General features: G+C 45.9%; 1 protein-coding gene across 7 annotated transcripts; it reads right to left on the reverse strand.

The window, feature by feature from the left end:
- Positions 1-16,071: 16,071 nt before the first annotated feature.
- GATA2 (GATA binding protein 2) lies at positions 16,072-51,062 on the reverse strand. Of its 7 annotated transcripts, none has more exons than XM_060271412.1 (6): positions 51,043-51,062; positions 32,410-32,847; positions 30,566-31,183; positions 27,116-27,294; positions 20,834-20,959; positions 16,072-19,969 (listed from the first exon to the last, which is right to left on the reverse strand). In XM_060271412.1, the coding sequence occupies exons 2-6, from the start codon at positions 32,636-32,638 to the stop codon at positions 19,670-19,672; spliced, it is 1,452 nt and encodes a 483-aa protein (XP_060127395.1). In that variant the 5' UTR covers positions 32,639-32,847; positions 51,043-51,062; the 3' UTR covers positions 16,072-19,669. The 7 variants fall into 7 exon arrangements, with proteins under 7 accessions (XP_060127395.1, XP_034962336.1, XP_034962334.1 ...); XM_035106445.2 differs by lacking the exon at positions 51,043-51,062 and adding an exon at positions 50,528-50,999; XM_035106443.2 differs by lacking the exon at positions 51,043-51,062 and adding an exon at positions 45,134-50,490.
- Positions 51,063-71,810: the final 20,748 nt, after the last annotated feature.

Below are 71,810 nucleotides of genomic sequence, written 5' to 3' on the forward strand. Positions count from 1 at the left end.
ATAGTATGCACAGGAGTGATGATTGTCATATCCCTGTGTGCCAATTTATTGTCGTATAGGGTAGGGTTAAATCACACAGGAAAACCATGCATCAAAGTCGTGAAGAGCCTACAAAGGCAGTGAAAACAGGTATGCAAAACTTGAACAAATGGAGGGGTGGCACCAAAGAAGCTCCTTGTCTCTGGTGCCATTTGTTCTAGGTCTGGCTCGGCATAATATATTACTGTATCAGTATGATGGCCTGAGTGCTCACTGGAAGGACAGATCCTAAAGCTGAGGCTCCAATACTTTGGCCACCTCATGAGAAGAGAAGACTCCCTGGAAAAGACCCTGATGTTGGGAAAGATGGAGGGCACTAGGAGAAGGGGACGACAGAGGATGAGATGGTTGGACAGTGTTCTCGAAGCTACGAACATGAGTTTGACCAAACTGCGGGAGGCAGTGGAAGACAGGAGTGCCTGGCGTGCTCTGGTCCATGGGGTCACGAAGAGTCGGACACGACTAAACGACTAAACAACAACAACATGATGGCTTAGTATCAGAGAGCTCCTTAGCTGGCTGATATGCAAGACCCGGTGCGCTGAACTGGAGCGTAGGAAGGAAAATATGGTGTCAAAACAGTCATATACTCTTGAACTAGGCCTACAAAACCTGTGGCCCACAAAGCCATGTAAAGAGGCCCCCACAACCCTGCAGGTACTCTGTTAAACTCCTATTTTTGCCTGACCAAATTCTGCACCCCTTCATGTTAGTTTATTTATTTAATTATTTGCAAAAGTTCTGGATGAAAGATGCGTCCAGGTCTCCCTTGTGTCCACCCACCCCCCCGCCGCCCCCCATTTCCAGAAAGGTTAGACTGAGGTGGCCGGAGGAAAACAGACGTTTCCATAGGGTGGGTAGGGTGGTTGTAAATAACCATTAATGAATACCCTACGGTCCTTATTCCATGGTGGTACAGGCACTGGTGCTGGTCTGAATTCTGCTGTCCACATAAAGGGGCCCCTCCAGATGGTGTTTTCTTGCAGGTCTATTCTGCAGCACTTTTTTCCTCTTTTTCTGCATTCGTGGTGGATTTTTTTTCTACTTTAATTTGTTCTGTGATGCTTCCCCCATGCTACCACATTATCACTGTCTTTTTTAAAAAAATTTTTTTAATTTTAACCCAGATGGCCTCCGGGCATGCGTAGAAGCGACTTCCGGTGCCACTCTGCCCGATCTCCGGTGCCCACACATGGGAAGAGCGGCACCCAAAATGGAGGCTCCCTGGCAGGTAGGAAATCCGGGGGATTTCCAGGATTTTTCTCCATTCGGGAGAACAGCAGGAAACGGATTAAAATCTGGGGGTTTCCCGTGAAAAACAGGATACTTAGCAGCTAAGAACAAAAGTTGTTTTAAACAGTTTTTTTTAATTCATTGTAAATCATTTCCCAGTATACCTTAACTCTTTTACAGTACCACCACATATGATAAAAAGTCCCTTCAACCTCTTTACACCTCCAACATTCCTTCTGTTCATTTTTATATATTTTGGCTAATTTCACCGGTAAGATATACCATCTATACATCATTTTCATGTAATTTTCCCTTAGCAATATACAATCTGTAAATTTTCAATTTACTTTCCAAAATTTTGTCCAATCTTCAAATTGTATGTTGTGGCCTATATCTTGTGCCCATTTAATCATTACTGATATCACTTAATCTTTCCCATTCCAAAAGGATATTGTACATTTTCTTTAATAATTTTGATTTCTCTTCTATTACAGTGTACCCCGCAAGACGAACGCCTCACGCAACGGAAAAATCACAAAATGAAAGCGTTTTGTGATTTTTTTGAAGACTTGCAAAACGAAGTCATCTATGGCCATGCTTCGCAAGACGAAGCAGTCTCGCGACGGGAAGGGAAGCCGCCGCCGCTTACCTTTAGGACTCTGCTGTCATGGCTGGGGGTAACATCCACGGCCACTGCTTCTGCCTCCTGCGGCAGCGCAGCACTCATGGTGGCCTCCTCTGCGGCTCCGGCCTTGCCCTCCTCCACAGCCTCCGCGGCTCCTCTGCGACGGGCTGGCGGGATCCGGCAGGAGCAGCAGTGGGGCTCGCCAGGCGGCCCTTGGCGAGAACAGCGGCAGCGCCTGAAGGAGCGGAGGCTGCAGCAGGAGGAGACCCCTGGCCCTCCTGCTTCCCCCTCCCCAGAGCCTTAAAGACTTCTGGTGGCGGGTGAGTTGACACCTGTTCCCCCCCCCGCTTCTTTTTTGCCCATAGGAACACATTAATTAAATTTCAATGTATTCCTATGGGAAACTGCGCTTCACAAGACAAAATTATTGCAACACGAAATGACTCGTGGAACGAATTAATTTCGTCTTGCGAGGTACCACTGTACGTCCTTTTGGAATTTAGAAATCGTGTATGAAAACCCTTTTTTATTGTCCTCTTTAAAAATATCTTTTAGCTGCCTATGGTGTAACCAGCTTTGAAGATGTTCTTTTATTTCCTCATATTCTTTAATTCTAGTTCCCTTCCTGTTCTACTAACAATTCTCTATATGTCGGCCAGTCTCCCCACATTATCACTGTCTGAAGGGGCTATAGTACAATAAATGCAGGAGAAAAATAAACCAGGACATTTGTGCTGGATAGAACATTTGTGGGATGAAGTGGGAGATTACTGGTTTGTTTCTGTTCTTGTTTTTATTATGTACAGTATTTTGTGTTGTTTAACTTGTATTTTTATCTTGTGAACTGCCTTGAGATCTACACATGAAGGGCAGTATACAAATATAATAAATAATAAAATAATAATGTTTTTTTAAAAAATTACAGGATTTCAGCAGGATGTTATGCAATATGAAGGACCCCAACATTTTTGAAGGTGCAAAAAGTACAGACAGCAGGATCACACATGACCACCATATAATAATAATATGCATATTAATTGAATTTATATCCCGCCCTATACCTGGAGGTCTTAAGGCAGTTCACAGAATAAAATCAAAATATAAAACCACAAAATACATAATCGAAATAAAAACAACAACCCAATACCCCCCCCAAAAAAATGCCACATTTTAAAAGGGCAGAGGATGTCAATCAAATCAAACAAAGGCCCTATATCACCGCAAGCACAAATCCTCAGGGATGCACAATAGAAATGATGTCTGGAGGGGCCTCTTGAAAACAAAACTTGTAACTGGTCATGGCCTGGGAACAAAGCCCAGATCAGGTCCAGAGGTGAAGGGAGGGAGGGAGAGAGCCCATCATTATTATTATTTGGGGGGGGCAGATTCAGGGAAGAGTTAGACAGGGCAAAGACTATTTGCATAAGGTTTACATACAGCGACAGAAGGAAACGGAAAGACTGAAGGGCAAGAGCGAAAGAAAACCAACCTCAGCCTTGCCCCCTTGCCTTTCTGGCAACTGGCCTGAAAGCAAAATAAAAGGGGAAGGGGGGATCCAGTCTAGCCACGCTTTGTTGTCAGTTTGTTTCTGTACAAAATGCAGGTGGAAATAACATCTCCAACGACAACGGAGAATGAAAGGGGGGTCACGGAGAAAAGCTGCAGATAGGTACTGACTACAGACTGAGAAGGGCATCTGAGCCATACATCAAGCATCACTCGGAGGTAGGCCTTGCCGTCTTGGCAGTCATATTGTTGCAAGGCCAGCTGCAGCTCCTGGCAGTTGCATCTTCCTTGTTTGAAATCCTGGATCTGCTGGTGATAACCAGTTCTATTATTCACTCGCCAGTGAATCAAGACAAACATACTATCCCAGAGTGCAAGGAAGCTTGTCCGTGTGTGAGTTTTCAGTGATCAGACAGCCTCAATGAGATCAGGGCCCGTCCTCCGGTGCAATGATGGGACTAGCCCTGCCTACTTAAAAACAAAGGGGGAAGTTACAAGGATAGGGATGGGTAGATTCATCCCCCCCCACCTCCGCCCCCCAGAAAAGGTTTCTGATGAGATAATCCCTCCTTTCTCACACACTAGAATCTGCAGTGCTTTAAAAAAAAGTGTAAGCAGCAGTTTATTATTTTTTTTAAAAAAAGCAAGCTATTGAACAACAACTAAAAAGAACAAAGACCAGTTTTTATTCTCTAATTCCAGTCACATAAGCCAAAATGATTTGTGCTGAAATGACTAAAGATGCAAGTGATGATAACCCAATGATGTTGATTATACCTGCTTAATTTGAGCCAGGTGCTCAGCCCTGGAACAACTTAGTTCCAGTGCCAGGGCTAAATTCTGGAACAGATCCATACCTAGGAAAAGTCACACTTGTTGCTTTTTCGCCTGTCATATAGCTGTTGAAGGCACAGGAACCTACGGTAGCTATGGGGAGGAGGAACACAACGTACATGCAGCAGATTGAAAGCCTTCCGATTCAGCTTTTCCCAGGGGTTCAGGGTCTTTCTTAGTGGGGAACCTGTAGCTCTCCTGATGTTGCACTGCAATTCCCATCTGCCGGCACCAGCATGGTCAATGGTCTGGGTTGAGAGTTGTAGTCCAACAACATCTGAAGGTCGCCACACCCATCACCAGCATTAAAACACATAGATCCAATGGGGCAGGCATGCAATATCTCCACCAACAGGTTAACAGGCACTGGAAGATCACCAGATGCAATGCCGGATATGGGCACAGCCAGGATTTATTTTAGGGGGGGCAGGCTTTATGTTGGGGGGGTAGAACCAAGTTAAGGTGGGACACGGGTGGCGCTGTGGGTTAAATCACAGAGCCTAGGGCTTGCTGATCAGAAGGTTGGCGGTTTGAATCCCTGTGACGGGGTGAGCTCCCATTGCTCGGCCCCAGCTCCTGCCAACCTAGCAGTTTGAAAGCATGTCAAAGTGCAAGTAGATAAATAGGTACCGCTCCGGCGGGAAGGTAAACGGCATTTCGGTGTGCTGCTCTGGTTCGCCAGAAGGCTTTGTCATGCTGGCCACATGACCTGGAAGCTGTACGCCGGCTCCCTCAGCCAGTAAAGCAAGATGAGCGACGCAACCCCAGAGTCGGTCATGACTGGACCTAATGGTCAGGGGTCCCTTTACCTTTAGAACCAATCTGTGATGCAATTGGTCAGTTAGTTAAGTATTTTTTATTTATTTTCTTGATTTGGGGGTGGGGAGCTGCACCCATGGTGCCTGAGGAACCTGAGAGGGGGGATGTTTCACATTCAGGGGTGCCATTACTGAGTAATGTCACAGTATGGTTTTATAATATATTTCAAAGCATGTTCAGGTATCTTCAGGGGCAGGGATAGGAGAGAAGAACTTGACCATTATGAATGTTTCTCTTAGTCACTTTCTAGAGCTGAAGAAGGACAGAATATTGATGTAAACCCAACTTCTGCTCAAATAATTCTGGTCCAAGCCAAGGGAAGCATCATGGGAGTTTTATTAGCGTGGTGCTTCCTGTTGCTCTGGAGGTGCTGTTCCATTCCAGTGGCCTGCATTTTCAGGGTGTAGCTTTTGTCTGTGTAGGTCCTAACAAAAGGGATGGGGGGGGAGCTGTTATATATCTGCCTTAGAATTAGATGTTCAGTCTTGAGTTTTTGTTTTTTTTAAAAAAAATAATAATCCAGACTTACCACCATTGCATCCTGGAAACATCCTACCAAAGCTGTCCCTATTGTCTTGGCTTTTATTACCTCTATAGGAAGCAATAACCTCTTAGTCCTATCAAAGCTATCTTTCTCTCTCTCTTTTCTCACCTCCTTGGTTAATAAGAGACACCTTTCGTCATTTTTGAAATGAATCTCAATATTAATACAATCCATTACCCCTTTAATGCACCCCGACAGAGAAAAGCAACATTTCCACAAACAATGGCTTCTTGTGAAATCTGATCTATCCATTCTACTAGGATTTCTCTCATTGCCTGGATTTGTTCCAAGTAGTTCTCAAAGGCACTGGACCTTGGGTCTTTGCTTCCATTAGGCAAACTATTTCCGTCAGAAGTTACTCACTTCCTGTTTTCTGTATTTAGACAACCCATGTACTGGAGAGGCTTTGATTTGATTTGCTGTACAGTTCAGCTAATCTAAGTGTTTACAAAAGGGGGCCAGGAGGAGAAATTTGAGGCATATTAAAGGTGCTTCTAGAAAGGGGTTTATTCTGGATCTGTGCTGCTCATAAATGCAAAGTTTTCACAGCACCCACGCATTGTCATCAAAATGCCAAGGTCTATTTTTAATCCCATTAAATCCAGATTTCCATGTACCTAGCGTTTTTCTTCTAGAAAAAATGGTACTAGTACTCACCATGAAATTGTAAGTGCCACACTTTTAACCAGTGCTTTTCTTCTTCTAAAAAAAGAGAGGTGCCGATATTCCATACCCTTGAGCACCCTTGAGCTTTACCAAGGATTATTACCAAATAATCCAATAGGTAAAAATGGGCTGTGATACATTTGCAGTCACTGTTCCTGTCGAGGTGCAACAGAATCATAAAATTGTATGGTTGGAAAAGACCATGAGGGTCATTTGGTCCAACCCCCTGCAGTATCACATTGTTTGAATGGTTTGTCACATGTGTGGTGGCATTTTGGTGGGTGTTCCCTATTGCTACAAGCCCTATTTCTGTTTGCTCTTCAACCGAGCACAGTTTTGTTTCTATTTTGTTTCTGCCAGCTCAAACAATGTGACAATGCCTATTTCCACCAATTGCTGTATGCTGCTTGCATGTCGGAACTGTAGTATATACAGTGGAACCTCGGTTTACGAACGCAATCCGTTCCACGGAGGCATTCGCTCCCCGAAGGCATGCTTCTGTGCGTGCGCGAAGCGCCGATAGAACACTTCTGCACACGCACGCGCTGCGCAGAAGCAATCTGCGCATCCGACGCCGCAGAACCCGGATGTAAACACTTCCGGGTCCACGGTGTTCGTAAACGGAGGCGTTCATAAACAGAGGTAGTTGTAAACCGAGGTTCCACTGTATCAGCTTAAAATAAAATAAAATAAAATACTGAGGTCTTGGGCAATAGCACTCTTGTGCTCTTACACAAGAAAACTTTTGTGCAAGACCTCTGTATTAAATATAATAAATATTCCCCTAACAGGAGTCGCAGCAAGCAAGTCCCTCAGCTAGCTGTTTGCTGTGTGAGGAAGGAGCTGGAGCAGGACAGCTGCAGTGCCTGCAGTCACTATTGGGGTCTGTGGCTGTCATGGAGACCCAATTGGCTAGCCAAAAACAACAACCACCCAGCATAAGGAAGCAGCGATTCTGCATCAGTTGAATTTCCGGGTGCTGTGCAAATGTTAAAGGCCCTAGAGCCTTATTGGGGGAAATACGGCAACCTTAAAAGCATTTTGTGAACTGGTGAGTCATTTTGTCCCACAAGACTTACAACATTTCAGAAGCATGGGAGTTTGGTCACATCTTGTAGAAAAGGTTCCTTGTTTCCATATTGTTAATGTGTCTATTGTTACATTATAGATATCTTGTGTGTTTCAATTCACAGCACCTCCCAGTAGAATTGGGAATGTCCCTTTGTCTCAGTAGCCCTGGAGAATTTCTGCCAGTCATTGTAGACAATGCAGACAATATAGATGGGCCAGGCTTAATCTGCCTCCTGTGTTCCAGAGTGCTTCAGTTTTGAATGGCTGGCCAGAACTGCTTGCACAAAGGCACAAAGGTTGCGTTTGCCTTTTGGCAAGGCTTAAACAGCTCAGGAATGCAATGCCTCAAGGACCATCACTTTCCATATGAACCTACCTGGACGCTGAGATCATCTTCTGGGGCCCTTCTTCATGTGCCTCCTCCACAAGAGGTCCAGAGGGTAGCAACACAAGAATGGGCCTTTTCTGTGGTGGGTCCCTGCTTGTAGAATGCTCTCCCCAGGGAGGCTCGGCTGGCGTCTTTAGGTGCAAGGTGAACATGTTCCACTTCAACTAGGCCTTTGGCTGTTTAACATCCTATACCCTTTTGTTTGGGGGAGGGGAGGGAAGTTATTGGTTTGTCGTGCTCTTGTTTTTATTTTTATTATGTATTTTGTATTTTTATCTTGTATTTTTATGCTGTGAATGGCCCTGAGATCTATGGATTAAAGACAATGTACAAAATTAATTAAAATAATTAATTTAATAATAATAATAATAATGTGTGTGTGTGTGTGTGTGTGTGTGTGTGTGTGTGTGTGTGTGTGTGTAAAGGGGGCATGTTGGTTGGTCTCCACCTCTCACCAACACCAAAATAGCTTGACCAATGCCAATGAAATTTGGCACAACGTCACATGCGAATAACCGATATTGGTTATAGCAACCAATATGCTATAACTGCCAGAATGGCCATTCCTCTACAAAGGGCCATGCCGGGATCCTGCCCCTAGCCACCCACGTCCCAAAACACATCAGCTCAGGTTTGCAGGGAATGGAGTTGGGGACTCGCCTGCGTTGTGGCTGGGGGCAGGATGGGGACGGGATAGCTCAGGTTTGCATGGAACGGAACTGGGGACCCACAGCAACGCGTGGCAGGGCCAGCTAGTAATAACAATAATAGTCCTGAGTGTGGCCTCTGAATGTTGCTTTTTGTCAAGCACAGTGCATTGTGAGCTGAAATCAACATGGTTGAAATAGAAAACATAAGCTTAACCAGCTAACTGAATTCTATTGCTGACTCTATATGGTCAAATATAAAACCAATTCATTACCACAGCTATGCTGCAGTTAAAACGCTGCCAAGAATCATACAACGATGCAAACGGCAGGGTTTATTAAACCATCAGAAGAACATTTCTGATGACAAGCTGCTCCTCTTTATAAAAGAGCTTATTTTGGTAAAGAAGAACGGTGCAGTAGCTGCTTCCTCTTAATGACTACTCTGGGACTGTTGCTAAGTCTGTATCTGTGTTAGATGCCACAGTGTAGTAGGCTAAAATAAGGCAAGGGTAGCCAATGTGGTGCCCATCTAGATTTATTACAACTTCCACCATTAAATCTTATTAGCCTGAAAATTGTTTCCCAGCATAATACACTTATGGGATCTGGACTAGTAGGGACTGGCTGGGAGCAGGACCTTGTGGTTGTGGATAGCTCAATGAAGAGGCAGCAATGCTTCCGAAGACCAGTTGCTGGAAGCCACAGGAGGGGAGAGTGCCCTTGTGCTCACTTTCCGCTCCCTGGTTTCTCACACGCATCTGGTTGACCACAGTGAGAACAGGGATGCTGGACTAGATGGGCCATTGACCTGATCCAGCAGGCTCTTATGTTTTTACATTAAGATGTCACCCCAGTGTATGTGGAAAAAGTGAGTGCTGTGCTAGGGATCATTAGGAAAAGGGGTTGAAAATATAACTGCCAATAGCTTAATGCCATTATACCCATCAATGGTGCAACCACACTGGGAATACTGTGTACAGCTCTGGTTGCCTCACCTCAAAAAGGATAGGAAAATAAGAACATAGGAAGCTGCAGCAGTGGAGTTTCATTCTCTGGCACTGGGGGTGGAGAGCAGGCAGGGGCGGGGCTGGTGCGTGGTTCTGGGGGCATGAAGCGCCGCACGTAGGGCGTGACGCATGTTCTGGGGGAGTGTCGTGCCGCACGTAGGGGTGTGGCGCACGTTCTGGGGCGTGACGCGCCACATGTAGGGGCGGGGACCGCGTTCTGGGGGCAGGGACTGCCGCCTGCAGGGGGAAGCGCCCAGTGTGTGTGGGGGCAGCTGTGATGGCGCCCTCGGGATCGCGCTGCCTGGGGCGGAGCACCCCTATCGCCCCTCCCTTCCTACGCCCCTGGGAAGCTGCCTTATACCAAGTCAGACCAAGTGTCCATCTATCTCGGTACTGTCTTGACTGACAGGCAGTGACCCTCCAGGGTTTCAGACAAGGAGCCTCTCACAGCCTTACCTGGATATGCCAGCATCGAACCTGGATCCTTCTATTTGCAAAGAAGATGGTCCACTATTGAGCTTGCCCTCAGTTATAATGGCAATTATAATATTAAAGAACCTTTGGATATGTTCTTTATTTGAGGCTGCCAGGGTGGGTTGGAGTTGTTAAGATGAAGGAGGAAAGAAAAGGTGCCTTGTTCTCAAGTACTTTGGGTAGGAGGTATTTTTGTTACTTTTAAGCTGAAGTAAGATAGTGGACAAGAATTATGAGGCAGGAAGTGTCCAGATAAGATCTAACCTCAGCCATCAACTCACTAGGGGTCCTGAAGTGTTTATTTCTGACCCTCACCACCCCCATTTGTAACATGGGGGCCAAAATAGGTTCCTACCTCGAAAGATTGTCACCTGGGTTACTGAGGTAATGTACAGAACTTTGAGCATTCAAAAAGTATAAGGATTGGGTCCATTTTTATTGATGATCCTTCATTCTTTTGAGCAATTCTGGACTGGAAAAGCACATAATACATAAATACATAATGCATAAATACTGTACTCATCCTGAACCCAAAATAAATGGAATAAACTTGTGGTTCCGACATTTGATTTCTTCCCCGCCCCCCAACCAATTACAGACCCAGTAGCACATCATTTTAATAGCTGTGTGTCCGGCATTAGAATCCAACACAAGGAAACATAATGTGTATCAAGTTTATAAAGGTAAAGGTAAAGGGACCCCTGACCATTAGGTCCAGTCGTGACCGACTCTGGGGTTGCGTGCTCATCTCGCATTATTGGCCGAGGGAGCCGGCGTATAGCTTCCAGGTCATGTGGCCAGCATGACAAAGCCGCTTCTGGCAAACCAGAGCAGCACATGGAAATGCCGTTTACCTTCCCGCTGTAGCGGTTCCTATTTATCTACTTGCATTTTGACGTGCTTTCGAACTGCTAGGTTGGCAGGAGCTGGGACCAAGCAACGGGAGCTCACCCCGTCACAGGGATTCGAACCGCCGACCTTCTGATCAGCAAGCCCTAGGCTCAGTGGTTTAACCACAGCGCCACCTGGGTCAAGTTTATAAGTTTATAAATCAAGTTTATAAATGGATTAAAAACAGCAGAACTGTTGTTGAGCTAAGATCCTACCTTGTTTCTATTTAATGATGATAATTTAATACCACTTAAGAAATCACTGCTGCATACAGGTTCTGGATGCCTTGGACATTTGGGATAATGAAGCATTTCACTTTAAGATCCCTCACCCTTATCCAGCCTAGGTTGAAGATCAAGGCATGCTGTCACTTGATGACTCACTCTTCTTGATTCTTAGCCCTGTTCACATGGCACACTTACTGCTTATCCTATCTATTATCAAGGAATTACACAACAGCCCTGCTATTTACTCACTGCTGGAGGGGTTATTTGCAAGGTAAAGGTATTTACCACATAGCAATGCACTGTCCTTGAATTTAGAAGCCATCCCTTCCTCCATTCTGTAAATTTTATGCTTTCATTTCCTTGCGTGTTCAATAGTATATTTAAAGAAATCTGGCAATTCAGGACCTACTTATTAGGATTTCTGGAGTGCTTGATTACCAAGTATAGAATCCTGCAATGATGTGAATTCAGCATGCATTATATATATATATATATATATATATATATATATATATATATATATATATATAGTCCAATGCACAGACCCCTTGCACAGAACATGTGAGATTGAGAATGCACCCTGCAGGCAGCCATGATTTGTGTGATGGTGGCACCCTTTTTAAATCACTGCCATTGTGCACATTTCGGCAAACCCAAAGAAATAGGGGGGGTGAGTGGGGAAGGCACCGGACTTGGGGAAAATCCAGAGAGAACAGGCTCTCAAAGTGCCAAAATGTTTTATTGTGCCCAACACATTTCGGAATTCTGAAGTACCTTTTTTTCTGCGCGTAGCATTCCTACTGGAAAGATTAACTTTTGTTTATCGTTTTTTTCCTTTGCTAAATATACTCACATGCATAAATTGCACTTCACCATTTTAGCTGTTTGTCTGAATGCATCAACAGAACAGAGGCGCTAATTTTCTTTTTTCATCTCCCCAAAGCTACTCCATAAGGTCAGCTCTAATGGGCCCCCTTCTTAATACTTTGAGACTGAGGAAAAGCCAGGAACTGAGTGTCTACATTCCTTTCCAACACTCCGGGTCAGGGTCACTGTTCACAGGAAGTTGGTCTGACTATTGGCCATCCCACAATGACCCATATATATATATATATGTATATATCATGTATATATATGTATATATATCATTTAAGAAACAAGAGGGAAGGAGAAGCAGAACCATGTATTTCCCCATCCTTGATTTGTATATTCTGTAACAGTGTTACAGAGCTATTTTTGTTGTTGTGGCTTGCGTCTTTTGTCGACTTTTCAAGCTGTAAGTGGTACATATTTGGCAAGGGAGTAAATGACAAAATTCTCAAGGGCCATCTGCAGGTCACCCAGATAGCTTAAGAAGTTTGCATTAATTATGCTGTGTTTACTACCCAAGAGGGAGTACATTAACTCTTTCAAGCCACAATAGGTAAAAAACCATGGCATTTGGCGGTGGGGGATGAAAGAGATTTGGGGTTTTTTTGGGGGGGGGAACTACCCTTTTAAAAAGCATTCTTTTTATGTGCCAGTCGAAAACCTCGGCAAAAAAATAAATAAATCTAAAAGGTAGACTATTTTCTTTTGCTCTTAATCTATTTTTCCCCTGTATTTTGACATCAAACGCTGCCTGTAACCTAATCTTCTAGGTGTTTGATGTGGCCTTAGAGACATGACAATTAAGCATGGCTTAAAACATTAATCCTAACAACAGAATCCAAAGACAAGTAATGTCAGGACTCTTCACCAGCGAGAAACTATCAGCGTTTGTGGAGAAAATGAGTTGCAAATGAATTTAGGCACCTAGAGCATCCTAAGTGGCCTGGGTTCAGAATCCCTTGGGGATCATCTTCCCGTATATGGGTCAGTCCCCTTCCTTTGGATTAGGGTGATGTGGAGTCACTACTGTATTTCAAGACTCACCACTGCTGGCAGTGAAGTTGTCCCCTACTAAGAGGAGAGCATGTCCAGTGGTGGATGTGTGTTGTGGAATGCCCTCTCTAAAGAAATCCACCAGGGACGCGCTACTGCAATCTTGAGATGCTTGATTGAAATCTGTATCACCTCTTCCTCCAGACTTTTTATTACTTCTTGTCTGATCGTCCATATTTCTGCATTGTTACTATTAATTTTGTCAGTTGCGTCAAGCGCATGATGTTTTATTAGTTTTTGTGTTGTCTTTGGTGGAGGGTGGTGGTGGTGCTCGCCTGACTTCTGGTCGTCCACAACACTGCTGCATACCAGGGCACAGAGACAGGGAAGAGTGAGGTGGCAATAAGGTTGGCATGGTGCAAACACACTGGCAGGAGAGTCCGTTTGGTTCTGCTGCTGCATTTGCATCATACTGTCCTCTCCACTGGCTCAGCCCTCTGTGTCCCAGGATGCAGCAGCAAGGGGGAACAGGGGGCAGATGAGTACCACTGCCCCACCCCACCATCCACTGCTGCTTATGTTACCAATAAAAGAAAAGGCAGCTGTTCTTCTTTGTACTGAGAAAAGCAGCATGTTCGTTTAAAAAAAGAGGCATGCAGGCTTTAAATCAGGAATGGGGAACCTTAGGCCCAGCGCCCAAATGTGATCTTCTAGGCCTGCTTGGCTGGCTTTTAGGAATCTTCCCTGGCCTCCATTTCTCCAGAGCCTTAGCAGCCCTGATTTGCACCCTCCTCAACTGCTTTTGCCTTCCTAGAATGTGTATGTGAACTCTGATAATGCTTCTTGCTTGCCTGGATAAAGAATAGAAAGCGTGAGTGTGAAGAAACAAACCTACTATACCCAAAATAAAATTCACTTTTGTTACTTTGCCCACTTTTGGCCCAGCTCTGCCCACCAATGGCATGTGGCCCATGGAAGGTCACCCAGAAGGGAATGTGGCCCTCAGGCTTAAGAAGGTCCCCCGTACCTGCTTTAAATAAATAATACTGTTTGAGATATCCTCTGTGCTTTATCATTGCAATTAAGGACAGACATTGCCCCAAGTGTTATTCTAGTTGATTTTTCAGATGCTGTACAGCAGTATCTGCAGACACACATAACATTCAGCTTGATTTTAAATTTTTTTTTTTACAGATAATAAAACTATGAAAACTATCATTTTATGTATTAGTTGTAACAATCAAATGCCTCTAGTGGAGCTGTGGGACATTTTGTGTCTCATGGCTGATTTCAGGATGTTACCAGGACTCAAGCTGGACCAGAAGAGATTCCCTCCAAGATGGGGATCTGCCTTATTCCTATTTCTAGATGTGGTAACTACTTGCGGTTATTCAGTGGTGAGGAAAAGATATTCTGCAGAGGCACCCAGCTATTACTTAACATGTTCCAGAGCGTTAGGACTACGCTGTGGGCAACAGTCTGAAGTAAGCCGAAGGCTGGGGAGACATGCCACAGGTAAGAACCACTGGGTATGGCAAGGCTGAAGGACAAACCAGGCAACAGGCTCAAGGAGCATGGCAGGACTAGAGGACAAAGCAGGAGCATAAACCAAAGAAGAAGACAGAATAAAAGCACCCATGAGTGCCCAGAGACCCTTGTTGCTCAAGTATGGCTTATCTGGAAAAGGAAGCCCTTTTTACTCCTTCCTGCCCAGAAAGGTCTAATGGTCACAGTCTGGGTGGGTGACCCAGTCAGTTCTGACATCCTGTTGCACAAGCAGAAGCACAAGGGGAAGTATGTTATGCTAACACAACAGCAGTAACAGATGGTGGTGTTGTGGGTCCTAACCTGAACTCCGCTCAACTGCATCACTGCTGCATTCTGGAATGGAGATGGAGAGGGGAAGGGCAGCACAGTGCAAATGCAATAGTGGGAATGCTGAATTGGCTTTGACCTCATCATCCCAGTACGCAACAATGATGTGGGCAACTGGAGGTTAGGGGAGAATTGATGCTCCATCCTATAACCAAACTATACATGTGCATTCTAAGCCCCAGGCTCACTTCCATTTCATTGCGTATCACCCTATAGAGACAATCCAGATGAAGTTAAGCATGCTTTTAAGTGCTACTGAAAACAATGTAATGAAACCCACCGAATCAGGTCTAGGTATCGCAGACACTGTGCCAGATGAATGTTACTGCAATGGGGATTTATTTCTGCCCTCTTTTAATAGTTGCTAAAACTTATTAACAGTGAAAAGATCTGTATTAAAATGTGTTACAATATAAAATCGGGCATTGTTGGCAGAGCTACAGACATTGCATGTTGAATTCTGACTCAGGTTATTGCTCAGTGCCCAACAACTGGAGCGTGTGTGACGTGCGTGTAAACAAAGTGAGTTTTCACGCAGGAAGCTGAAACTGTTAGGTCTGTATTGTGAATGCAAATCTGCATCGGGCGGAATGTTATCAAATTTAAAACTGACTGCCCTTCATCTTCTGTCTTGCATTTCCATCCTTCACATCTGACAAAAATAGAGAAGAAGCTCAAGGGCACTTTTTGACATTGCAAATGAAAATAGCCTTAAATCTAAATTCTCAAGTTGACTGCTATGGCAATTCTTTCTACCACCTCTCTCTTCCAAATCAAGCTGCACTGTCTTCATACCTGTGAATTCCATCAGAAAAAGCACTGATAACATTGAATGGGAAGTGGATCTTCTGACCCACCTGGTCCAAATTGCAGCAGCAGCCTGTGCATTCAAAACGCTACTCCCCAAACTCGAAGATTATTTGGAACATCTGCTTATAGCATAAGGAATTCATGTCTATGTGGGGAAATTCCAGGGCAGCTTGTGTGCTCAGGAGATATGCTTTTGTCCCCGATGCTTGCTGCAGGAGTAAAATTCCCATGGCTTCTCTTCCAATACTGTCACCAACTCCCAAGCCCCATCATGACGACTCCAGAAACTCATAGCTTAGGTATCATCCTTTCACCACACTGCCCTATGAAGCAACATCATCCAGAGACCAGTGCTCTTCAACTGGTGTGTGTCAGGACCCCCTGGCGTCACAACCTGATCCAAAGTGGATCCCAACAATGGCACTACCACCATGCAAATATACGGTTAAAGATTAAGAAGGGGTCCCCAAATGCACATTTAGATTCAAAGTGGGTCCCGGATCTGAAAGAGTCAAAGAGACCTAAAGTAGAGAGAGAGCAAAATCTTGCTTTCACAAAAAAGGGGGTATTTTTTATTATTATTCTTAGCAGTATTCACCTTGAAGGAATATGAGGGAAGCATACACTTTTTTTTACAGACAATATATAAACATGTTGTACATAATTAACAATAACTTAGTTCACTAAACCAAAAATTAAGCCAAAATTAAAAAAACAAAACAGAAAATACTGCCAAATCTTTATGCTGATACAAGTACAAAATAATTTAAATCCTGACTGCGGTTCTTATACGCTGCAGTGACTGACAATATATTGCACTTTGTCGACTGTGTGGACCCTGCCCAGCAAGCACTCCTGCTGCACAATCTCCATTCACCAAAGTGGGGCTTGTCGAGGGCTCACCCCACAGAGACAAAAGAAGACTGTGGAGCAGCAGCGGCAGCACTGGGTGGCTATTCTCCCCCAATGTCATGAAGCCTCTCATGCTCTCACCCAGCCACTCCCACCCCTAAAGAATTTGAATTGAGTTACAAATCATGTATAACTGTACCATTTTTTAAAAAAGTCCCCCCTGCCTCCCTTAAATATAAAAGAAAACGTAGTTTAATTTCCCAGTTTGTCAATTGAAGATGCCATTTCTCCCAGACAGAATTTCTCTTCCCTTTGTTTTGGCGATTATTTCTATTTCTTCACAAAGTGCAGCTATATATGCCCACACCGACCAGAAAAGGGAGGAAAGCAACTTTTCACTTTGGATGCTTGGTCCTTTGTTCTTTATAAAACAGCTGAATTATATATTTGGGGGGGGGAGCAGGAAAGAGAAACCAAAACCAACGTACACCTTTGTTTTTTTGTTTTAAGCAGACTTTTGCAGTTAACATACAATTGGCTTGATTAAAAACAAAACCCATTAAAAAAACAAACAAGAAAAAGCTCGTCACAGAATTAAGCTTATGCGGTTTACATTATCAAACCCCTTTGCTCACAGGGGCTTTTTTCTCATCAGAAATATAGCTAAATATGTACATCATATGTTATACTGGACCTTGTGATCATGAAAGTCATCAGATCATAACAATTAGGAGAATACACTTCACACTGGCAAGAGCTTTATTTTTCGGTTGTTTACATACAATATGGTTTCAGAATGGGATATAACTTTTTTTTCCTGTTTCTCAACATTTGTGATTTTCCTTACAAAAAACAAACAAACATATATGTGCTATAGGAAATGGCCAGCATACCCGTCTATGCTCCCCAGTAGCAGATCACTTTCCCATCACTCAGTAAGCTGTCGCTATCTCTGAACTACTGGACGAATCTGAAATCAGGTCTCTCTCGCATGCTCTTCCACCACTTATAGATCTTCGCCTATTTTCTGCCCTTCACCAGTTTCTCAGCTAGAAAAGGTGCTGTGTGACATGCATGCCTACAGATGGCAAACTCCAGCTCTGGACACATTATTTAAAACATCTAGTGGGGAATTAGCTACGCAACATTTCTTAGTATCTTGGGCAAGATCAATCAGACAGACGAAATGAAAGCATCATGGCAGATCCTTAATACGGTTTTCTTCCCCTTGCCCTGAATTAAGAGTTGCGTGTTAGATCCAGGGGCACAGACCACTAAAGCAAGGGCTACAACTCCAGGGTTTTGTGTGTCAAAGGTTCATCATCTGGCATAACTGTCTCAGAAAAGAAACGCTCTTGCCCGAGACCTGGGAGACCACCTGCCATACCTCCAATCTCAGCAGACTGTACTGAGCAGGATACAAGGAGGGTCTGAATCCGTGTTAGGGTGGCTCAATATACCAAACTGTGCTGCAGCACAAACAGCCCCCCCCCCCAATCCTCAAGGTGGGGCTGGGAAAGACAGCAGAGCTGTTGCCATCGGTCTCTGTAGGTAATACTGAGATAGACTGACAAATAATCTGACTTGGTATAATCTGACTTGGTTCATATAAAACAAGAACTCTATACAAAAACCATCAGAGCGACTGGAGACTGAACAAGAGCAATGCATAAAGGTGGTGCCTCGATGAGGGACATTTTTAGGTTCTGGGGGGCTCCTAGTGCCAGGAGTTAGTAGGGCTTTTTGGTGCCAAGGGCTTGTCTTTGTGCAGACGGGGGAACAGGGAAAGAAGGCACAGATAACAGGAGTGATAGAAACAGAGGGGCAGCTCTGCACCGACTGGGAGGTTGAGAGCGGATAGGGCACAGAGGTTGTGGAGTGTACTGTAGATCGCAGGTTGCCAACGCGGTGCCTGCAGGCACAGATGTGCCCACAGAAGCCTCCCTTGGCGCCCAGGGGGTTCCCTCCTGCCGCTGATGTCAGACAACGAAAGAAGCATTCTATTGCAATCAATAGAATGGATTGCAGTGCATGCTTGGCTGTGTGGGGTGTGTGTGTGTGTGTGTGTGTGTTGTGCCCATTTTCTGAATGTGCCCATGGGTTCCCAAAAAAGTTGGCAACCGCCAAGCTAGGCAGATGGAGCAAATCATGGAACTTAGTGGACTGGTGTGCTCTATCTAAAACAACACAATCCATGACCGGAGGAGATACAGTTCAGACCTGCTATTGGGAAGGAGCAAGAGAGAAGTGGGGAACCAGGGCAGCCTGGGATGCAAGTATACCTGTTATCACTTTCTACAACCAACTAGATGCTCAGAGAGGTATGATGGGGAAGAAATGCTGATTTTTGTGGATTTTAGCCCTCTGGCCAATGCAGGACTGTTTGGTATGGAAAAACCTTTTAGCCATTTGTCCAGTGTATCTTGGTCTTCTTGTAGGATGCCATGCTTTTAAACAAAAGACCTTCACATTGACAAAAATTAATACACAAATTATGTCAAAATAATCTGCACCTTGAGGCTGTTGGAACCTAGGTCAGCACCAAATGTCTCCCTCTTTCACGTACACAGCCTTTTCCTAGTAGATTTTTTTTAAAAGTCTAACAGTGATGAAGAGAATCAAGAGTGGCCATTAAAGCAATAAGATGATTAAAAAAAACAAAACACTTTACCTGGGCGGACGTATCTTTAAACAAAATAAAAAAAATTTAAAAAAGATCCACAAGAACATGCAAGAGTTTTGAAGCTCTTTCTGGAACACAAGAGCAAAATAAATAATGATTTTTTTTCCTGTATCTGATTTCTTTTCTTAAAAAGTAGATTTTTTTTTATAAAGTTGTCCATTTTTCCTCCCCTGAACACAAAATCTGTGATAGAAATCCAGCGTGGGCGGCTACCACTGAGCTTCCTCTTGCCTTGGGAAGCTGCTAATCTCTTTACAATATTCACAGTAATTAACAAAGAGAAAGGAAAGCTGGCTCCAGCTTCTTCGACTGCTTCAGCCACCTTTTCTTTCTGCTGGGACCAGAAGGTATCATTTCAAACAGGTGAGTTCCTCTTTCTCCATTTACCTGAGGGGGCAAAGTGCATAACAGGCACCATATTAAGCATTTCTGCAGAAGACCCATCACTGCAAAGTTTTAGTCTAGCGCTAGGAGTCGAACCACACTGGAATGAGATCCCCTTTCGTTCCTCTTCCTTCCCTACATTCTCTCCTCTGGGCAGATTTTTTCCCTCGCTGTCGTCTTATAGGCAAAGCCCAGTGTTTTCAAGTCCTCTGTTAGGATCTTCAGATTCTATCCCATGGCTGTGACCATGCTGGATGGATGTGGATGTCCAAATGAGATGCTGGAAGATGGGTGAATGGGGGTAGGTGTTGGCAGGATATGTCCAGAGTGGCTGAAAGGTGGCAAATGCCCCATTGGTGTCATGTGACTGGCAAGGGCAGCGGCACTGAACGGAGAAGATTTCTCCTGCATGCACTTGGAAAGTTCCTCAAAGCATTCAGAGCCTTTCTTGCTCTTCTTCGACTTGTTAGACATTTTCCTATTTCTGGTCTGAATTCCTTCCTTCTTCATAGTCAAAGGCCTGTTCACCTGCAAGAAATGAGAAAATCAGGCTCATGCAAGCAAAACGACCTTCTTGTGTACAAAAATAAAAATATTTAAACAGCCCCTGAGAGTTTCCTGGACAGAAATCATTTTCAGGCCAAAAAACAAAACGAAAACCCTACATCTCCTCCTTCCTCCCTGCAGATTTTGTTTATAAAATTTGATTTGTTTAATGAAACCACACTGGAAAACTTCAGACATAAAAAAGCAAGTTGGACCAAATACTGGCAGTTTCCACCCCTCCTTTCCTTAGCCTTAGCCCTTAACCTTCATTCATTTCCTAATTTAAAAAAGAAAGAAAAAAAGATTTCCTTTAAAAAAAAGAGGGAGGGGGAAGGCACACACACAGCACCAGATTCTAAAGCTGGAGTGTTTCAATTTTTAAAAAGAATAAAGTTTGCACTATTTCCATGTTCAGATATATAAGATTTGGAACTGATCAGAGCATGCTACAATTTCTTTCATGCAGTGCCAAACCTCTATAAAGATACCCCGATTGAATTAAACTTTACATGAATCCATTTGAAACGTCCTCTGAATTTCTGGGAAAGGCAGAGAACCATGCCGTGCTTGGGTTATAACCAAAAGTTCTAACCCTATTTTGCTTAAATCAGCCGTGTGCTTTAGAAGCCAAGCTAATACATTGTAATGTCACTGAATTCCACATCACTATGCCAACAAAGAATGGCCGTGACTTCCCAGGGGAACCCTAAAAAGCTTTTCTCTTTAAATAAAAAAATAAAAAGACTCCCTGCAGTGAATACACAGGGGCTGGTGGACGCCATGCAGTTGCGGCATCAATCGCAGCTAAGCAAGCAAAAGGGTGACACATGGCAGGCAAATACTCACATTGTGCAATTTATAGTACAGTCCACAGGCATTGCACACTGGGTCCCCATTCGCATTACGTCGCCATAAGGTGGTGGTTGTTGTTTGGCAGTTGGCACAACAAGTTCCTGCTCTCCTAGCTGCTGACTAATTAAAGGGGGGGAGAGAATATGTTGAACAATCTGTTCTTTCAATGATTCACGTGCAATATAATTTGATTTTTAAGAAGCAAGCTTTTTAATGAAATAAATGAGCACACACACACACACAGAGTAGGGGGAAAAAATCTTTCTATGTTCCACAACCCGCCCCCATTTGTTCTGGGATTTAAATTATCTATTTTGAAAATGTAAACCTGGACCTAATGCTAATGGGTGGTACATTACTCTATCAAATGTATTTGGTAGCTAACCCGGGATATTGTGATGCCTGAAGGTCTTCGGTCCCATAGCTCAAAAATTGGGAAATGTATGTGCATTAGTGCACTAGTCTAGTAGTTCCTTGCCCACCTGCGTGGCCTCTCATTCTTCTGTGGAGCTCCGGGCTGTATGAACAGTTTTGAAAAATTGCATGCGAATCGTCATGTTATCCATGTATATATAGCATAGCTGCCAAGTTTTCCATTTTCTCGCGAGGAAGCCTATTCAGCATAAGGGAAAATCCCTTTAAAAAAGGGATAACTTGGCAGCTATGATATATAGTCGTAACTCGGAAGTCGAACAGAATCTGTTCTGGAAGTTTGATTGACTTCCAAAACGTTCAGAAACCAAAGCACGGCTTTTGATTGGCTGCAGGAAGCTCCTGCAGCCAATTGGAATCTGCGGGAGCCCCGTTGGACATTCGGCTTCTAAAAGAACATTCAAAAACCAGAAGACTCACTTCCGGGTTTCGATCATTTGGGAGCCGGAACGTCCGACTCCCAAGGTGTTTGGGAGCCAAGATACAACTGTAAAGCAAGAGAGGAGCAGAAGAACGGACTGAACATCACCCAAACTTGCTGTGTTCCACTACTTTAAGCAACTTTCTTCTAGGCTGTTACACTTCCGTCACCTGAGCCAGAACTGGGAGAAAGCGTCTTAAAACAGAAGAGCACAGAAAGGGAAGGCAGGGGGTGGGGGAGAGGAGGTTTGCACCTTTCCATGTGAAGCCTTTGCCCACACATTCTTGCACGCAGTGCTTTTTTCTAGAAAAATAGGTGCCAGTATTCACCATGAAGTTGTTCTAGTAAGTGCCACACTTTTTAACAACAAAAGAGATGCCAGTACTAAGCACCCCTTGAAAAAAAGCACTGATTGCCCAGATGCTTTACTCACGGTGACTAAATTGACTCAACCTCCCATGCTAGTTCTACTCAGTAGACCTATTAAAGTTAACATATATAACTAACTTTGGTTCATTAACTTTATCTACTCTGAGAAGAACTTATTTGGCTATAGCCCATTACCCATATACAGAACTTTGTGGAACAGTAAAAAATAAAATTAAAAAACCCCTGTTGTCGTTATCTCAAACTCCTTGCTTTTAAAAGGATATTTATTGCCATTTTGTATGACACATTGTATAGCACCGCCAATGTTTCCCTCAAACTCTTAACTAATGCACCAATCCCTCATGAAGTATGAGGTATATTCAGCAGTTATCCACATTTCTAATCATCCAGGTCACTTGAATAAAATGAGTTTGTACTGTTCTCTTGTCTGTGTATTAAATGCAGCAAGAGTGCATTTAGTTCTAACCACAACAAAAACTATGCATTTGATTCTAATTTGTAACCCGATGGTTTGGTGTATTTAGGCAGCTAGTCAATTCAAACTCGATGCTTTGCTTAACACTCGGACCCTAAACAACTGGGCTGATTAATCTACCTGTGACATGGCAGTAACATGTAGATGTGCAATACTGTACTGGCACCCAATATATATGACCACATCTATACACTTCTGAAGATGTTTGAATTTGCATTGGAATATGCAAAATTAAACTAGTCCTTCTGACTTGCTAAGCATTAAACATACTAAACTTCAGCCTTGCTACAGTCTGCTAAAGTGGAAGCTATGACCTCTAGGGCTACCAGACTGAACTGAAAAGCTCCTGTGGATTGTGATTAGTGTTTACTGTTGTTTTATAATGTTGCCTGGCCCCCAAGGAGTGGGAAGGGAGGGAGCTCCTCAACATGAAAGCAACCTAAGAAAGATTTACATTCAGGGGGGGGACTCTTCCCCCCCCCTAGATTGGCACTTGGCTGAGTGACCCATAACCCTGAAAACAATGGGGTCATTTCAGAAAATTTTAGGAGTGGGAGAGGAAGTGCACCCTCTCTTTTAGGAAAGAATCCTTCATACAAAGGGTTCAAAGGTATTCTGCTCCAGGAAATATGTTCAGTACACTATGTTTGGCACAGCCTAACGAGTGTGTCAGAGAAATATATACAAATATGTAAAAAGCATGGATGAGCTGATCCTCAAAAGCTCCATGAACATTATTGCACCATCCAAGAAAATGGAATGTGTACTACGACAGCCCCTTATGGCTCAACCTGCGACACTGATCCAATTTCTACAAGCCCAGTTTCTGAAGCTGACACAAAATGTGAAATAAGCAAGTATCCACCCCACTATGGCAGAATATAGGACAGACCTCTACTCTGGATCCAGTTTAGACCAAAAAATTATACCTATCTACTGCTACCACTGCTCTTATTCCATCTGATTTCAGCTGCAACGAGATTAAACGTTGGGAATGTCTTACGTATGAGGACAAACGATCCAACCATCTTGACTGTGCACAACAGTCACCAATTCTCCCAAGTCTTTCAGTGTACAGTGGTACCTCATTTTAAGAATAGCCCTGTTGACGAACTATTTGGTATACAAACTTCGCAAAACCAGAAGTAGTCTTCCGGTTTGCGAACATTACCTCGGTCTATGAACGGAAGCCGAACGGTGGAAGGGCACTGGTGGCGAGAGGCCTCATTAGGGAAAGCGCGTATTGGTTTAAGAACGGCTTCGGTTTAAGAACAAACCTCCGGAACAGATTACGTTCGTAAACTGAGGTCCCACTGTATACTAAAAAGCTTGTGATTGTGTTTACCAGTTTTCACAATTTCATCATGAGTCTCACAACTAAGCATGTTTGTCTTTAATAGCCAGCTGTCAGGAGTGGAGAAATGAGAGAAAAAGAGAAAGAGACAGAAGCATACATTTATTTTTACAACTACTGCTATTGCTACGTTTGGCACCAAGAATGTGTTAGGAGCTGCAGAAAAAATATATCTGAATCATAAAGTTACAAAATGAATGGAAAGAAAGCATGTTCAGAAACAAAGCAATATTATAAAAGGACTATTGAAAAAAATCATTATAACTGGAGCTGACCATACCATGAGACAAAATTAAGAGGCTAATTCATTCAGGTGGTAGAAATTGGTTGCCCTGAAGTGCAGCAGAGGCACATCTGCTCCCTGGATCCTCCAAGAAGCTCTATTCAAAAGACCAATTGAAATGAATGGGAACTATGTAAAAAAGCATGGTAGTGGAATCGGGGAATGCGTTCCATTGGAGTTTTTTTGTCTAAGGCATGAAAATGTAATGTGCCAACTGCAATTACACTATTCCGTTTACTGAAGTTGTTTTCAAAAGCTCCTTATAAGACACAGCCTTCTCTTACATCAGGCTGTTGTTGGACTACAACTCCCATCATCCCTAGCAAGCAGGACCAGTGCCTAGGGATGATGGGAATTGTAGTCCCAAAACAACTGGAGACCCAAGTTTGGGAAATCCTGTAATAAACTAATCTGTTACTTGCCAGAAATGAATCACTACAATTGCTTCTGCAGGAAAAGCACATACATACTCTGCCACTGGGCTAAGTCCCCCTCCCAACTTATTCCAAGCTTACTGAGTCCCATTCAAAGAACTAGGGGTGCAAAAAAGGCAAAGTAACCCTCTGGTTCTCAAAGTGATGAAGGCTGGTGAGTAGGAGCTTCTCACAGCTGTGATCAGTTCAAGTAGGACCAGAGCAAGGCAAAGGGGATGCCTGGGGCATAGCTTAGAAGTTCCCGTCCCCCACTGAGGCCCCAGCACTGGGTGATAAAATGGGATGAGGGAATAGTGGCAAAGGCTCTCAAACTGAGTCATGCGCTTTCCTGTGTTTCTACTCTGCCTATCAGCTCATTTGTGTCCTGAAGGGCTTCCCTCAAAAGCCCATCACAGCACTAATCTGCTATTGGCCAGAGAGCACTGAGAGACACCCCCCCCCCCAAATAAACACACCAACACCACCCTTAAATAGAGCTAGATGTTCAGGCTGAATGATTGAAGCTAGCCTTCCCCGCCCGCCCCATCATGCTTTCATTGCAGCCAAGTAATGTTTAGATCCCTATCACTGGATCAAGATTATTTCTTATCTCTTGTACAGCTACAGCTTCCTGGCACAGTTTATAAACATTTTCATCTTTTATCCAGACTTCCAAATTTTGCAATGCTTTTTGGAGGTCTCAGCGGGTAAAGAAAGGTAGTGCAGCATTTTAAAATTAATATCATTGTTACTGGACAACAGTGGTGATTTTTCAATACCGATTGTTTATAATATTGGAAAGTTCTTAGAATTTGGATTGTCCTGGCTCATTCCTTGATCTAACGAATAAAAAATATATAGTAACACAAACTCCAGAAACTTTCAGTGAGTTAAGGACTTGCAGTCTCCCACCAAACATTTGAAAGCAGAGAGCTATGTTTGCATATTTGAGATAGTTTATTGATACTAGACTCTGCCGCTTAACTCTATGGCCTGTCCCATTTAGTCTGGCATGGAGTTTAGCCTGCGAGAGACGATAATGTTACACTGTTGTCTTAACATTTTTCTAGACGTGTCACTCACTTCAGAAGGAAAGCAAGTCATTAAGAAGCTCGCCCTGTTGAAATTCTGACTCAAAGCCGACCCCCCCCCTGTAGCCCATCCTAGCTTTAGATTGCTAGAGCTTCTCCTTCAGTCTCCTCCTAGTTCTTGCTGTGGCAAAAAAAAAAAACACCCCCCAAATGATGAGGGAGATTTTTAGGACCTCCACCCAACCCCACAAACCACATTGCTCCAAAAAAGAAAAATATTTATTATTCTTAGCATATTTTTTTAAAGCATTTGTAGAGTGGAGCATATTCGCAATTTCAAAACAGACAGCCTGACTGGCATGGCTTGTCTATAGAAACTCTTTAAAGCTTTTAGAGTCAGGAAACAGATACACAAAGTTTCCTTATCTTCAGAGTACAGATATCCGGATAGGAAACTACTACCAGGAGCCTAGAATTTTTTTTTTTAATCACTCAAATGAAAATACACAGTATAGGTGACTCCATGGAAAAATAATCAGTTCTTTTAAAAAGGCAATTAGAGAATTGCCCAAAGAGAGAGAAAAGAGAAAAAGAGAGCTAATGTTAGTTTTGCCATGGAATCTTTTGAGTACAAAAATTACTTTATCAAAATAATTACTGAGCAGATAGCAACAACTTTGACGCATCTGATTTCCCAATCTCTTTTCTTTTTCCTTTACACTTTCTGCTTTGGGTCTCTTTTTGGACTTTCGGGCTGGAAGAGCATTACATGACTAACACTTTCAGTTCCAGCCTACTTCTGAACTGTCCAAGAGGTCAAATGAATTAAAGCTGTCCTCTCTGGATAAAAGGGACAGAATGCAGCCACAGGAACAAACAGGCAGGCACAATTGGTTACACACCTTTCAACAGCCAGAGCTTTAGAGAAAACACAGACAGAACAGGAGAAGGTGAGCTGGTTGTTTCACACTGGCTAGTGTCTTTGAGCTACAAATCGGCAGCTTCAGAGTTTGAATCTCACCTCTGCAGTGAACTCTGTAGCCTTAGGCAACCCACCCTCTTTTGGCCTCAGTCCTTACCCCTGCACAATGGAAATAATAGCACTAACCTACCTTACAGGATTGTTTTAAGAGCTACAATTTAAAAAATGGATGGGGAGGGGGGAGAGGAGAGAAGCCACTCAAATACTAATTGTGTGATGTATATCCACAAACAAAATTGCTATTGTTCTGTAACTTGGCATGCAAAGTTCTGCGGGCAGGACCCCTGCAAAAAAAGAAAGTATGTCTCTAAGTGACACCGTGACCGCTGAGTGACATGGGTCTCATGTGTAGTGCAATATCTAGATCCCATACAGGCTCTGAAGCACACAGAGATGGGTCAAGTTGCCCTCTCGTCACCATACACGCATGTGTGTGTGTGTGGTCCCATTAAATCATTTTAGCCTCAAAGCTGGTAGAAAGAAACAGACACCTACCAGTCTCCGTTTAGGTTTAATGAGAGGTCGGTTTTGACCGTTCATTTTGTGGTAGAGCCCACAGGCGTTACACAGGTAATGCCCAGTACCGTCTCTTCTCCAGAGAGGGGTGGCAGTAGCTCCACAGTTGACACACTCTCTGCCTTCTAAATGGAAACACGAAGAAACCGGATTTCTTTCTTTAAAAACAAATTCACAAAAGCTTTTTGCATTGTCCTTTTAGGCAGATTCCAGAAATCAAAACAGCACATTATTCAAAACAGAGGGGAGGAAAACAAGAGAGACACATCTACAGTGCATGCAATAAAGGTCAAAATCCAGGAGAGCTGCAGTGCCACACAAATTTCAAGTATCAATTTCCTATACAGCGATCAGAAAGCAATTATATCTAGTAGAACTTGCATTGGTATCAATCACAATGTGGCAGAAAATGTCCTGCTTTGCTTCTCCAATCTAATGCAGCTATATGGCCACAGCATATTTGGGACGGTTCTTTCCCCTCACTCCTCCCCCCCCAAAAGAACTCCCAAGAAAAGCAAAGTAGGAACATCAATAATTGTATGGATTGCATTGCCAAGTTAGCATAGTTATCTAAACAGGATGGCAACTCTCCCACCACCAGCAGATCCAAACTGTTTTTCCTGTGAATACTACTCTCTCCGGAATTAAGCAGAGTTTGAAAGTGGACAAAGATATGAAATAGTTCAGTAAGGGTTTTCAATATATGGGAGGGAAAACAGCTTTAAATGTATTTAACTTTTTGAGCTTGCAGTTTACAATTTCATAAGGAAGTTCTGATTGAGTATACTCTTTGTTGCTGGCTTGTTCATATCATACCGCTACATAAATTTTCACTGGTTATATGTTGTAGGATTGACCTAACTTGAAAGATTCTTATACAGTATGTGCATGCTTGTTCCTCTAAAAAAAGGGGGGGGGATATTTACTAAAAGTTCATTTGTCTGTGAGAAAGTCTAGTTAATAGAGGAAATTCTTTTAGCACAGTTTATGCAAATCATACAGTATTTAATGCAGAGGAAATACACTTTGGCCAGTAACTCAAGCAGGCTGAGTTCTGCTGCATCTATGTCTCCTTTAATCTATGGAGTGGGTGGTTTTTAAACAGTACAGACTGGAGTGAAAAATGAGGGAACTCTGTGAAGCTGAGTTCCTCGCTTTTGTCCCTCCTTGGGCAGGAAGCTGCAGGAGTCGCCTTGTCGTGAGTCTTGGTTTTTTTACGAAAACATTAAATGGTCACGAACTCTCCCCACTTCCATCTACAGGACAGGGTCTCCATTACAACACTTAGGAAAACTCACATCTAATAAAAAGCCTTGTGCTGAGAGAGGAGGGGAGGAGGGGCTGAGACCTAATTTTCCAAGGTGACTGTTTTATCTAGTTTGGAGCACTTTAGAAAAGTAACAGTGGTGTGGGGTATTTTTAAAATTGCATTCTGTTTCTATGTGCTGGAGACAGTAATCTATCTCGGGTCCTGGGGAAAATGTGAATTCCTTCGTTCTTGAAAGGGAGCAATTTGAAGTGGAGATCCTGAAGCAGTAAAAACATGTGATATTTGGGTTGCAATGCTCATAAAAGAGATCATGTTTCTGAATTACTAGCCACTTTGAAAAGAGATGTGTGTATAGACAGATATATCCTGTTTTATTTTTATTTTTGGTCACATTAAATTCTGCATGTATTTACTATGACCTGGTAAGGTTTGAAAGCAAAAAATATAAATGAAGTAATATGAACATAAATTATTAGCTTTTGTATCCATGACAATATTATTCAATTAAACAGTACACTTTTAAAGAAACAGAAGTTAAGAGTCTCTTTGGCTTAAAGATTTTATATGTGATGACAGATGGGAATTTTTTTAAAGTTGCTTGTTTTAACAAACAGGGATGAACTGGAGTTAACATGATAAGTGGCACTTATTTCCCTCCCCCAGTTTTATTGAATTCATTTGAATTAATATTTACAAGGTACCTTAGTAGCCAGCATTGGTATGTAAACTATATTTGAACTTTTGCTCCTTGTATGATCTGAAGGAAATCAGGCCCTCTGGAAGTTTTAAGAAAATGGCCTTGTAAACTTCAAGCCTGAACAGCTAGTTCTTTGCAAAATGTACTGCTTAATAAAGATGAACTTTTATCACAAGTTAACAAAAGCAACTTAGTGGAGATCCCGCAAAAAGCGGCAAGGGAATACAGGATCTTGCCAGACATTTCCAGTGAATACAGCTGGCCTAGGCCTTTATATTGCTGTGTTAAGAGATTTTCCAATATAAACCCTTATTTGCATAATTCAGATCTGCCAGTTTTGTGGGGTTTTTTTTTTAACGGATTACTGCATCCCTTGGGCCCAGCAGTGACCGAATGCTGCAGAGACCAGCGGCAGGAACTTGAAGGGAGAGACAGCTTGCCTACAACCAATTAGCAATAACAAACTAAACTTTTGAAAGCTAGAGATGCCCCTGCTGTTCCAAGCTGCTCCCCCATCCTCATAAAATGTATGAGTAAGTTCAATTTGGTTACACTTTCTCACTAAAACTCAGCAAGGGGAATCCATTCAGGTCGAAGAAGGACATTTTAAAACATGTCCTATGACACACAGAATCACTTAATCCAGATTATTTACCTACACCTGAACCCATTTAGCCACTCTTTTTGCACAAGATCAAGGTGCTTAAAGAGTTTTAAAATAAAAAACAAGTGTTCCAGTTTTCAATATATGTTAATACACCAACAGCAATTCTAATCTACCTTGATTATTCCAATTACAAAACTAAAGGAGCAGTAAATTTAGACTGAATTAATGAATTGGATATGAACGTAAGTGGGCCAGTACTTCCAGCATCCATTCAACTTATTTATTTATTTTTGTAAATGCTACTATACCAGTATTTTAAATTTAAATAGTTAGTTCAATGTGGATGGTTTGGTCTTTGCAATTTGTACTGAGAAAACTACCCCGCAAAAGGCTTGTTTTTAAGCACTTGTTTGCATTTTTTTTTTGTTTTATCCACTATACCAAAATCTCTGAACTCTTATCTGGTGAATGACATGAAGTGCCTTAATCCCCCAGCATTGCATTTCAGAGAGGAGGTCACAAAGGATACATGCCTCAAGTCACCTTGGAATCCTTTGGCCCATTTTAAATATATATCATTATTGCTATTAGATGTTAATTAGCAGCGGCCAGGGTAGCAGTTTCCAGTTTTTATCTCGGAGTAAGGCAGGAGCATTATAAATCCTCTTTTGAGAATATACACAAGACATAAAGTAAAGCAAACACTCATACCGGCTGCCTCCTCTTCCACCCCCCACCCCCCATCCATGCACATGCAGCCCACCGACCTATTTTCCTTTCCTAAAGACTGAATGAACTCAAGGGGTGCATTATTATTACTCTGTGAGAAGAGGATGGGGCGGACAAGGGGCTTACCTGAGCAGGACCGGGCTTTGCTCCTCTGCTTGGGGGTGAAGCTGGAGGCGGGCCCCCCGAGGAAGCTCCCCGGGTGGAAGAGGCTGCCGCCGTAGTCGTGGGCGGCGGGCACGTAGGAAGGGTAGGTGGGGATGGGGTGGTGCGTGGAGGGCTGCGCGCCCATGGAGGCGGCGAGGCTGCTGCGCAGCGGGCTGGCGCTCTCCATCTTCATGCCGTCGGCCAGAGACACCTGGTACTTGAGCGGCTCCTTGTCGTCTTGCCGGCCGGCCGAGGCCGAGGCGGGCGAGGCGGCGCTGCTGCCGGCGTTGGGGTCCGGGGAGACTTCCTTGGGCGGCGTGGGCGGGAAGCCGAAGAGGTGCGAGCCCGAGTGCGAGGCCGGCGTGAGCGACGAGGCGGAGGCCGCGCTCGACGCCGAGCTGCCGCCGCCGGGGTACACCGAGATGGCGCCGGGCGGCGCGCCGGCCGCCGAAGGATGCAAGGGCCCCTTGGTGAAAGGGTTCACCGTCCACGGGTTGTGATGGTGCGCCGCCGACAGGGCCGCTTTGCTGCTGTCCAGCCAGGGCAGGCCGGGGCTGTGGAGCAAGTGAGGCCGGCACATTTGGCTCCCGGTGAGGCGGGCTGCGGGCAGGGAAAGGGCGTCAGTCAGTCAGACGGTCAGGGGAGGCCTGAGGACTAAAGGCGCTTTTCTCTCCCGGCCACCCAGCTGCCGACCCCCGAATCCCGCTCCGCCTTGGCGGGGCCTTGTGTGCAAGGAAGATGGCACGCCCTGTGGCCTTGCCCCTACTCGAGCCACAAAATGGAGTCAGCCTTGCCCCGCGCCCGGAATTCACGCCATATACCAGCCGCTTCAAGCAGCTATGATTCAACTCCCATTCCAAGGGAAACACTCTTTTGACTCCCAGAGGAGGGTCAAAAGCTTGTTAAATGAGCGCAAACGAGGCTGCCGTGAGCACTGCCATATAACCTACCCAAAATAAAATAAAAACCTGCAGGAACACCAGTGAGCAGCAAGAAAAAGGACACTTGGGGCTTCTTTTGGAAATCAGCGGGGATTCAGGAGTAAAGTGCCCGCATGCTTGGATCCCGTGCTTTGGAACAGGGTTTTTTTTTGGGGGGGGTCCAGATAGGAAGGTACCCCACAGCTCCTCCACTCTTTGCTCAGGCCAAATGAATGAAGGCAACCGCCAGGCAGGCGATCTTCCCTCCTGCAATCGAGCAGCAGAACTACTTCGGGCATGGGAGCAAAGCCCCACCGTTAAAAGTACACGAGTAGAGGGCGGGGGGGGTGTCAATGAGTTGGGCCTTTCCTAGTCTTAAAAGCAACACGCACACCTCCCAACAGAGCTCTATTAAGCAGAACGAGTTATTTTTGTTGGTGGTGGTGGTTTGGGGAGGATTTTTTCTCCCAGTGACTGCAATGCTTTTTAAAGTTTTCTCCACACACATGAAAAAGGTGCGCGTCATCTCATCTTTCCCCGCCCCCGCCTTTATATGCATGCTGATCCAAAAGTATTTCAAATAGGATTAGATTTCATATCCGGGAAATGGCCCGGTCTTGTGCCTGCGAAGTACTGTATATCTGTAGTTAACAAGCCCCTTCCCCCTCTCCCAACGCGAAAACGCCGCTTCCCTTTCCTATTCCCCCCCTTTAAAAAACTAAAAAAGGGCACGCCAACCTTTTTCTAGGATTAAACCCGATCGCCCTCATCTACTATTGCTCCTTTGCCATAAACCTCCCAGTCTCATCTCCATGAAGATCAGAAGGAGCCCGAGGCAGAAACAGAAAGCAAGAAGAGCTGGGAGGCCGGGGGTGCAGGGAGGAAGAGCGGGGGGGGGGAATTTACCGTGCGCCTGGCTGTAGGAAACTCTGGCTCTGGCATGGGCCGAGTTGGCATAGTACGGGTTGCCTTGGGAGTCCAGATGATTGAAGAAGACATCCACTTCGTCCGGAGGTAGGAGCTGCGCTGGTTCCATATAGTTATGAGCCAGTCCCGGGTGATGAGTCTCCGGGTGCTGCCCGTTCAGTACGGCGTGATGGGCCATCCAGCGCGGCTGGTCCGTGGCTACCTCCATTCCTGTGGGCTTCTCCCCCACTCCCCCCCTAAAACCCTCCCTCCAACCCAAAACCGTTTTGGTTTTGAGTTGGTTTTGGTTTTGAAACAGTAGAGATCTCGGGAGAGAGCTAGGTTGATCTCGGAAGGCAAACAAAGGTAACCGTGTGTCCCTCTTTTAAACAGGGAAGTTGCGGAGAGAGGTTCCTGCCACACACCTGGGATCACCACCTGTAAGGAAGGAAGGAACGGTTAGTACCTTACGTGCCTTTTGAAGATGTGCTCCAAAGAGTACGCGTTAGATTCCGGCAGACACAGTCCTGTAAAAATTGTCCTCTGAATCACGGGATGGAGGTGGAGGGAGGGAAGAGAGGGGAGCGAAGGAGGGTCCATATTTTGACCATCACATTCTGTAGCCGCCGCCCCCCCTCCCGGTTCAAAAATATTCATTCTTCCACACCGTCCCCAGGCTAACCTCAAAACATTTGTTTTTAATGTTCCGCTGTACAAAAAAACATAGTAGCCTAGGCTATTTACTTTTCTACAGTTGTCAATAAGCGACGAACTGTAAGAAAAGGGGAAAATAAGTGAGTCCTTTGGTCTGCGTTTGTTTGTAATTCAAACTGAGATAAAAGAAAAGAAAACTCGGAGTGATGAGTGCTTTAAAAACAAAAACAAAACAGCGATTCGAACGCATTTTCTCCTGCAAAATCAGCGCAGTCGCCTTTTCCTCCCCCCGCCTACCCTCGGTTCCACTAACAAACATACTTACAGAGAGAAATTCCAAGCAGACTGAATCTAACTCCAAATGTTTGAAAAGTTTCTTTATGAGGCTGTAAAGGGGGGGGTTATTGTTTGGAGGATGGAAATGCAGAAAAGAGAGAGGGAGAGGCGAAGGAGAGCGAAGAGAGAGAGAGAGGAGGTTTGGATAGAAGCTCTTACTCAGATGGCAAGCTCCACTTATTCTGGCCTTTTTTGTAACATCCCCAAAGCATCCTATGTCAGCTCTGGCGCCAGCTGGACTCAGTTCAGTAGACATGAACTAGGGGCGACGCGCAGGCTAAGAACCAGCCAATCAGCAGCCAGGAGCTCAGCCGAGCCTTGCGATTGGCCCCGGACAATCCACATTCCCCTCATTTACTCCAAACAGCTAAAAAGCGCTGAACCCGCCAAAGACTCCCTCCACCCCCCACCCCACGCGCCATTCCGCTCCTCCATTGCTTTTTAGACTTTCGCTGCCCCCCACCTCTTCCATAACTTCTCGGTTCGCCCCATTCCAGCTTTCTCGTTATTAAGCAAGCTCCTTATCTCTCAGATATCGTGCTTTCTTCTTGTTGCAAAGTGTATACTTTACTCAGCGTAAAGCATGCTCCTTACAGTACCTAGGATTTGGGAATCTACACGGCACTAAATAACATTGAGAGAAGTGTGTGTGTGTGTGTGTGTGTGTGTGTGTGTGTGTGTGAGAGAGAGAGAGAGAGAGAGAGAGAGAGAGAGAGAGAGAGAGAGAGAGAGGAGGACTTCGAAGCAGAGTAGGCAGGGACATGGGGTCACGAAATATGGTCAGCTTTAGGAAACCCACACCCTATTTCTCAAGGCCCAGAGTCCGGTTCCCCATCATTTTAAAACAAGGGCAACAATTGCCTGCATTCATTTGTTTTGTTTTATTCAAGCTGATTCAGTTGTAATTAGAGTAGTGTTAGGTGAGTTGCATCCTAGGCATATGCAGAGTAAACTAGAAGTACCTCAAATAAAACTGAAGTGGCTGTTAATGTACCAGCGAATTCGAATCCAAACTTAAAAGCAATGGTTTTATTTCTAACTACATGCCTTATTTCTTTCCGCTGTAGTTCAGTGTTTTGGTTCTACTATTACATAATTGTTATTTCACCATAACTGCAGTGCTCAGTCCATTCACTTCACAGTAGATCAGCCACACAAGCTGATTTAACTTCTTAGCAGTAAGTACATTCAGGATTGTAGTAGATGTGGCATTTTTCTCAGGCAGCTTGTTTTGTTCACCATTTAAGAAATAAACAAAACCAATACCCAACTTGCATTTAAAAAACAACAACCAAAATACGTTTTCCAAGTCACACTTTTAACATCAGTTTAAAATCTTTGTTTAAAATAGTAAATAATTTTAATAGAAGTGAATTAATTCTATTAATACTCCACGGGCATGACAATTTGGAAATAATTCTGGGTAGAAGTATAATTTAGTGATAATATAGCTGCCTGATCATTACAATAGCCTCCTACAGCTCTGGATTTTCTTAAATCTGATATTTAGGTTAAAGCAAGAATACAAAAGCACTGGTTTTGCATGGAAGTCATGAGTCTCCCTAGGAAATAGCTTGAAAAATCCTGCCCTAACCAAGGCCATATTTAGAACCCTTTGTGTCAAATATGACTATTAGACATTTATAATTCCAGGAAAATCCAGGAAAATCACACAGGTTATTTATTGTATGCTCTTTTAATTCCTTATGGGGCATTGAAACGATATAACATGACCAGCTCTCAATTATGTTCAAAATATTGATATGCTTTTAACTCTCTGAATGTAAACCATGACTATGCTACTGCTTGGGCTTTCAAAAACTTTTTAAGAAACCGCTTTCTGTTAGTTTGAAGCCCCGAAGCTTTCGAGCCTGCTGCTTGAAACAGCTCCTGCCACAGGCGAGGTGGGTGGCTGGAGAGAACTAGCCGCTTGCTCAGCAACTCTCACTCCCCTAAAACATTTCATGTACCCAGCAAAAAATAAAAATTGAAAAGGAAAATTCTCCAATCATCCCCAGAAAACATTGATGGCAGACTGAAAGAACGCCCCCTCACAAGCAAAAACATTTCTAAAAGGAAAGAAACCATCCAAATCAAGCCCACGATTTAGAAGACAAACTATTCAGTGGATACATTCTTCTCTCCACCATTCTGCATTGATAAAAACAGCAGCAGCAGCAACAACAACAACATCATTTCAGGGGACTTTGCTTTTGCACATGAGATCTACGAGCGGCTAGTTACCTTCCCTTTCCTCAAGTTAAGTGCGTTGTTGTTGTTTCCCATCGCCAGCATGACTAACCTTAAGAGTTTTAATTTTCGCAAATTTTTGCTAAAGGCGCTGCTGCTCTTGTGCCTTCCCTGCTCCGGATCAGAACTCTAAATCTTTCTTTCAAATTCAGCCCACAGAGGAGCCTAATAAAACCTCTCCTCTCCCCTGCCACTATTTTAAATGTTGCCTTTTCTGCGGCGGTTTAATTGGGGACGAAGTGTGGAGTTGTTCCTGGATCCTTCCTAGCACGGGAGGGAGCAAGGGCGCCCAACTGCCCAGAAGAGACTCCCCCGGATCATTTACTCGAGATCGGATTCCACCTCCCTCCGTGCCTCGTTGTAACGAGGGTTAAAGCTGTGAATTCTTCCCCCTTAACTCGTTTCTCTCGGCTCCTTCTTCCTCGAGCGAGCTGCGCGTCTCTAGTTTCTAGAAAACTCTCAATGCCATGGACGGCGGCTAGATAAGAGAGATATTATTGCGGATTTCTCTCCTCAGAGCAGAATACTGTTAAATATAGACATGCCTTTTGTGCGGTAAACGTTTCGATCTCCCTAAATCTGTTTTCGGGAGTAAGGCTATTTTCATAATAAGGTAGATTAAAAAATTGCTTTCTTCATAGATACTACCCCTTTCACTCTCCCACCCTGCTTTTGAATAGATATCTGCCCCACCCCTCGCCGGATTTGAGACTCGCTCCCCAGCTTGCTTTAAATTGATGGACAGGTAAATGCCCTGTTGTTGCTGTGACACGCGCCCACGCCTCAGCATCGGTTCGCTTGTGTCATTTGAGGCAGACCAGGCACCTGTGTCTCTGATCTGGGGGAGACACACACAACACACCAGAGAATGACCACCTGGCTGGTTGGAGGAAAACAAGCCAGCCCACTGCAATTGCTATAAACTAGCCAAGCCAGGTGAAGAAATAAGTGGAGGCGTTAGAAACACACTCACCAACTTTGTCTCCTTCTCGAGTTTGCTGCTCCAGCAGGAGCCCGCCCCAGACCCCTCTTGCTGCTTTTGCAGGTAAAGGAGGTGGTTTATATACAAGTGACGTCTCTCCAAATATTTGATCTGCGGGCGGGGGTGCAGATGACGGCATCGAAGATAGGGTGGGAACACCACACACACACTCTCTCTCTCCCCCCCCCCACGAATGCAGTCCCGACTCTCCCCCTACCCCGCTTCAGTTTGGTGCAGCGTGCTTACTCGGAAGTAAGCCCTCCCGACTCTGCTGCGCGCAGTCTCGGCCTGCATTTCCTCCCAGAGCCTGAAGCCGAAGCGACCATGGGCTGTAGTTGCCGCCTGTGATTTCGGGCTCTTCGTTGGGCATTGCACAATCAGGCCAGGGTCGCCGTCGAATTTAACCGACCAGATAAAGGAAGTTCTGAAAGCCAAGCTCTCCTCCTTCCCTCCGCCCCCCGAGACCCCCCCCCCAAATACTATATTGCTGCCCTGTGTGATCCTTTCCCCGTCACACACACACACACACTCCAGGTATGGATCGGGCGCACGCGTCCAGATATAAACTAGATCGCCAAGGAGGGATGGCGACTCCGGTTGCAGGGCAGGCAAGCGCCGCGTCTTAAACTTTCCTAAACTCCAGGCCAACCGCCGCGCCGAGGGCCAGGCTTGCTAAGCAGCCACCCTTCCTGCCCTTTTGTTCAACACTCAAGCGGTCTGCTTTCGCTCTGGTGGAATATCGCATTGTTATGCTTTCCTTCGACCTTCTTCCTTATTCGTTCCTCTTCACAGTCGCCCAGGACTACCAAGGCAAGGCGCTTGCGCGGATGATAAGAGACCTCAGCGATGCTTAACCCCTGACCCAGACCCAGCCCTTTCTTCAGAATGGGGTGGGGGGAAGGATGGGAGACACGACACGCTCCCGTAATTTAGCCATTAATTCTCTTCCTATTTGGACGGAAGGTACAGCAGCATGTCCAGCCTGCATCAGTTCAGGAACAGCAGAGGCGTCATTTTCCATCTCAGTTTTAAGGCGCAGTTAATGAGAAACTTTCCTACAAAGTCAAGGCACTTTCATCTCTGGGTCTTTAATAAAGTGCACGCACACAAACGCGCAGGCTGTCAATGGAACCCGCAAATGGGCATCCCGCCTCTTATTTCCAGTCTCCTCAAACGATTATTCAGCTCTAATGTCACTTTTTTTGAGGGGTGGAGGTTGGGCATAGGGGGTAATAAGTATTTCTCAAAGACACCCAAAGACACCTCATATATTTTTCTCTTTAGTCCCTTGCGTACCTTTTACCTTAGTCACGTAATACAGGTCAGTCCCCTTTGATGCATACATTTAGGACAAATTTGGTCCTAAATTCACCTCAGATTCTTAGGTGAGAGAGGTTAGTGTCCACAATCTTAAAGCACGTTTACGCAGAGCCCACTGTATTATCCTAGGTAAATGTGCACGGGATCGCAGCCTAGTAAAAAGGAAACATTACAAACCCGTCTCGAAACGCCGTTTTGTTAACCCCCCCCCCAAACGCTGCTAAAACTATCTTATAGTATTCGGAAGGGATGGAAATAAAAGCAATCCCCTCTGACTAATGTTCCCCGTCAACAAGGCAAGGCTGGTTTATTTCAAACGCCCAGAAGATCTTCCTTCCTTTGACACCCTGAGCTGTTCAGCTGTCACTGGGCATTAGCCACTCTTGGAAACGACAAGCCCCCAAGGTAGAGTTGGGGGGAGAAACTCCCCCTTTCCCAAAATGGGCTTTGTGTCCCTGCAAAGAGTTAGAGAAGTCAGCGGGAGAATGGAGCCAGTTACAAGCCTTTGCCAAGGACACCACCAAGGCTGAAGGAGCCTCTCCAGGTGTCCGGCAGCACAGAAGCCTCTCTTCTAAGGCTATAGGAACAAATCAACAGGACTTTTCATTCATGGCGTTAATTCAGTCATCACATTTTGAAGGTTCTGTCTCCAGCTACCTGCACCTTAGGAAATCTTTAGCCAAGAAGAACTTAAGATATGGGAGTTTTCCTTTCTTTTAAAGTACCTGGTTGTGAGGGTAGGGTGGCTGTTTGTTTAATTAATTATGCTAATGGAACCAGATGTCCCTATTCTCCCCTTCCACAAGGTATAATACTGTCTCCAGTATGTGTGTGTGTGTGTGTGTGTGTGTGTGTGTGTGTGTGTACTGTATATATACACACACACACAAACAGAGAGAGAGATTTAAAAATGAAAATGAAATCATGCCATTTAATGGAAGAATGGATGCAATCAACCAAATGTGAGTCAGAGGGAAGGAAAGACCTCCTTTCCAGTTCCAAAAGTGACTGGGATGGAAAATATAGGAGTGCCTCTGTGACTGACCCTGGTGCTATTATGTCCCAGGTGTTTGTTGTTGTTTTGCTTCTCCTGACACTTCCCGGGATCCAGGCCACACAACAGAATAGATGATGGCACTTCACTTGGCTGAGCATCCTGGAGGAATTGTGACCCATTTGTAAAGCCAGGTAGTGTAAGCATGGACAGGAGGTCATTGTTTGTGTGTGTCATTGTTGCTTGTGAAGGATCCCTATTTATAATGTGCAAGCAGTGTAGGTGAAACAGGAAGACAAATAAGAAAGTTTCCCAAAGTTTCAAGTGATAACATACCTATTTATTTTGCTAACAAAAAAAGTGCAAGCTTTAGAGCTGCGCAGAACCCCTGCCCACCCACATTGTTTTCTTTCAAAAAGGTTCTGTAAAACTGGAAAAGGTGCTGTGCTGCATACATGCTTGATGCAAAATACCACCTGAACCACATCTGCCTTGTATAGGACCAGAATTCTAAATATGTACACTTCTAGGTGCTCTTGAAAAAGAAGTAAAGGTAGCTTTGGTGGCCCATAATCTAAAATCCATATTAGGGCAATGGCCTTGCTAGGCCAACCAAAATGCTACACAAAACAATAAGCAAGCTTTAGGGTGCTTCAGAACTGTTCATCAGGCTAAATGGCAAGAGTTCTGGGGAACAAGTCTGCACCTTGTTTTGTGACGTTCCGGTTACCGTTAGCCTAATAAAGGGATTGCCCTAATAGGGATTTTTTTGGAGCTGCAAAAGGAGGGAATTGATGCTGGCACCAACTTATAAGACAATACTGCCACGTACACACACATTCCAGCCCAAGGAACTACAGTATATACCTTATGCGCTGTGTGAGGAGAGGGAGGAGATAAAAAATAATGAGCAGACTGTCATTCCTAGAGTGCTGGAGATATAAATTGAATTTCCAGCGTCAAGCAAGACTTTGGGATGTGCGCGATCAAATTGCATCATCACTCTTCGTGGGGTAGTTGGCGGGTGCCAATGACAGCACAGAGCGTGAATACCTGTTAGGGTGGGTTAGGAAGAAAGAGACGCGCTTGCAGCATCCTAGCTGGGGAGACAATTCCGCTTCCTCCTCACCTTACAGGCAAAGAAGGCTAGGCTGCAAGGGGAGCGAAATGGCACGGAGGTCAGATGCAGCACCCTCGGTGGGGATTTGCGCAGGGTGGGTGGGTGCTTCTCTGCCTCTCCTTGCTCCCCCGCCCCATATGAAGAAGGAGGGGGAGGCCAGACCACTTTCCTGAAGGGCGGGGGAGGGGAAGATTGACAGCCCGTAATTGGGCCAGAGGAGGCTCCTTCTCCCCAGCCAGGCGGGCCGTCACCGAGACGCCGGGGCTCTGACGTCACCCGCCGCTGCCAAATTCGCCAGGAAATGAACTTTTTAATAATATACCCCAAAGGGGGTGGGCAGAGCCCACCCTGCTCAGCCCTCGTTCCCCTACTCCAAGGCTCCGCGGGCTCTCCGGGGAGCTGGAGGCACCCTCCTGCACCCCTCTCCTTCCCTCCCCCCGGCCCTCGCCTCCCTGTCACCTTCCGAGCCAGACAAAACAATTCCAGATTCCCAAACAAGGCGGGCGGGAAGGCGCAGCCCAGAGCCCTCTCTCTCCCTCTCCCTGCTGCCCCCTCTGCGTCGGCTCCTGCGGGGATCCAATCCCACCCCGTGGGGTGGGGTGGGGTCCACCAGGCCCTTGAGGTTAGGACGATGCTCCCTTGCAATGCCCTTTTTACGCCCTCCAGCTTGTGCTTCTTCTCTCTTTGTTTTCTCCCGGATGCCTTCCCGGAGTCCTCGGCTTCCTCTTCAACTTAGTTGCGAGCAGAGAGACAGACAGACAGACAGAGAGACCCACCCTCTTCTAAAGCAGGAGGGGAGCCATGGCGATCCGGGTAAGAAAGAGGAGAAGTGGGGGAAGCCAGCCAGGGCAGCATGGTCCCTCCGTTCTGCTCCTGTGGCTGGAGGGTGGGATGAGATGGTGGGCTTGTCAGGGAGCCAAGGCGGATCGACCCACCTCAGCACGCACACACACGCACCGCAAGCAGACCCTGGCCCAGCAAGATGTGAGCTCTGGGAGGCTCCCCATGTCCTTCAGGCTCAGTGTGTGCCCGAAGAGACGAGAGGTGACCGGGGCAAGCAGCCCATCTCCATCAGGAGTATGTGCCACGATCAGGCCGGTCCCGGATGCTGCTGGCCTTTTCAGATCTTCACCCCCACCCCCGCCCAACCCGCTTCATTTTTGTTTGCGTGGTTTTGTTTTCAAGAGAAGCCGCTGTTTCTCACCAAAACCTAAATCCTTTCCTACACGCACACAGTGCGTGCGTTTGTAATCTAAACAATACAGTAGCAACCAGGAAGCGCGGGTTCTCCTCGGTCTCCTGCCGGACGTTTTCCTTCCCCAGGTAAAAATTCTGGAGAGGGAGGAGAAGCAGCAGCAGCAGCAGCAGCGAGAGATCCCTCCAAACACAGAAGAAGCCTGGAACTCGGAGGGGACCTTCCTAAATCAAAGGAAGGTCAAGGGGTCGTGGGAGGTTCAGTGTCAAGCCAGCGCTAGAAAATATGATATTCCCCCAATATCGCGTTGTGAAGGGCTTCCGGCTCCACCAGGACTGGCAGCCGGGAGGGAGGGAGGGAGAGACCAGTTTGTTTCCCCCTCCCCCGTTCGTGATCTGAACCTTTTCTCCTGTTCTAATATTAGGTTTGCCTTTACCACAAAACGATATTTTAAAGTGACATGCAACATGCAGAATTATTTCACTCCCCAGACCCAATGACAAGAGACGGAAAGAAAAGCTTCGATTTTGTTACTCGGGAATAAAGTTGATTTACCGGAGAGCCTGCCCCGCCCCCGCCTGCCCTTTCGAGGTTTCAGAGGGGTGTTAGGATGTGTGTGTGTGTGTGTGTGTGTAGATGGGGCATGTTTTTAATTAATAAATGAGCAAACATTTTACAAATTTCCAAATTACCAAAATCCCAGAGGCCAGATCGAGACCCTCTACTGAGGCATTGTGGGATAAAAAGGTAATTTCATTGTTTGCTCCCCTAGATGCGCCCCTGCACCTCTCTGAAAGGCTGGCATAAATGCATGCATAATAATGCGCTGTGCGTTCAAACCACCGTTTTAAATATTGCCCTTTCCCGCACTCAGCAAAGCTGCGGGTGTTTCCCCCCTTTTTTTGGAGGGGGGTGTTAAGGGAAGCTGTTTGTTTTAGACAGGTGATAAAATCGCAGTTAACGAGCTGATAATTCGCCTTGTTTGTTTTAAAAGACAAATTGTAAAGATTAATCAAGCTGCTTGATTTATGGCGAGCGGGAGACCCTAAGGCTGCCCAGGAAACTCCGCTGAAGCCCCGCGTGTCATGTTACCCTACAGCCGGCTCCTGCCACTTCCCCACCGCGAGAGAGCCAGTCGGCCCGCCGCGCATCCTTCGCAGGCCGAAAAGCGCGCAAAAACTCTAGTTCAAAAACAGCGATGCGGCAACATTCCCAGCGGCCGCGTTCCTCCTCTCCACCTCCCGGTTAGCATTCTTTCATGGCTTTTGCACAAAAGGCAACTTGCCTCCCCTTTCTCCCCAGATCCTCTGCATTATTATTAGTGCCTGCCACTAGCATGGCTAAATTTGGGATTTTAGGAATGGCTTTTGTTTTGTGCTTTTGCCTTATGCCTCGTCTCTTTTCCCTGCTTCGGCTCAGATCTCTAAATCTTTTTTTTTCAAATCCAGCACATCTACAAGCTTCATAAAATCTCCTTTCCCCCCGCCACTATTTTAAATGTTGCCTTTTCTGCGGCGGTTTAATTGGGGACGAAGTGTGGAGTTGTTCCTGGATCCTTCCTAGCACGGGAGGGAGCAAGGGCGCCCAACTGCCCAGAAGAGACTCCCCCGGATCATTTACTCGAGATCGGATTCCACCTCCCTCCGTGCCTCGTTGTAACGAGGGTTAAAGCTGTGAATTCTTCCCCCTTAACTCGTTTCTCTCGGCTCCTTCTTCCCTGATCGAGCACCGCGTCTCCAGTTTCTTTTTTTAAAAAAAGCAGACCTCTCCGCTAGCTAGCAACTCTATCTGCGCTTTCTGAGGTCGCGTTGCTATTAAATGCATCGCTGCAGCCGACTACTCCGAGTAAGGAAACGAAGGAGAGCAAGGCAGGCGCGCGCGTGTGAGTGAGCGTGTGTTGGGGCCTCTTATTTAATTAATTCACTCATCGGAACATCAACTAACCCGCACAAGGACCACGGGTGCAGCAGCTTAACTAATTTTCTGGGGCTGAGATTCAGCCCGCTTCACACGGCTGGTTAAACAACTATTCTGTCAATTTTATTAAAGTCCTCTCTGGAGAGAATCTGCTTGAATGGGCAGTGGAGTGCGGCGGCACTGCAGCAGCCAGCCGGCTCCAATCCCTGACAAATCTCTGCGTGGGCCGAAGAAGCAGCCTGCGCCGTCAGGATTTCGGGGGGCGATCGGTTGTTTAGTGGACTCTATGCCATAGCTGCCAAGTTATCCCTTTTTTTAAGGGATTTTCCCTTATGCTGAATAGGCTTCCTCGCAAGAAAAGGGAAAACTTGGCAGCTATGCTCTATGCGGGGAACGCCAGATTCAGAAAGAGAAGACAATTTTAAGAAACCCCCCGTTGTTTTCCTTACAGATGCACGTAATGGGATGCATTTTATACAACAGCAGCAGGTTTGAGACAGGCAGAGGGAACGCGGGTGGTTATATTTCGTCCCAGGAAAAGGTTGGCAGCTGCCTCCTACCAATGGACAGGGAGATAATTCTAATCAATGTATATAATTCAAGGACAGAGATCGCTCGGGCAAACTCGCTTCTTTCCTTTTGTGGTTTGGTTCCCTTTTGTTTTTGAGTTGCAAAAGTTTTGTTCTAGGTAAATTCTTCCCTGGGATCAAAAACAACAACCCGCCTCCTTTTTAATATACTATAAATGCATTTCCGATTAGGGAATGATGTACAGATGCACATCTGCTCCCTATCCCTCGCATTCAGTTTTGCTTTTGACGGGAGATTCCCCAGATTTTACTCCGTGGTTTTATCCGAATGGACATGCGATGCCATCTCGCTGAGATGACTCCCACCTTGTTTGCATTCGCAACACACACACACACACAAGCAACCGTTAATTGTGCCTATCAAGGTAGGCAGGCACCTGTGTCAGTGACAAGAGCAGAGGGAGACCCCCATTGTGAACAGACATAACAAAGATGGTTTATTTACACGCGCTGCTCGTTTTCTCCCTCCCTCTCTCCTCACCCCAGACTGGGTTTGCACCCCTTCCTAATTCATCTCAGTTTAAGAGACTTTAAAAAAAGGAAATAGTAGGAAGAGAGCCATTCCTATAGTCACCACGAGCTCTGACCCCAGAGAGCATTTGCCTGTGCTGGATATTCACCGATACAGTTTCCTCCACGTCCACAATCGCCTCTAAAAGTCTAAATTCACTGCTTCTTCTCTTCAGGACACACTACATGTCACTCCGTGGCTCTTCCTGACCCCAAACACTCCCCAACTTTTGCCACTCAAGCTGACCGGGTCTTCTCTCCAGCTCCGGGCGAATATGGTCTCCAACCACCCACACTTTCGAGTGATTTCATTCCAGTTATTTGCACCTCGCTGCAAATAAAAACAAGCTACCTCTCCTAACGCTCCCGCGCGCCTTTTCGAAGGCGGCTCACATCAACCAAGAGTGCTGCAGCCACGTTTCTCGGAAAGCCGAGCTGAGAACTGCCTCGCTTCTGCCGCCTTAGGATCTTCTCCACGACGGAGCGGGCGGGTCACCCTTTGAACCGCCGTCTCCTCAGACCTTTTGTGTGGAGATCCATAGCCTACCGATCTCGACGGCAAACTCCGCAGGCGGCAGCCCTCAGCTTTCGCTGCCTTTTACGCACACGCCAGACTCGCCCTTTCCAGCCGTAACAGTCACCATTTCTCCCTTCTTCCCTGCCTGTATGTAACAAAGTCACTCAGCGACCCAAACCAGAGCAAAGTGGTACCGAGAGAAAGAGGGAGGGAGGGAGCAGTCAATAAATATAACCCCTAATGAAAAGGCGGCTTCACATCCAGGGCAGCAGGCAGAGAAAGAAACGGCCTTCCTCGGGCCGCCGAAGCAAAAAAAAAGGGAAATCTAGAGATACTCACCCAGCAGTGCCGAGCAAGGGTGGTCTCCCCGGACGCCGCATCCCAGACAGCTCCTCAGTGCCAGCAGGGGGTTGAAGGGAAAGATATTGGTGGCGGCCGGGAGGGGGCGGAGGAGCAGCGGGAGGGAGGGAGGAGGGGCAGCCAGGAGCAACGCTGGTCTGGAGAGGGGAGGGGGAGCAGCAGGCTGAGCCGACGGCCAGGCGGAGGCTGCAGCAGCCCCAGCCCCGCTCAGCGCTCCAACAAGCCGGCTAAGGCAGGTACAGAAATAGAAACACGTACAAGTGGCGTCAGAGACTCTCTCTCTCTCTCTCTCTCTCTCTCTCTCTCACACACACACACACACACACACACACGCCTCTCCCAGCTCTCTCGTCTTCCGGGTTAGCCGTCCAGGTCGGCAGGCACCCCAGAGTTAGTCGCGCGCTGCAGCTGCAGGTAGCGAGAGAGCCAAAGAGCCTCTCGCCTCTCCAAAGGTCTCCTCTGCTGCTGCTGTAAACGACTAGCGCGGAAGGGGGGGCTCTAGATAAAGGGCGGGCTGCTTTAGAGCGGGGAGGGGGGACACACGCTGCACACCCCGTGGGGTTTTTCTTTCGTTTTGTTCCCCCATCAATGCGTTGCAGACTTTTTTCTCCCCCACCCCGCCTCTCCCTGTTCAGTTTCGTTCAGCCCAATCCTATTGTACGTCTTCTCGGAAGTAAATCCCTCCGAGCGGGGCAGCTTGGGTGGGATGGCAGCAGCCAGGAAGGGCCCCCCTCCCTCGCGCGTGTTTACTCGAGAGTAAGCATCGCTGCGCCCAGTGAGAGCGCGCGTCGGTGTGCAGTTGGAGGCGGGGGGGGGGGAGGGCATTGGCAGTCCTCTCCTCGAGGGTTGGATCCTGGAATGTCCAGCACCATATCACTCTCTCTCTCTCTCTCTCTCTCTCTCTCTCTCTCTCCCCCTCCGATTGCTGGCTCTTTGTTTCGTTGAGCCATCACGGGCTCATATTCGGACTTGGCCGGAGAGACTGACTGAAAACGGTGGGGGAAGTTCCGAAAGCAAACTCGGGGCCTCTTTCCCAGCCCAGATGCTGCTCCCCCCCTCCACACACCTCAGCCTCTTATGACCCATATAGGTGGGGATCAGGCGCGCACATCTAGCTCCCGGTTGTGGTTCTTGAGAATGGCAAGGAGGTGAATCTGACTTGCAGGGCGAGCGAAGGGAAAAGACAGAAGCGCCCAACTGGGGCCAGAGAGCTCTCACGTCTGTCTATGGAGCCACCCCAAATTCCTCATTAGCCCCATTTCCGAGGGCAACCCGCTTCCTGCAGGCAGGCTTCCTGCTTCCTAACCCCCTTTCATGGGCTCTAGTGGGTTTTCTTTTTTAAAATAAAAAAAAGATTATTCATTTTCTTCTGTTCTCCCTTTTGTTTCTCTTCAAATACGGCCAATGATACCAGTGCTTTTGAATGGCAACCACTTAACTACGAGGTCCGGTTAAGCTTCGTTAAAAACGATAACAACATATACATTATACATATACATATACGTGTGTGTACATATGTATGTATGTATGTATGTATGTATGTATGTATGTATGTATGTATGTATGTATGTGACCCCATGGTCCATGGGGTCACGAAGAGTCGGACACGACTAAACAACAACAACAACATGTATGTATACATATACATATACGTGTGTGTACATATGTATGTATGTATATGTTGTGAAAGCATCCTGTATTTCTAAGTCCTCGTTGCCTCCAATCTGTTAATTTGTACTGTACTGGATATTCTCCCCTTTTTGAGCCTGTTTCTCGTTTCACCTTCCTATTCTTCTCTCTTTTTCCCTTTCAAATCCTGACCACCAGATGCACCTGACACTCAGCCTGCAAATGCATTTTATTAACCTGCAATTTGTCAGTCACTAAGCACCAGCCACCCGCCCCTCTCCCCGCAACCCATCTCCTCTGTCCGCCCCTCTGCCAGCTCCCCGCTTCATTCCACACCAGTTAGAATCGAAAAATAGTTTTACAAATATCACTTTGCAAAACAAAAGGAAAGAAAAAGAAAAGGCGAGGTTGGCTTGAACTCAGACCCACATACCTAGGGGTTCATAAAGAGTCGCGCAATGCCCCCTTGAAAGGGCTCTTGCAACCTGGGAGGGATCGATGTCCTGAATTAAATATTTTTAATGCGTGTTGACATCGGTTCAGCAGTGCCCACCCGCCTTCCTTTCCCACGCAAAGCCCCGGACTCGTTTCTCCAAGAGAAAAACGCTTCGGGGTGGAGGCTGTAAAAGAGAGCCAAGCGGGAGGCGGAAATTTGGTCCGTTTCAGAAACAGGCCACGAGTGTGTTGCAAAATGGGATCCTGCCATTTTGCAGCACGGAGATGCATCATTTGTTCAGAGGACTATTCATCAAAGTGAATTCATGGATCCTTTGGAGAGGGAGAAATGGGCGGATCATTTTCTTTTTTTCTTTTAAAATGACCTGCTTTAAGATACCGTTGATGGGCCCAGAGACAATCTTTCCTGGGTTATATAAAACATGCAAGAAATAAATGAGCCGGCACAGCCCCCCCGTGCGTGATACTGGGAGGTAAGCCGCACTCTTTCAACGGGACTTACTCCCTAGTAAGTGCGTTTAGGACTTGCATCCATAAATGAGGAAGGGATCCTGCTCCAGTCTGCATACAAATGTTAGTTACTGCTAAAGGAGAGTCGACGCAGGGTTGCCCTTTATGAGTAATTTGTGGGATGCAGCCAAATTGGTAAGACTTAGAAATGTCAGCTAAGACAGAAAGGAAAATAATAGTAATAATACATTCTGCTCACCGGGGCTTTCATCATCATCATTATCATCATCATCACCATCGCTATTTGAATGCATAAAATTTGAGTCGTTTTTATCTGCGTTTAGTGCGTTATATTTAATTTATTTTAAATAGACGTTTTTTCTGTGTAGTCAGCTTGTAAGTGGGTTTTCTTTTTAACTACATTTGAGAGGAAAGTTGTTATTTTAATATTTATTTATGTAAAAGATGTATACACTAACTATTTGGCTAGCCACACATACGCACGTGTGATGCCTGGAGTATCACATTCGTCTCATAGGAAATGGCTATTTACAGACACAGAGACACACAAACACACCCTCAGCCTTACGATTTATACTGTATATAGGTTACTCTCCGCTTAGCTTCTTCTTGTCTTGCGGACCAAACCTACTCTCAACCACAGCCTTCCCCTCTCCCTGCTGAAATCCTCTCCAAGGGACCCAGCTCCTGTAATGCGCTGGCGGGGTATTCGCTGCGACTTTGAGTCCCGACAACAGAGGAAGATGAGGGCAGTGTGCAGAAGGAAGAAGAGGAGGTAGGGTCGGTGAGAGAAGAAAGAATTATTTTTAAAGCTGACCCCAGCAAAAAAGAAAGAAAGAAAAAGAAAAAAGGGGGTAGGGGTGGGATGTGGGGGGAATCGGGAAGAGGCTGGTCGCCTAGAGTTGGATAGTTCTAAAACATGCAAAGCTGTGCAAATCTTCTGCACGGGACCGGGACTGAGAAAGCTCCCTGGGCAAGCAGGTGCAGAAAGACCAGAAACAGGAGAGGGTGCGGGGAAATCCTCGGAACTGCGGGGGTTTCCAGGGAAGAAGAAAAAGAAACCTCAACCCCCCTTCAAATGAACCCTGTCCTCTTAAAACACACACACACACACACACACACACACAAAATCTCAGAACAATAGGTTGGGGAAAGTGTGCCCGCGCGCGTGTGATTGTGGAGGAGGGAGGGAAGAGATGAAACAGGGCAGGGGGTATTTTGTTTTTTAAACCTTTCTTTTCTCTCTCCACTTCTCTCTTTGCTTATTTCCCCCCCCCTCCTCCCCAAGTGGGAAGGTCGAGTTTGTGTGTGTGTTTTCTTTTTATAATGCACATACATACACGGCCTCATAAGATTGGTTTCTGAAAGGACTCGTCGCCCTGCGATGCCTTCTGGCTGTTTTCTGTTCTTTGGCCCGTGACAAATAAAATAGAATAAAACAAATCCTTGCGCACCTCTCCCATCGGAGGGATGGCTCCGTGGGGTGAGAAGAGCGTGTTTTGGTTTCCAGAACTCCCTAGTAAAATTCTCTTGTGTAACTATAAAGAAAGAGGAAGTTTTTTTCTCCCCTTCCTATTAGAAGGGTCTTCAGCCTGTAAAATGCGCGTCGGTTTCTGGACAGAAGCGACATTTTATTTCCCTACGATTTTAAGACGCTGTTAATTAGAAACTCATTTCAAGCCGCTCCATAAAGCCAAAAGCACTTTCATCTGGGTGTCTTTCATCAGGCACACTTAACAGCACAAACTACACGACGGCCGGGAGTCCCAGCCCATAATTCCGCCTTCCCTGAAACCTCATCGTGTCTAAAAATCGCTATTTTTAACAGAAGAAAATTATTTACTTCTCGCAGGTACCAACACCAAGTCTCTTTCTCAGACTGTTTTCTAGAGAGCTCTTAGCCACTTATTTTTCTTTTCTTTTTAATGCAGCATCTTTGTCCCTTATTTAATATAGATTCCATATACGTATTACACCAACATGCTCATATTTATACTGGTAAGAAAATGTGTCCTATATAAATACATAGAGAGAGGTTCCTGCGTGTAGCCCATGCTTTGGTAGCATAACCCAACCTGGCTAATCTGCACCCCACCCCCCGGCATCCCAAACCACGTCTGATTAAAAACCCCTTTTAAAATCACAGCCCCGGGACTTGTTTATTTATTTGTTTTCCAAAATGGTTAGCAAAAGGCACGCCGCTGAATGCCCGTTTCGGGCAAAGAAAAAAGGCTGGCTTTATTCCGCTTACCCGGCGACAACTCTTTCTCTCGGGCCCCCGGAGCTGCTTAGTTCGTTGTCACCGGGCATTAGCCCCTCTTGAAAAAGACAAGTCCCCAGGGTGGAGTTGTGGGAAGCCGGTGTCCATCTCCGCCCCCCTCCCAACAGTGTCCTCTGCTTTCCTTCAAAGTGTGCATGGCAGGAACAAAGAAGCGCGGCCCCCTTCCCCACCACCCCACACCAGGTGCCTTTCCAGGTGGCCTCGATGGGGGGCATCTCTGCCGCCAGCTAACCCCCAAGCCCCTCTCCCTGCGCTGCCCAACTCGGAGTGGATCCTGGGTCAGCCCGGAACCCCTCCGTCATCGCTTATACAAAGTCAGTACTGTCTGCACTGGCCGGCAGAGTCTCCCCGGGATTTCAGGCAGGGACGCCCTCCTAACTCCAAGATTCAGCCTGGCACCTTCTGCATGCCAAGCAGGTGCTTTGCTACTGAGATACAGCCCTTCCCCCTGCGCGCCATCCAGTCTCTCATCTCTCTCTCTCTCTCCTCATATTTCTCTCTCTCTCCTCATATTGGCCTTGAAATCACGCGCTTACCTTTGCTCTCTTCCGAGGTGCTTCCTCTCCGCGCGCTCCTGTAGCTCCTGGGACCCTTTTCTTTCTCCTCCTTGGGATTGTGTGGGTTCACCACCACCACCACCCAGTCTCTGTCTGTCTGTCTGTCTGTCTGTCTGTCTGTCTGTCTGTCTGTCTGTCTGTCTGTCTCTGGCTTGCCCTTCACCCCCACACTTTCTCTGCCGTTGGGGTGGGTGGAGGAGAGCAGCTTTAACCGAGACTCCCTTCCCGAGGAGGACTTGGGCTCCGCAGCTGGCACATCTGGATTCGCTGAGAGAGACAGGCGGAGAGAGCGCGCGCAAAGAGCGACGACGACCACCCTTTCGCCTCTGCCCCGGCGCTCCCCTCGGCGGATCTGAATAAAGAAGGAGCGCCAGGGGGCAAGGAGCGGCTGATGAATGGGCAGGAGGCAAGGCGAGCGAGATCGGTTGCCAGGAATTGGGGTGGGTGTGGGGAGGAGGTGTGGGGGGGGGAAGAGAGAGAAGTCAGCTCAAAACCTGGCAGCGAATTTCTCTCCTCCTCCGGCTTCCCCCTCCGCTCCTCCTCCCGCGCTCAGAGATGGCACGGCGAGCCCGTGCGCGCGTCCTCTGCGCGCATTTATGTACATAATCAGCCAGCTCGGCCCCTCGCCTTCATTTGCATCATTACAATATCTGTACAAGCGCCTGGCATTGTCTGCGGCTTGCACCTTTTGTTGCCTTCCCTGTCACAGGCGACGCGACTTGACTTTCATATTTCCCAATGAACTGATATTATTCCAGAGACGCGCACCCGCCACTGCCACCTCTCTGCATCCCCCCCCCACAACCCACTCCGGGGCGCAGGGAGTCGCACAAAAAAGTCTCCCCGTCCCAAGCAAGAGGGGCGAGAGGTTGGGGGGGTGTCAGAGCTCAAAAGTCTGTAGGCCCCCACAAAAAGCCACCAACACCCCCAGCCCATCACCCGCATTCCAGACCTCTTTTAAAAATTAATTCCTATTGATTTAAACCGGGGGTGGGTGCGGGGAGGCGCGGGGTTGCCAATCTCCCTCCCCGCAGTTCTCAGCTACTTGGTCTTACCTGGGCTAGGGAGAAAAGTCTTCGATTGAACCCTCTCACCTGTTTTAGCACGTTGTCTTCTCTCTCTGCCCCCCCCCCCGCCCATCGCCCAAGCTTTTGGTCCTAACTTCTTCTGAACTGGACTTCATAGACCTAGCTGGAAAGTGTTTGTGTCTAGGTGTGTGAGAGCGCGCAGGGACGTTTGGAAAAGGCAGCAAGAGGCGCCCTTCAGCCATTGTTGCAGGAAGAGGAAAGGAAAGGAAGAAAAGATCTTGAAATTCATAAATTCTTGGCCCATTAGGCTAGTCAGCCGGAACTAATAGGTTGGGAAATGGTTGGAAGTCAAAGACGCCACCGCTTTTAAGGGCTGGCGAAATCGAGAGCTTTTTATTTCCTTGTTTGGCCTACAAATATGTTGCGCTAGCTAGGGATCTTCTGGTTTGTTGGCTTGTTTGTTTGTTTGTGTTTGTTTGTTGTTCCACATTTACCAGCTAACACACACGCACGCACACGCCTCCACCACCTTGCCAGATCGCAGCCAATCAAATAATTTGTTTGGTCCCTTTCGCAGGAAAGGCCACTTCTGCTCTTTGCGTGGCAGAGGATGAGGGTGAAAAAAGCGTATGGTGCACAAAGCAAAAGGAGTGTGTGTGTGTGTGAACAACTTGAAGCAGCCATAAGAGAAAGTCAAATGCCCAACAGCCCAGACCTTTCCTGGCCGTGTTTATTCGGTGACCACGATGCGATTGACGACCGGCTGTATGGCTTGCAGTCTTAACTCCCCTTTCTTTCAATGGGGCTTAAGCCTTGGATGTCTCGGGATTGCGCCTACGTTCTCGAATCTGAGGTCCCCACAAGTTAAAAACCGCCACCACCGCCACTTAATATTTTTATGCTCATAGTAAGGAACAGGAAAACTTCACATGTCTGGTAAAAGAAGGAGGGGTGTGCGTTTGTGTAAGAGTTTCAATGGAAAAAAATTATCATCATAATGGTATGTGGGATATTCACACACACACACCCCAGAGCAATAGCAAGGAGAAGGGGGTGGAATCCTATTTTGCTGGCATTTTCTGTCTGTCTTTGTGATATGGTTCAGGAGGGGAAAGGGCCCCTTGATATGCTGCAGATAATTCTTATCAGTCCGAAGCAGCCCATTGCCAAAGTAACTGGTTTAATTACCCTCCTGTATCACTCTTCATTCTAGGAGATGAGATACATAACTAGATTTATTCAAGTATGTTTTAAATCTCCTCCCTCCCTTCCCCCCCTGCCATGTTTTTTGCAGTTCCAGGTACAGTACTGTACTGGGAATCTGAGGGATGGAAAGAACAGCAAATGCTCTCCACTGAACAAACTGGTGTGAATGGAATCACTTGCAAAGCTTGGGCGGGGAAGGGGTTAAGTTGGACGTATGTGTTGCCAATTTATAGTGGGACTGGAGCTTGGAGACCTTGCGGGGAGATACAATGGCTTATGGGCGGGGGGTTAATGTGTCGTGGTGTAACAATACCAGTACTAATACCCTGCTGTTGTTGATATTTCTGCCCCATCGTAATAGTCTGAGCGGTATGGAAGTTTATAGGGGTCAGTAACACACACACACACACACACACACACACACACACACACACACACACACACACAACCTTACTCCTCAAAATTCAACAATCGCCCAACTTTCCATGCCGCCCCTGTCTTCCCTCCGCCTGCATTTCCACCCCCACCCGCCACGATTCTCCCATGATTATGAAATGATGGTGTTTCGCTCTCTGGGCTGCCCTGGTTAGATTTTCCTACTGAAGATGTAGTCTTTAAACTCTGAAAAGAAAAGAAAAGAGAGGAGAAGACGTGGGGTATTGGTAAGGAGAATAGAAAAGAACACCGCCACCTCTTTCTCCCTCTACTCGCGCGGTAACAAATCTTATTCTACATATGAAAACATGATAAACATTAAGTTGCTTGATGATGATGCCAGGTATTATTATTATTATTATTATTATTATGGGCAGCCCAACATTTTCGAAACTGATTTTTTTAAAATGTATTTTTGTATGTATGCATGCGTGTGTGTGTGTATTCCCAAAGCCTGGAGACTCTGGGCTCAGCAGCTCCCGAGGTTCTCTCCCTTATTATTACTATCCAGGAGTAATTTTTCATCTCTGCTAGCTAATCTTTGTTCCTTGTGAAGATAATGAATAGTCCAATCCTTATCTCCTGGGCTCCTGGAGGCTGCAGGAGAATGGGGTTGAACAGGGTTGAAAATTGGTTCCAAAGTGCTGCTGAATAAATGCTGTTCCTTATCTCTCGCTTCCAGATTATCGGGACCCTTTCAAAACTCGCACAACAAATACAGCCACCGCATCTAATGCATCATTTACCAGAGCAGATCCCCGCGCGTTTGATCGGCAGATAGGCAAAAAAAAAAAAAGTGTGGGGAGGGGGGGGTGAGAAAAAGAGAGAGAGAAATAAGGAGGTGGGGGTGCAGCGAGAGTAAGCAACAGCCAAAAATAAAAAAAAATCTCAGGGTGGACGCCTGGTTCCCCCCCCCCCTAATCGCATTCACGAACGGTGCCTCTTTTTCAAAGAAGCCCGCGTGTGCGCGTATTCCGCGGGACAGCGTGTGCACACGTGCGGAGTGGCATTGCGGGAATCCTGCCGTGGAGACGCGCCGTGTGAGGCTGACAGTTTCAGCCGTCTTCTTCATCGGAGTCTCCTCCTTGTTGCGCTCCGGAGGGGCCAGCCACGTAAATTTATTTATATTATATACACATACTGTATCTCCTCTTAACTGCTATAGGTTCCTGGGCTGGATGAGGCGAGGCCGACAGGCAGTTGTCTCAGAGAACGAAAGGAGGAAGATGAGGAAATTTTTATCTTTATTTTTTTGTAAAGCAGAAATTATAAAACACACACACACACACACACACACACACACACACACCCGAACTGCCCCCAAGACCCGTAAGGTCGATCTTCTTAGGAAACCTCGCCAGGAAATATTGATCTGGACCGCTCCTGGGTGTTCATAGAAATCCGAGCAGTGATGGATCGCCTGGGGAGAGGAGGCGTTTGCTGCTTGCCGGGTCAAGGAGGGAAAGGGGGGAAGGAAAAATAGACGGGGGGGGGGGGTAAAATGGCTCCTGCACTCTTTGCAAGGGACTGCTCGGCTCCTGGTCAGCAGCCAGACGGTGCCCCGGGGGGGGGGCATGTCTCTGCCCGGCCAGAGATTTGGGGACCGGACGCCAGGAAGCTCCACAAGGCGCGCAGAGCCTTTTCTTTTTGGCCTTTCAGCAGTGCATAGGTATCGGCACCCTGGGCCCCTGGGTGCTCGAGCACCCACAAAATTCCCCATGAAGGGTCTCGGCACCCACACATTTTGGCGCCAGGGACATGCATGCTGCATTGCACCCACGTTCGCGGGGCCAAGCTGCCACTTTTGCAGCAGTGGCATAGCTGCCAAGTTTTCCCTTTTCTCGCGAGGAAGCCTATTCAGCATAATGGAAAATCCCTTAAAAAAGGGATAACTTGGCAGCTATGAGCAGTGGGTACCTGGGTGGGGTGTTTGGATAGGATTTGAGCGGAAGGACGGGGCTGGGGGAGCCCCCAGTGCCATCTTTCCCGCCAAGGAGACAGACAGCCTTACTAACCCTCGACTCTGCTGTGGGTCACCTTCTACCCCCACCTTAAGCCTGTTCTTCTCTTCACCTTTTCTTGTCCGAGTTGGCAGAGGACCCCTGAATTTATCCCTAGCTCTCCCCCCCCCTTCATTCTGGAAGCAGAAGAGTTCACCACCACCACCACGACCTCGGGCTGCTTAGGTGATGGGATCTGATGAGCCCCCGGGAGGGAAAAGCTAGCAAGCTTGTGCGGATCCAAATTCGCAGGAGGCCGGTGCGGATACCAAATCCGTGGCAAGCGCAAGCCCCTTTCTGGTTTCATACCGGCGCACGGCGAAGAGCAGGTTTGGTAGCGGGAGGGGAAGAGGTCTCCAGGTTGGGAAGATCTCCCAGGAGGGGGGTCACTCGATCCCTTTCCAGCTCACTCTTTTGCAGACGCCACTTGGGGAGCTGGGGGTCGAAACTCGTTCCTCTTTGCTGGGACCTGCAGAGCTCGCTTTGCATCAGGATTAACCCTGGCGCCGGATCAAGAGTCAGACCTGGGGGACAGGAAGGAACCCTGCTTGGCTTTCCTCACCTTTCATTATCCCAGTTGGTTTTTATTTGCTTTTAATGTTTTGGTCGCTTAACGGGGGGGGGGCGATGCACGTACGTAGTGGGGAGAACGTGCCCTCTGAGTCCTCTTGCCCACTTTCCGCTCTTTCTCTCCCAATGGTGGAAGGCAAGCTGAGCTATTCGTTGCAAGAGATCTGTTGTTGCAATATGCTGGGCTTTCGATGCTTCCTCGCTCTTTTCACTCAGGCTCCCGGTTCAGCCCAACAAGCAGTATTATATTCCCGAAGAACTTGTATACTAGCTGTGTAGAAATGTGTATACATTGGAGGCCGAGCATCTTTATCTGCACGTTGTTGCTCCTGAGCAAAGAAACAGAAAATTCCTTCAAGGTTGACTCAAGTCCTCCTCTAGAAGTTTCAGTAACCCGTGTTTAAAGTTGGAGATTCATCACTGCTGTTCATAAATCAGGGATGGGTGGACCCGGATTTTGCTTGCCCCTTCTACACAGTCATGATTTTAGAGGAAAGGTGAAGATTATGGCACCCCTTGCGTCTTCTGGAGAGAGACGTTTTTATGCCAACCTCCCCCCCCCCCCAAAGGAGAATGTATCACTGTTTGTATCAGCTTGATCTGGTGCTTACGAGAAGAAAAAAAGAGAAGAAAATGAGGAGGGGAGAGAAAGAAAAGCTAAGCTGTAATACGGAACATTGCTGCTGAAAAAATATTCCCATAGATGTTTTCTTCCTCCATTTCCCAGCAAAGCTCAAGCACACACACATGCATCAAGGCTGGATAAAAGTGTTATGCAAATAATACCACTGGCAAGTTCAAAGGCAGGGAAGGAGAGGTGTAAAATCAGTCCATTGTAGATCTTAACCCCCCTCCCCTCCAAAAAGAAATAAATAAATAAAGGTTTTAGTTTTATTTTAAATACTGGGGCTGGCTTGCTGTGGCATCTTTCTTTACTTTAGTTACAGAGAAGCATAAAAACTTCAGGGGGGATTGGAGTAAAATTGCAACAGCTAAAAAAAAAAGGAGATGGGGGGAAGCCAACTGCACACTTCTGCCTCTATTAAAGAGGTTTTCTTTTTTTCTTTTTTGCAAATGTTCAACTTGTACTTTTTTTTTTACAGCTACATTCACAGTTGTTCCCTCTAAAATGGACCTGTGTTCGTTTATTAATAACCTAAACATTACGTATTAAAGACCTATGAGTGACACAGGATGACAAAAAGCTGTATTTTTCCAATATACACAAGCGCACATTTAATAACCTTCTATTGCATCTCAGCTAGGCCTTCTCCCTGATGGTTCCCATGGCAACTGAGATAAAAAAGCAGCCATTTTCCATATCTCTATGAAAGTCTATTATATTGCAGGATTAGTTCATCTTCTGCTAAGGTCAAACACAAAGTCATACAACCTGAAATATTTAGAATCCATGTACATTCATTTTTTTTGTAATGCCCTTTCATTTCCCACAAAAGAGTGGGCTCCCTGGAGGTTTTATTCCCCAGAAAATGCAAAGCAAAGCATTAAAAAATCATGATTAGCAGCTGATGAAAAGTTCAATTTTTCTTTTTTCTTTTTCCTTTTTTTAAAAAAACTATTGTTACACAGGTAGTGCATTACCCATTTATCTCTATCAACAGCAATGATTTCTAGTAAAATAAAAAAAATTCCTTCAGTAGCACCTTAAAGACCAACTAAGTTTTTATTTTGGTATGAGCTTTCGTGCATGCACACTTCTTCAGATACAGTGAAATGCATTTCACTGTATCTGAAGAAGTGTGCATGCACACGAAAGCTCATACCAAAATAAAAACTTAGTTGGTCTTTAAGGTGCTACTGAAGGAATTTTTTTTTTTTTATTTTACTTCGATCCAGACCAACACGGCTACCTACCTGTAATGATTTCTAGTGATATTGAACATATAATTGGTTTCAGTTTGATTTCCTGGTGGGGAGCGCCACCTACTGGTCAGTCTTGGAAAAGATACTGGCGTTTTCCAAAACATTTTTGGGATGGGATTTCATTTGTTTGTTGTTTTGTTTTAGTTTTAATATGGAGCTAAGATTACAGAGATAATCTGGGTTACGGAGCTGCAATTAGCTCGCTAGCAAAAAAGGCAACAAACGACAGCAAGTTTATGCCGAAACATCACTTGCTTGCTGAAGCTCGATGGAAGTGTGTGCTCTGCAAATGTGGCTCTGCAAGTCTTGGTTTGAAAGATGAGTTATATGGGATCTTTGTATCCTTAAAGCAGAGGTTTTCAACGTTTTTGAGTCCACAGCTCCCTTGACCAACTGCATTCTTTCTGCGGCACTCCTGTGGGGCTCAGGAGACCAGTTATGCCACCCCTTGCCTGCAAAGCTGGCGGCCTCTTGCCTTTTTTGAACACCTTCCCTTGTGGAGTCTTCCCTTGGCCTCCTCCCCTCTCCCCTCTCCTTGAGACTCCTCTGGTCAGCTGCAGCTGCAGCCCCTGGTCTCTGAGCTGCTTCTCCTGCCTCAAAGAGAGGTGCCTCCTCACACTGCCCCACAGGGGCTTGGGATTTGTCTGTCCATTCCCAACAGCAAGAACTGGTGGACTGGACTGGCTGGCTGGGCTCCCTCGCCTGATTGCTCCAAGGCCACCTCAGCTCCTGCAACCAGCACCCTTGACTAGCCCCAGAGGCACCATTCACCTGGGGAGCTTGTAGCCAGGGCTGCTGCAACAAAGAGCTGTGCAAGCTTTTGGGAGGCAGAGACGCGAGAGGGCATCAGAGGAGGGAGGGAAGGGGGGAAAGAACAAGGGACAGAGTCCAGTGTTGCCTGTGGTACGCCTGACCTTCATTCAAGGCACCCCAGAGCGCCATGGCACACTGGATGAAAACCACTGCCTCAAAGGGTTCTTGGTTTTCAGAGCTTGCCTTAGCAGGCAGATTTGGGGTCCTATTAAAAGCAATGGATACAGACACATAAGAACATAAGAGCCCCACCGGAGCATAGAATCATAGAACTAGAGAGTTGGAAGGTCTCCAGAGGGTCATCTAGCCCAACCCCCTATGATGCAGAAAGATCAAAGTACTATTTGGTCCATTAGCACCCCGCCCCACATGGTTTCCTACAGTGGCCAATCAGATAACACCAAACCACATCCGGCCCTTTATTGCCCTTTGGAGAGGTCTGTTTGGAGCTCTTTGCTATCCTTTTTTGCTTTCACAGCACTAAATTTAAATTGGTCCCATCAGCAAACTTGACCCCCTCACTGCTCATCCCTATTTCCAGATCCCTTATGAATAAATGTAAAAGCATTGGGGGACCCTATTGATTATATTCCATCATGTGAACCATTAAGAGTGGTGGACTCGTAATCTGGTGAACCGGCTCCTCCACAAGCAGCTGCTGGGTGACCTTGGGCTAGTCACACTTCTCTGAAGTCTCTCAGCCTCACTCACCTCACAGAGTGTTTGTTGTGGTGGAGGAAGGGAAAGGAGAATGTTAGCCGCATTGAGACTCCTTAGGGTAGTGACAAAGCAGGATATCAAATCCAAACTACTCTTCTTCTTCTTCTTCTTCTTCTTCTTCTTCTTCTTCTTCTTCTTCTTCTTCTTCTTCTTCTTCTTCTTCTTCTTCTTCTTCTTCTTCTTCTCCTTTAAGCAGTTTCCACCAGCCCATGAGAGGGCTTCTCTTATCTCATGACAGCTATATTTGCACAGAAGTCTTTGAAGCAGGACTTCAGAAGGGGTTTCAAGCGTCTCAGTAAACATTGACTACTGGATCACCCCAATCCAGTAGCCAATCCCAACTGGCTTGATGCGTGACTGGTGACTGAGTGGACTGGTGCCCAGATAAGAGACTGAGGGTGATGAGGCTGGGGTGGTGCATTCCTGCTAAAGAAATATCATTTCCCCTAATCCATAGATGCTTGTACTGGGTAAGTAGAGTGCATGCATGGGTGGAAGAATCTCTACAGACCCACTTACTGAACAACAGGTTGGTGCTGCTGGCTGTTGGTTGTTGAGATGGACTTACTTGGAAGGAGAGGCTGAATTCTAAAAGAGAAAAGAAAAGAGGGTTCTATGTGAACACAGCTGCATAACCTTTCTGGTCAAGGATGTGATGCAATATTCCAGGGCATCTGATCTCCACAAGTCTCAGGGCCCACAGTAGCCTCTGTGTATATTTCAGCCTTTGATTTGTAGCACGATTGTTCCAAAAGGCTCAGGATGGAGATGTTTAACACACAGTACTTGCATGAATAATAAAACTGAACTCTCTCTCGTTTATTTTTATTATTTATTTATTTATGTCACGATACATATATGAAATATTTACATAGTATTACATATACATTGGGATGCGGGTAGCACTGTGGTCTAAATCACTGAGCCCAGGGCTTGCCGATCAGAAGGTTGGCGGTTCAAATCCCCGTGATGGGGTGAGCTCCCGTTGTTCAGTCCCAGCTCCTGCCAACCTAGCAGTTTGAAAGCACGTAAAAGCGCAAGTAGATAAACCGGCGGGAAGGTAAACGGCGTTTCCGTGCACTGCTCCGGTTCGCCAGAAGCGGCTTTGTCATGCTGGCCACATGACCCGGAAGCTGTCTGCGGACAAACGGCGACTCCCTTGGCCTTTAAAGCGAGATGAGTGCCGCAACCCCAGAGTCGTCTGTGATTGGACTTAACGGTCTGGGGTCCCTTTATCTTTACATATACATTATATTTGTAAATTCACATTTCCCCATTTCATTATGTACCAACATTTAGTCATTTCTTATTTGCTTCTTATTTCTTGCCCTATGTCTTCCCTCCACCCGTGCGTGACTTCCTTGTTTTTATTTTAACTTTATAATTGTGATTGTATTTTTGTATCTTAATAATTAAACATACATTCTTGTATATCTGTTTAACTTAACTTTGCGAAATCAATCTATGCATATCAATAATTTTTTGTTGAGCATCTTTTGGTCATGTATTCTTCTACACACTTCCATTTCTGTTTGAGATTTTGGTTAGATTGCATTTTAATTGTTGCCGTCATTTTTGCTAATTCAATCATTTCAAAAAAATTATGTTGCCAATCTGCTACTGATAGTACTTCTTCTGATTTCCAATTTTTAGCAACCAATAACCTTGCGGCGTGCTGCATTAAAAAAAAATTCTCTTCACGAACTCTCATCATACTACCTTGTTCCTGGCCATCAAAGCCTTATACCACATTCAGGAAGTGCTCAGATATTAGCAACTCTCCGTGGCATTCTTCTGCATAGACAGGCTACAAGTCCTGTGTTGTTCCATTATTTGCAAAGCAGCTACAAGTATCCTCAAGTTTAGTGGGGGGCGGGGCAGTGGTTGACCATTTCACCCTTCCATTGACAGCCATCGGTCCGCTCAAAATTGCTACTCTAAGGTTGATTCCAGCCAGCAGATAGAAAAATGCTGTGTCCCCACATCATCTCCTTCAGCTTGGGTGGGATGATGTTGATAGAACAATCTGCTTCCCCCAACTTAAGTTGCATGTGCCCCCAAGCACATTTTTCATTCACCCGGGAGTTTTTAAAAAGTCCATGGAGAAAAGGGAAGAAGAGGAAGAATTTGGACTTAATATCCCGCTTTATCACCACCCAAAGGAGTCTCAAAGCGGCTAACATTCTCCTTTCCCTTCCTCCCTACAACAAACACTCTGTGAGGTGAGTGGGGCTGAGAGACTTCAAAGAAGTGTGACTAGCCCAAGGTCAACCAGCAGCTGCATGTGGAGGAGCGGGGAAGCGATCCTGGTTCCCCAGATTACGAGTCTACCGCTCTTAACCACTACACCACACTGGCTCTCAGGAAGCAGCAGGAGAATGGAGTGACTGGCAGGGCACTTCTCTCCCTCTTTCTGATAGAATCAGAGAATTGTAGATGCAATGCCATTCACCGGGGGAACAACTGCAGGAAATGTTTATTGGCCTCATGTCTTGCTTATGGACATCTGGGTGGCTAGTGTGGGGAACAGGATGCTGGACTGGAGAGCCTCTTGGTGTGCTTCAGCAGGACTCTTCTGATTTCTCCTGCGTAGAAGACAGGTGTATAGACAGACTGTGGTATAATTAAGTTTGGACTTTAGACCAGCGGGTCACCAAACTGGTTTGTGGCACTCCAGTGGCTGCCCACAAGCTTCATACAGATGCTCCATGGTGTGTTTGTGGATTTGTGGTTGAAGACAAGAGGTGCTGCATCCATTGTATTAAATATTAATATGGATTTTAATTGTTTGTTTACTGCTTTTATTTATTGTATTCCAGTTTTAATTCTGCGGAATTCAATCTGTAATACAACACCATACCACAGAAGATAAAAGAAGCCGTGAAGTGCAATGAAAAAACATACAGCATCTAGCACAGCGCATAACAATTGCTACATCAGGCAGAAAATTATTAAGTGGTCCACCAAGACCTTCAGCAATTTCCAAGTGGCCCATGCAAGGAAAAAAAATGGGAACCAATGGTATGCATTTTACACCTTCAGCTGCCACCCAGTTTTCCTTGCCTTGCATACCTAAGGCACTTTGACATACACATACACACACACACACACACACACACACACACACACACACACCCCTTTCAGACACTTCAAACCACACAGAGATGTTTGCAGTGCCATAGCTCAGTGGTAGAGCACCTGCTTTTCTGGAGCACAAATGTTCACTCCAGATGGAGAATTGCAGGTCAATGGGCAGGGAAAGACCTCTGAGTAGGCAAGCCTGCAATGGATGGACTAGTGGTTTGCCTGAGCTTAAAGCTGCCTTATATGTTCATTTGATATAAGACAAATGAGGGACGGGGGAAGGCTAACTCTGCAGGCAGAGCTGGTGCCACATGGAACTGCAATAAAATAAAAGCTCTGGCTTGCTTGAGACAGGTTGAATGGCTGCGAATCTGTTATCACCTCAATAACATGAAGGACCACAGCCGTTTTCTCCTTCAAGGTCACTCCAGGAGGCCTGGAAGAGATTGAGAGCAAACAAGAAAGCAATGCAATTGATCATGCAGGCTATTTGGGGGTATGAATTTTGAGGGGCATTGACTCGGCTGTATTGTACCTGACCGCCAGGATCATAATGCTGTTATACAGATCTGTGGCTCGACCACAATTGGAATACCATGTGCTGTTCTGGTTTGCCTCCCCTCAAAAAGGACTGGGAGAAGTTCAGAAAAGGGCAACCAAGATGATCAAGGGGGAAGTTGCAGCATTTAGGGACTATTTAGTTCAGAGACAAGGCAAGTGACATGATAGAAGTGGATAAAAGTAAGCATGCATGGAGAAAGTGGAGAGAGATAATATTTTCTCCCTCTCTTATAACACTGGAACTCATGGACCTCCAGTGAAACTGCATGTTTGAAGATTCCATACAGATAAAAGAAAGTAATTCCTCACACAGCACATAATGTATAGAACTTGCTCCCACAGGAGGCAGTGATGACTACCAACTTAGATGGCTTTAAAAGAGGGTTAGACAAATTCATGGGGAGTAAGGCTATCAGTGGGCGGCTACTAGTCACAATGGCTAGGCTCTGCCTCCACAGTCAGAGGCATTCATACATCTGAATATTGCTGGAAACTGCAGAAGGGGAAAGTGCTCTTGTGCTCAGGTCCTGCTTGAGGATTTACCACAGGCATCTGGTTGGCCACTGTGAGAACAAGAGGCTGGAATAGATGGGCCATTTGCCAGATCCAGCAGGCTCTTCTTATCTTCCAATGTATTAGCTCAGTTGGTTAGAGTGTGGTGCTGACAATGCCAAAGTTGCAGGTTCGATCCCCCTAAGGGACAGCTGCATATCCTTGCATTGCAAGGAGTTGGACAAGATGATCCCCAAAGGTCCCTTCCAACTCCATGGTTCCATGAGATATCCATGAGAAGTCCCGGACTGGAATTGGTTGCAGCACAGAGGTAGACCATCTGCAGAAGGGCATGGGTTCAATCCTCAACATCTCCAGGTAAGGTGGAGAGAGGCAGCTGACAGAAACCCTGGAGAGCTAGTGCCAGTCAGTGTGGACAATAATGGCCTGACTCAGTATAAGGCAGCTTCCTAGGTTGCTGAGGCACAGGAGTGAAAGCAACCAAAGGTGGGCAGAGGACACGGAGCAATGGATTCAAACTTCAAGAAAGAAGATTCCACCTAAACATTAGGAAGAACTTCCTGACAGTAAGAGCTGTTTGGCAGTGGAATTTGCTGCCAAGGAGTGTGGTGGAGTCTCCTTCTTTGGAGGTCTTTAAGCAGAGGCTTGACAGGCATATGTCAAGAATGCTTTGATGGTGTTTCCTGCTTGGCAGGGGGTTGGACTGGATGGCCCTGGTGGTCTCTTCCAACTCTATGACTATATGACTAGTACAGTCAAACCTCGGTTCCCAAACACCTGTTTTGGAATGTTTTGGCTCCCGAATGCCAAAAACCCAGAAGTAAATGCTCCGGTTTTCAAATATTTTTTCGGAACCCAAACATCCGACACGGCTTCCACTTGAGTGCAAGAAGCTCTTGCAACCAATTGGAAGCCGCGCCTCGGTTGTCAAACGTTTCGGAAGCCGAGGTTTGACTGTAGCATGATTACATTGGGGGCTTAGAACTGGAAAGCAGTGCCAGAACATTGTGTACAGATACAGTGGCATAATTAGAACATGGAGGAATGTGTTTGCGTTCGGCAGGGGGAGAGAGAGCTCCCCAGTTTCCCCCTCAGAAATGAAGCCTTTTGCTCCCCAGCAAATTATTCAACACCGAGCCTGCCCAAGCGCTTGTTTGCTGCAGATCTGTAAATCATGCTCGTTTCTGTGCGTCCATGTTTCCTTTGCCGTTTACACTCACTCCAGCAAGAGCCACCTTGCTTTTGTCTTGTGGAATGCGGGCCTAGCGCTGGACTGACACCATTATTCACCTGCTCCAGAGCTGAGGAGAATGGGCTTTGCTAGCAACCACCAGGAGCTAATGATTTAAATGATTACTCAAAGCGGACAAGCAGTAACTATTGACATTAAACAAGGTGCTTCCATTGTTTGGGGTGTTTTATTTTGGGTTTGGTTCCCCCACACACACACACACCTCCCCGCCCAGTCTCTTCACAAGGCAGCTTGCCTGCAGGGACAACTCCACAGTATGGCTACACAAGGAAATGGCTGCCAGGAGATGTGTCAACAAAAAGCCATCAATAAAGTGAGTCCTAGAAGCTTTGCGCAAGGAAGTCTGTTGATATATTTCTAAAAGTTCTTAACTGTGCAGGCAAGAGCTTGTTCATTTAAAGGAGGGCTGGGGGGCCACCGGTCTGGGCCCTCAACACGTCCCCCAGGCCTCTCACCAGACTCCAACCCTCACTAGCCTGCCCAGCCATACATATACAGAGTTGTTTCCATGCAACCACAGTGCCAAGCTTTCAAGTTAAATCCACGGCAGATCCAGAGTAACGATGTTTTTTCCTCCTCTGAACAGTAACATGGTTGTGTGGAGTGTCCGTTTGACATGTAGGATCCTGCTCAGACTTGGACTGGCCATTTGACAGTTCTGGCAAATGCCACATGAGCTGGTGAACACAGTATTCAGATGGATCATGGAGGAGACTGCTCTCTCTCTCTCTCTCTCTCTCTCTCTCTCTCTCTCTCTCTCTCTCTCTCTCTCTCTGTGTGTGTGTGTGTGTGCGCGCGCGCAGTCCTTGAGTTTATTTCTTGAATTTTAAAAGGGCTCCTTTCTTTTCTTTGGCTGGTGTTTTGGCAAATAGTGGAAGGAGGGAGAAATTCTCACTTACCCATCAGCCACACAGCATGGAAATAATAATATTTAGCGTATATTATGCTAAATGTGACAGTGCTTACACAAAGGGGTGGGGAAGTTGAAGTCTCACAGAAAGTGCAGAGCTAGAAGGGATGTACAGTGGTACCTCGGGTTAAGAACTTGATTTGTTCTGGAGGTCCGTTCTTAACCTGAGGTACCACTTTCGCTAATGGGGCCTCCTCCCGCTGCCGCTGCGTGATTTCTGTTCTCATCCTGAAGCAAAGTTCTTAACCCGAGGTACCATTTCTGGGTTAGCGGAATCTGTAACCTGAAGCGTCTATAACCCAAGGTACCACTGTACTCCACAAAGACCACTACAGGACTTGCTTCCCAATTACCTTGTTAAACTGAAGCACCTCATTCGTGAAGCACAAGGCCAGGTTCAAGGTTCTTGTATTAATTTAAAAGGCCCTTTTGCAACCCGGGTCCACAATACCTCAAGGGCTGCCTGATCACTGGGTCTTCTGGGGAGTCACAGTTACTGGTCGCCCGTGGCTCAGGTGCTTGGCTCCCATCCACCAGGAGCTTGATTCTGGAAGGTGCCCCATGGACCCCCACGGAACTGTATTTCGGAGAAATGGCCTTTTTCCACTGCGGAGAAAGATGTTGAAGGGCAAACCTCAAGCCGCACACATTACGGTTGGAAGGAGAACATGCATGGGGCAGTTTCCTTCTCTCTCTTTTTATGCTAGTTGTCAATGGAATCTTGTAGTCCAACTCCATATCTGCCTCCTGTCAAAGGCACGCACAACAAACAACAGTTTCGAGAGGTACGGCCCTAAGGGGCAAAACTGAGAGAAACAAAGAGCGGCAAAACTAAACTTTCTTTGGACACTGGAGGTGTCAAAGAAGAAATGAGCCACTACTTCCTCTCTTGTGTCAATCTTCGCTTACTGTGCCTTTTATTTTTGGTAGGCAAATTGCGTTTCCCTCTGACTTTCTGAGACCAGGCATTTCCTGATGTTTCCTTTTCTTCAGGGGAAAGCAGTGGGTTTTTTTGTTTTGTTTCATTTTTTTTTGCTTTGCCTTGATGCCCATTTCATGGAATGTTTCCTTCCCCTTTACCCACCTTTCTTTTTCTGCAAACAGGGATTTTCTGTGCCAACAATAACTTCCAGCTCCTCACTTTGCCAGCTCCTTGTCCTTGTGGTACAAAGGCCCCCAGTGCTTTGTGTGTCTATGTAGTCTCTTCCCCCCCCCGTTCCCCCCACAACACACCATTCTGCTTCAAATCAGTTCCTTGTGTGCCTTATGTGCACATATTATGGGCCAGTCTCAGGGCAGCATCGTCTAAAGAAGCCGACTGAAGCTCACCGGTTCCTTTCTCTCCCTTTTTAAAGTAAAAAGATACTTTAGGAAAACAGGAAGAAAGGAATCCCTTTGACCAGAAATATTCCTGAGAATATCGAGATGTAATTGACTCTGCCTTTGCTACGTTTCCAAAATTATAATTCATTTCGTAAAGAGTTGATTCACATGATCCTTCGGGAATGTTCCAAACTGGGTCAAAATCTTGCTCATCCATTTGGAACGTGAGTCCATCTACCTTATTTCAAGCAGTCTGCTGCTCGGCAAGGCCAGGAGAGGGCTGTGTTTTGAGTTACTCCCTGCCCCAACTTTCACCCCCCCCCTCAAGGAACTACAGTAAGCCCCCAATTTACAGTGGTACCTTGGTTTACAAACACAATTGATTCCGGAAGTCTGTACTTAACCTGAAGCGTACTTAACCTGAAGTGAACTTTCCCATTGAAAGTACCTGTAATGAAAAGTGGATTAATCCATTCCAGACGGTTCGTGGAGTACTTAAACTGAAGCGTACTTAACCTGAAACAAACTTTCCCATTGAAAGTAAAGGAAAGTGGATTAATCCGTTCCAGACAGGTCCGCGGAGTACTTAAACTGAAAATACTCAAACCGAGGCGTACTTAAACCGGGGTATGACTGTATGTGGTAGCTACATTCCAGGGGATCATGCCTAAGGCCAATATCATTTTTGGTCAAAACGCATTGGGTTCAATGGCGGGCCGGATTGTCGAAGTAATTTTCTCAGAAACCCCACCACTACACACACACACACACACACACACACACACACAGGTGCATAAAGCTAAAACTGGTCATTAAATGCATGTAAGCCGCAAGCTTATTGTATTCCTCTTCAAACCGGAATTGGATTTTTAAAACTGTAACATGTGTAACCTCTACAATATAGCACAACGCTACTTTAATTATGCTTGTAATAATGTACATATTTTCTCATTGTAAGCTGCCTTGAGCATGGTTTTAACTATGGCAAGGCGGCATACAAATTAAATGATGATGATGATATGCCAAAGCCAAGGAGATTACATGTTGACCTTCCATTGAGAATGGTTTGCCGAAGTCACCCGGAGGATGCAGTTTTGGAGTGCTGGGCAAACGTGTTGTGGCTGTTCTTACATCCCATCAACACGGGTGTAAATTAAAACAGGCCCCACCTGTATTTTGAAAAGTAGGGCTCCGGCCCAGGATATGAGCATAATATTAAAACAGGCAGTGCTTTTAATAGTATGCATTGGATACAAGTGAGGCAGAAAATTGGCTCAGTTTCCTTTTGAAGGTGACTCTACCTCATTGACCCTTCCTGAAAGAAAACATCAACTGAAACACATTCATCCTCCAAAAGCCGCACATTTTGCTGTTCAGAATTCAACCAAATAATGTGCACATAAGTTCATATACTAGTTAAAGTGTGCATTAAATGCATACTTTAATGAAATTATTTATTAATGGTGACATTATTGGGAAAATATTAAAATTAAATTAATAGTAAATAATTAAATGTTAAATTAATATTATTAGGGAAATATTTAAAAGCATTTGCAAACTTCTGTGGTGAACTGAGTTTAAGATTGGAAAAATGAGAAGCTCAAATTGACTCAACCCCAGCAGAGGACCACCCCCTCATCACAGAGAGACACTTCAGATCTTCTAGAATGACAAATGCTCTGTACTTCCTGTTCCCTTCAATTCTGTGCGGAAGGGAGGTGGGAAAGATCAATTTTGCATAATGCAGAGAAGCCCAAGGAATTGAAAGTGTGAACCACTTCCAGGGGCGTAGGAAGATAGGGGCGGTGGGGGCGGGGCACCCCGGGTGGCGCGATCCCAGGGGCGCCATCGCGGCTGCCTGCCCCATCCCCAAACGCACGCCCCACCCCTGCGCATGTTGCGCCCCGCCCCCAGAATGCGTGCCCCGCCCCACCCCTGGCCACTTCTCATCCCCTCCCCATCCCATCCATTGTATAAGATCCAAAGTCTAAAAGAAATGACGGCGACCAGCCTCCATTCACCTGAGCCTAAGGCAGGGCTTTTGGGTCAAAAGAGTGTGACGTCTAGGCTGGCTGGAACCCTGGAATGTTAGACTTTGGGATGAACTCTAACCAACTGTAAAGCACATTTGCAGGTACATTTTATATTTTTAAATTCATTTTACATTTAATCAGCAGGTTACTTATTAGGAAAAACATGCCCAATTCATGGCCGTGATGTAATTTATCTAAAAATTCGATTAAAGAGTCTCCCCACCCCATCCTCGCGCACACCAACACAACCCAGAACAGCCATTTCAAATGCGACAAGCAAATCATTGGAAAAGGAGGCTTGGCTCAATAAATTCTATGAAGTCTGACCAACACTGATGTTGTCTGATAAGGCAGCTCGAAGACAAGACAAGCCTATCAATTGAGTCGGACCAGCTAGCGAGGTTGTCATCTTGAGAAAGTAAAGCTAGGCAAGGCAATGGGGGAAGGATTGCATCAGAAGGCAGGCATCCTGACCCCTATGCATGCTTACTCAGAAGAAGTCGGTTTCAGCCAGTTCAAAAGGACTTACTTCCGAGGAATTGTTTGCAGGACTGCTGCTTATGTTGAAATTATGTTGAAACTGTTTGGCTGGAGCCATGCATGTATTGGGAAAGTGTGGGACAGGAGATCTGAAGGTCCTTAGGGCCTTTGTTTCAGCAAGTTGTCTTTTCCTTGTAAAAAAAAGTTTTTTTTGAGAGGTAGTGTAGTGTAGTAGTAAGAGGGTTGGACAGGTCTGTGAATAGAGACATCTGCCAGTCTTGGTTTTCCTCCTCTTCTCATTTCTCCAGGCTTAAAATCACGTTACCCTATTTGCAAAAAAATCTTTTAAAAATCTGCACAAAAACCCAGATGCATTTTTGTTCTGATTTCTCCTAAAAATGTTTTTGAATGCAATTTGGCCTCAAGCATTTCGCCTAATATTATGTAGCATTGCACATTATTTTCGCTTTTACGTGGAGATATTCCAGTCTATAACTGTTTTGCATTTGAACTTGTTTTTAAATATGAAGTTATTGTGTGTGTGTGTGTGTGTGTGTGTGTGTGTGTGTGTGTGTGTTAAATTGGTTTGACAGGTTGCATAGGAAACGATTTCTAAATGGAAATAAATAGTGTATGCATTTTTGTCAACCCTGTTTGGCTGGAGCCGTGCATCACAAAGGCTCACTTCCTGGTTCAGGAAGTACAAATCAGTTGTAGATTCCCATGAAAATGCGTACTGAACAAGTTCTTCCCCTATCCCTAGACAGTTCATGGTTGGACAGGCCTAGGGAGGCCTAGTTTTAGATCCCCATTCAGTCATAAAGCGCACGAACGACCTTGAGCCAGTTGTCATCTCTCAGCCTAATCGACTTCACAGAGATGGCAGTGGAGGCTGATCCACTATGTATACGCTTCAGAGAAAAAATGAGGCTTAGCATTCCTGTTTTCCTTAGGTTTAAAAAATGCTCTGTGAGAACAGGATGCTGAACCAGACGGGCCCCTGGCCTGATCCAACAGAACCTTCCACTGCGGTCATTATATGATGTACTGATTATACAAAGGATACCTGTTGTGGAATCACCATATTAAATACTGTACAAAAAGAGAGCAAATGACTCGCCCAAGGTCACACAGTGAGTTTCATGGTTGATTTTAACCCTGACCTCCAAGGTCTGCTTAATATTCACCTTATTCCATTTTTTTGGGGGGGGGAGAGATGTAGAAGTTAATAAGCTGGGGGAGGGAAATGATATTTTTCCATACATCTGGAAGTGGATGGGGTCCCATGTTAAAACAGTCCTTTAAGATTACAGGGGTGCCTCACTAGACGAATTTAATTCGTTCCACAGGTCAATTCGTATAACGAAAAATTTGTCTAGCGAATCCCATAGGAATGCATTGGGGAAATAATATTATTATTTTTGCCCATAGGAACGCATTAATTGAATTTCAATGCATTCCTATGGGAAACCGCGATTCGCTAGATGAATTTTTCATAAAACGAATTCGTCTAGCGAGGCAACCTCCGCTTGAAAAATCTCTTCGTTAAGTGAAAAATTCATCTTGCAGAGCATTTGTCTAGCAAGGCACCACTGTAACCAATTCAAGCTGCAATCCTGTGGATGTGGATCCTGGAATTCAGTGGGGCTTACTTCCGAGTAATGTCCAGCTTCTTTGGCATGAAATTGCAACAACAGGGACCCCTTCTGTACCAAAGTAAGGCAATTCTCCGTTGAGTCGGGTCGTGTTGGTAAATTTTCAGTAGCTTTGCAAAGAAGGGAGAATACCAGACTAACTTAGCTGAACCCTTGTGAGTGCTCATTGGTCACACCCCATGACCTTCAAGCACCGCCCCCCCCTGCCGCCATCAGCCACCACTGGCCTAGGGTGCCAAGCGATGGCACCAGGCCTGTTGGGGGTGCTGAGAAAAAAATGTTGCTTCAGTTTGTGGCCCTATCCACCATGAGTAGATGGAGAAAGCAAAGTGTCAGCGGAGTGTTTGTGTGAATCAGCCCACATAGACACACCTCCAGCCAACACAAAGGTACACGAGCCACAGAACACTGTTGTGTGTCCACAACACCGTAAACAAATAGCTCATAAATCATTCCTCCACCAACTTAAAAGGGAGGAAAGCGCAGCTCTTTGTACAAGCTCGACTTGCCAGCCTTTAATTGACAGAATCCATTAATAATGTTTTCCAGCCGCTTCTCGTTCAGCACTCTAACCCCCTTTTAAAAGTCCTGTCATGTTAAAAATTGACATGTGTTGACTTTGGCCTGCGAAAGCCCGAGTGCTGGTTGTAGGTAGGAACTTTGGGTGTTTAGTCTGGCTTGCATTTTATTTTTCCCTTTCATCAAATTAGTTCAGCTGTAGTTTTTAAAAAAGAGAGGAGAAAAGGAAAACGGCTTTACAATCTGAGGCTCTGGCTCGGGATTGCAGCATCCCAC

The sequence above is a fragment of the Zootoca vivipara genome, chromosome 2 (assembly GCF_963506605.1).
Source record: "Zootoca vivipara chromosome 2, rZooViv1.1, whole genome shotgun sequence".
NCBI lineage: Eukaryota > Metazoa > Chordata > Lepidosauria > Squamata > Lacertidae > Zootoca > Zootoca vivipara.

What these genes read in the sequence shown, in the direction of transcription:
- GATA2 (XM_060271412.1), bottom strand. Translation starts at nt 32,638, where the DNA reads ATGGAGGTAGCCACGGACCAGCCGCGCTGGATGGCCCATCACGCCGTA. An exon ending in CAAAGCCCGGTCCTGCTCAG is followed by an intron (nt 27,295 to 30,565) that starts GTAAGCCCCTTG and finishes TTGTTTTTAAAG; the next exon opens with AAAGAAATCCGGTTTCTTCG. An exon ending in TTAAACCTAAACGGAGACTG is followed by an intron (nt 20,960 to 27,115) that starts GTAGGTGTCTGT and finishes CCCTTTAATTAG; the next exon opens with TCAGCAGCTAGGAGAGCAGG.